The following is a 65,635-nucleotide window of genomic DNA, read 5'->3' on the forward strand; positions in this document are numbered from 1 at the left end:
TAGCAGGAAACTGGGAAGGGCCACAAGGGAACTATCTGGGTTGACGGGAATGTTCTAGATCTTAATAGTGATGTGGGTAACATAGGTGAGTGCATTTGTCAATACTCCTTGAACTAAAACAGTTAAGATCTGTGTATTGGGTTGGCCAAGAAGTTTGTTCGTCCTTTTCCGTACCATCTTATGGAAAACCCAAACAAACTTTTTGGTCATCCCAAAATTTTGCTGTATGTAAATTACATCTCAATAAAAATGCGAGGCAAAGAAATCACTACTTTCCAATTTCGATAAGGCAGAGTAAAGACCTTTTTGTACCCCTCTTCTCTCAAAAACAACTCACAGCTAGGAAAACAGCAAACAGCAAAATAAACTGAGGCTCAGTGAAACTAGGTAGCATCTGTAACCCACAATAATACACAGAGAGCAGAGGGGGGAATGACAAGTGATTTAGCGAGAGGATAGAAGCCAGATCTGAGCCCTGAGGGGTAGGGGTGAAGAGCAGGATGTTAGTTGATTGACAAGGGTCAAGTTCAGTGGCCTGCAGAAATCCAGAAAGGCTCTGGTGCTAGAGGAATCAGGAGGGGTGTGTGGAATGGGGACGCTGGAGCAGGACTGTTTGAGAGACTGGTGAGAAGTGTTTGCTACAGCCTCCCCACTACTTCCCTAGGACACTATCGCTATGAACCCACAAACTCCTCCTTTTACTTTTCTGCAATCCTGAATCCTTCTCAAGGTTTAGGGTCTGGGAAATCCAAAGCCAGGAAGATCAACGGTCTATTTCTATTTTCTTGCTCTGTACAACACTCCTCTGACAAAAGAAGGTACAAAGTAGCTTATTTGCTTGAAGAGAGGAAGCGAGAGAGGAAATTTTTATTTTTTTGTTTTTTGATAGGTAAGAAGTGGATTTATTTAGAGAGAAACACACTCCACAGAGTATGGGCCATCTCAGAAGGTGACAAAGGCCTTGGGAGAAACACGCTCCTCAAACAGAATGTGGGCCATCTCAGAAGGTGACAAAGGCCGAAAGAGGAAATTTTAGGTAGGGGAAGAAAACCCCAGATTAATATGGCCAAGTATCCTTTAGCTACTTATACATGCACTTGCACTCTCTGTTTTCGAGTACTATAACTTATATTGTATTTCCTCTATAAGAGAATCTGTGAGGTAGTGAAGACACTAGTATTCCCCATCTAACTGATAAGGGAAACTGAGGCACAGAAGAATTACATGAGCCGTCCAAGGTCACATGACCTGTTACTGTCTACTCAGAACAACGGCCCTGGTCCCTTGGCTCCAAAATGGTTATTCTCTCACTATTCAATGATGACTGTGTGCTACCCTTCAAAAATACAGGCAAACAGGCAAAAGAAGAGAATATACTGTGATTCCCTTTATGTACAATTCTAGAAAATATAAACTAATCCATAGAGCCAGAGAGCAGCTCCGTGGTTACCTGGGGAATGAGAGGGCAGCACAAAGTGAGAAGCAGAGATTCCAAGGAGATGAGAGAGACTTTGGGGGGCAATGGATGTGCTCACTGTTTGACTGTGATGATTGCACTGGGTTTACATATGTCAAAACATCAGATTTTACTAAATATGTACACTTTATTGTATGTTGATTACTCCTTAATAGAGCTGTTTACAAAAATATGGGCAGAAATGAATCAGTTGCTGGGAGGCCCTGCAATTACCGTTTCTACTTTTCAAACCTCTATAAAACATCCACAAATATGCTAGACATACGGAATAATATACATCCTGACTTCATGGGGATAATGCTTAAAAGAAGAGGACTTCCAAAAAAGGAGTCCAGCGAATAAAGATTTACTGAGTATCTGTTATGAACTGCGTGTTCAAGTCTCCCCCAAACTGATATGTTGAAACTTTAACCCCCAATGGGACAGTATTAGGAGGTGGGACCGTTGGGAGGTGATTAGGTAAAGATGAGGCCATGAGGGTGAAGTCCCCATGATGGGATTAGTTTCCTTAATCCCATTAAGGGATTAAGAGGGAAAGAGACTAGAGATGGCTGCTCTCTGGGCCATGTGGGGACTTAGTGAGAAGGCAGCTGTCTACTGGGTCTGCCGGTGCCTTAAACTTGGACTTCCCAGCCTCCAGAGCTGTGAGAAATACACATCTGTTGTTTAAGTCACCTAGTGTATGATATCTTTGTTATAGCAGCCCAAACTGACTAAGACAATATCTAACATGTGATCTGTAAAAATTTTCACTAAACCCTATGTGTTGGCTATTACCATCATATCCATCTTACTGGTAAAAGTTCTCAACGCAGCAACAGTTGGGGTTTGGGGGAGTCAATAACTAACACCCCCTTTTCCCACTCGCTTCCTGAGTTCTGAAGCCTTTGTCTGACTCAGGAGTCAGACACACAATGACGAAAATATCAACTTCATTACAGATAAAAGTTGGTTTGGAAGGCTTGCCTGAGAAGTGCTGCTAAATGGTTCTGCTAATAGGTTCTTCTGACCTGACCCGAACTCTCAAATTTCAGGCTTTCCCTCAGGCCCCACTCAACTTAGCAAAGAGTAGGGATTTCAGGCTTCCTGGGGACAGGCCACTTCAGAAGCTGCTGCTTCCATGGGTAGGACTGAATCAGGTTGGGAAGAGAGGCCACAAGTATAACTTTGAGGGAGTCCCTTAACATGAAAACACAAGGAATCAGAAATAAGTATTCCCCCCAACAGTCAGGTGGAATTCAGACACAGGTCCACATGCCAAAGCGTTTACTACATCAGTGGGCTTCATTCTAAGAGTTGTGTGCAGAAATCACTTCTGTGCACTGAGTCCTGTGTTAAAAGGACTAACGGAACTTCGATTTAAAGAAACCCAGGGGTAAACTTTTCATTAATTGGATAACTTTCTATATTCTTTCACTCACTTAAATACTTTCTGTGCACTTAGTCTGTAGGCCTTTGAGCCCATGACTAGGCAGGCTAAGCTAAATGTCATGGTCCCTGTCCTCAGGGAGCTCAAAGATTGACCAGCCATTCCTAAGTTATAGCTCCTGCCTCAATTTTCCTTTTCAGTATATCTTCCATTGATTGATTTTGCACCTCCTGTTAAAAACAAATAGGATTTCTACTTGGGGCTCCTATAGATGTACTCCATACCCTTCCCCATCTCTTGCCTTTACTTATGTTATTCCTTTGGCCTGGAATCCAATTCAATTAAGCATAAAAATTGAGCATCTGCTCTTTTAGGACTGTGGGAGCTGGAGCTACAAAGAGGAACACTATCTGGCTACTGGACATTGTAAAGCTTGGCCTTTAAATGTCTAAATCCTATCCACCCTTTAAGGTCCACTTCTTCTGTGAAGCCTTCCCAGGTTTCCCAACGAGCCGCGCTCTCTGATCTTTGCCTCCTTGGAAGTTTTTAAATTGTAACTTTGAATAGGGCGTCTACCTGCCGATTGGTCACCCTTCAGCCACACTTACCTAGGGGAACACAATGGAAACACCCCATAACTGCATGATCATCTCCATAGCAGAGTCCCCGAAAAGCTGGTATTTCATTCTCTTGTCCCCAAATGTTGCTGCCTAGCATACAATGGGCAGGAAAGGACATAGTCAGTGATGGCAAAGGCTACTACTGGTTGGCCTACCCCTGCATCTAGCGTGACCCACCTTTGCTTTGTGGCTACTGCCCCTCCTTCTTCACCGGGCTGTTGCCACGGCTGTCGGGTGTCCCTGCCTTCCCCTCACATCCTCCCACTGAAGCCTCTGCACTTCAAGTTTGAATAAACTCAGCCGCAGATGCCCTCACCTTCCTCCAGAGCCCAGGACTTCAGCCTTTTCTGTCCATCCTGAAGTCCAAGTCCTTCCCAGGAAGCCAGAGCTGCTCTGTCTTGGGCCCAGAGCCAGATTACATCTCAATGCAACCCTAGGGACTCCTTTGGGTTTTTCCAAGTTTAGACTCACCCAGTGTCTCACCAGACCGGGGAATATGATCAGATCTTCCTTTTTTTCCTGCTGTGTATACAGGAGCGAGGAAGACGGGAGGGCCACCTCTATTACAAAAGAAATTTTGGTTGGCGACATAAATTCAACTCAAACCAGCATGAATAAAAGGGGGACTTGGCCAGAGTATGGGGCATCCCATGGAATCTAGACAGGGATGCAGCCCAACTGGCATCAGAAACAGTGAGCAGAGCTGTAGGGAGCCCGGAAGCCCTGTTTCTCCTCCCCTCTGTTTCTCTCTGTGCACCTGCCGCATCCTTTTCTCTTCTTGCAGACTGTTTTCCTCTGTTTCCCAGTTCACATGGCAAAAAATGGCTGGTAGCTCCCATGTTTACGTATCAGTCCTAACACCAAGACATGGAGAGGAGCCCATTCTGTCTCTCAGTCTCAGGTCAGAAAACTCCCAGACTGACTGGCCCAAATTGATTTGGATGTGCTCCCCTGGGCCAAGGAGGCAAGCTCGCTTTATCAGAACACAGCTTCTGCTGCAACTGTGTGGAAGCAGGAGGGGAAAGGGAAATTTTTAGAGAAGGGGGTACTGGGGTCACAATCCAGAAGGTGTCCCCCAGACCCTCTCATGGAGCACGTACTGACAGGTTCTCCTTCTAGGAAACTAGTCCCCTCCAATTCTGCATCCAGCCACCTGGACACTGGTGCTGGTAATGTGCTTATTTATGGGTGCATCTTCTGGCCCACTCCCTACCCCCTCCTTAAGCTCCTGGAGGGCAGGGACAGGCTTAGTGGCAGCCCCCCCGCCCCACTGCCTATCCAGTGCCTGCACTTGGCAGATGTCCCTAGTGGTTGCTGAGAGAATATAATACTTACACGTACCAAGAATTGCTCTGAGCCCTGTACACATTAACTTATTTAATCCTTGAAATAACCCTACGAGGTAGGAACATTTGAGGAGACCGAGGGGGTAAGTTGCCTGTCCAAAATGACAGAGTCGGTGGCTGAGTCAGGATTCAAACTCAGTTAGAGTGACGCTCAGGTTCGGGATCCTAACCAGCAGATCCTACCAACCTCTTCATGAGTGTTTGGTGAGTTTCTGCTTTGCTTTTCAGGTTACTCAAGTGAGCCACATCTGAATACACACACTGGCAGCAGTGACCCCGGCTAAGGGGGGCAGGGGGGTAGAAGTCAGGAATTTCTTGACCCTCCCTTCTTAGGTAGAATTGGCTACTCTCTTTTATGCCCATGTCTTACCTGTACACACGAAGCACCTGTAACTCTTTCCTGTACTGATCTATTTATGTGTCTGTTTCACATATATGACCAGTGGGGCACATTTTTAATATTCACTTAACATACTTTTATTTTAAATAAAAATATTGCTGGGAAATGAGTTGTAAGTTATAGATGTAGAAAAAACACAATAGGGAATTCCCTGGCGGTCCAGGGGTTAGGACTCCGTGCTCTCACTGTCAAGGGCCTGGGTTCAATCCCTGGTCAGGGAACTATAGGATCCCACAAGCCATGTGACATGGCCAAAAATAAATAAATAAATGAATAAATAAATACACAAATAAATAAGTAAATAGGCAAACATCATTATAAAAAGAAAAAACACAATAAAAACTGTCTCTTATTCCCCTCCCCTCTGCCCCAGCCCCCTTTCCACAGAGAAAACCACTGTCAATGCAGCGTTAAGTTCTTTATCTGGTGATTTCCTGTATACTTCTAGCTCACGGCACTCCCTCTTGATTCATCAATTTTAGACGTCAGTTCTAGACTTCTCATTACGGTAGTGAGGATTCTAAACTCATGTACTTTCCCCTCTTGTCTTCTTCTAGGTCTCCCCAGTTTCTGGTTAACAATGCTTTTGTTATCATGATTGTATAGATATTGTTTACTGTTAAGACAATTAATATATTTTAATTACATATCCATTACTGCACAGTTCTTCCCCCGGGGATTAATAATTGCCTCAATTTTCATCTGTTTAGTGTTCTATCAACACCTGGTTGCATCTTCCCACGTGCTCCCACAGCTGTAAAACACTGCCCAATGACACCTCCACATTGTCCAGTCTGTCAGACAATCCCCACACCCCACTTCACCACCCTAACTGTCTCTCCTGGAGTCCTCTGACCCCCTTATTAGGGATCGGTTGCTGCCTCAGTCTGCCGTTTAGATGTTGTGGCCCTTTCCTTTGCTGACTTCCTGGGAATTCCTTTCACCTCTCTCGTCTCCTAATTCCCGTCTCCCAGCCCATCCTCTCTCTTCTTATTTTCTTATTTTTGTTTCAACAGATCACACTTTCCGGTAGTAGCTTTCGAAGAAAGGGTGCATGGGAGATAATTTTTGGAAACATTTTTTACTAAAAATCTCATCTCTGCTCACCTTTGATTTGAGTGGTACAGAATTCCAGGTTGAAAATTGTTTCCACTTAGAACTTTGGAGGCAGTACTCTTGTTTTCTGCTTTCAATGTTGCCGTTAAGAAGGATTATTTTGATTCCTGTGTATCATTTGTGGTCTCCTTCACCCTGGTTTCTCAACTTATAGGATCTTTTCTGTTTGTTTCAGTGTTCTGAATTTACAATGATGTGGGGCTTTTTCCATTCATGTGAGCACTCAGTAGGCCTTGACAATTTGGAGAAGACTCATGCTTCACTTTGGGGATGGTTTGCTTATGTTATTTCTTTGATGATTTCTTCCCCATTGTTTTCTCTGTTTTTTTTTCTGGCACTCCTATTAGTTAGAAATGACACTCCTTGGCTTTATCCCCTAATGGTCTTATTCACTTCTTTTTATTGTCCTTTGCTTTATCTTTTTTTCTACTTTCTGGGAGATTTCCTCAACATTGCCTTTGGACACTTCTGTTGGTTGTTTTTGTTTGTTTGTTTTGCTATTGTAGTTTTGATTGCCAAGAGCTTGTGTTTTTTTCTCTGATTAGTCCTCAGAAAGCAAAATTCTGTTCTTATTTCCTGATGCAATATTTTCTCCTACTTGTCTGAGGATATTAATGATGAGTTTTGTTTTGTTTACTTTTCCTTCCATTCCCTGCATTGTTTCTGTTTCTCCCAGGATCCATGTTCTTATTTGTTTTAGTCTCTCTCTTTCATGTTTGAGACTTTGCTCTAAGGTCTGGTGATCCTTTGTTTTTCCCTCACATTTACGAGTGAAGCACTAAGAATGTGACTAAAAGCTCTGTGTGCGTAAGTGGGGCTTTTTCTGTGGGAAACCCCAAATGTCAGCATCTGTAAGTCTCCTCTCTGGAGCAGTTTGACCTCTCCATTGGAAAGTGATTCCCCTGGGGCCGGGCCAGGAAGGAATAAACAGCTGCTGGGTCATCAAAGCAGAGGAGGTCTGGGACCTGTTCTCCAGGGGTGTCCCCAGGGAGGCAGCAAGACCCTAAGAGTCATGGCTGGGAGGGCAAGGGGTCTATAGACAATACTTCCAAAGGTTGCTGTTCAGCAAGAGAAGTTATGAAGCAGCAGCTGCTGCTGGACCTGGCTGTGGATGGGGATTGTGGCTGTCTGAGCAAAAACCTGAGCGGACAGAGGACCAAGGACAAAAGAGGGCCACTCACTCCCACTACCTGATGCCCCAGTGTTGTATGAAGGCTTATCCCCCTGGTAACATTTCATGGAGAGGTACCTCAGTAGGTCTGATTCCTTGTTTTGTTTTTGCTTCTCTAGCAGTTTGCAGAACAGGTGCTTAAATTGAGAAATTAGGTTAACCTATAGGAAATAAAGAAAATAGTAAAAAAGAAAGAAAGAAAAAGAAAATAGGTTGAGGACTGGAATTCACAGCCGGTATGTGTACATTTGCAGATAAATCAACACCAAGTGTACCACATAGTGATGACATAAAATAAATTCCTAGACCCCAAATGCAGGAGTTCTGGATAGGCTTCTGTTGGCTCCCTGGCATCCCTCAGCCTCTCATTGTAAGTCTAACCTGAATCCATCATTGGAGGAAGCTAAAGAATGATTGTACCCTGTACCATCCCATTCATATATTATCAGGGAATCACCAACCCTCCAATGGGAAAGTCAGATCAATGCAGCTGAAACTGCTGACATATTTGGAGAGAATTTCAGTCCTTTAGCTTAGGAATCACACATGTGTGTGCACACATGTACACATGCATACACATATGGACTGGGTTCCTAACTCAAGGGATCAGGGGAGAGATGAGGGAACCATGGGGCTCATTTCCAGTCCAATTCCTGCCCAGAACTCTCCAGACAGAGCCTCAGCGCCTCTGGAGATGTAATCGCAGTCCCAAACAGGTGTCAGGTGCAGCTGGGGGCCAGCCCGACTTCTTAGAGTCTGACAGTTCCAGAAAGACAGGGTGGAGAAGAGAGACGGTGACAGGGCATGGAGGCACATAAGAGGGCGGTGGTGGGGCCTGGACTGGTGAGAAACAACCCTCCCTCCCTCCCCTCCCCCACTTCCCTGAGAGCCCCAGGGCTGAGGCAACGTGTCACCATATTTTTAGTTATTCTGCTAAGTTGTGTCTCGGGGAAATGAAAGACAAAGCTCCAGAGGTTTGCGTGTTTGATTCACTCCTAACACGCCGCTGTCTACTGCCAGGGGAAGCACTGCTGTGCAGATTTCTAGCAGCAGACTGAGACTGAGTCTTCAACTTTACAGCTGTTTTGCCTGTCTTATTGTTGGGCCTTGCGGAAGAGTGTCGATGATGCAATGCCAGCCCTCCTTGCTAGGGATGACTCAGCACTTTGGGAAAATAGAAACCCAGGGGAGAGCACTTCGCTAAGAGTGGCAGCAACCTGTTCATCATACCCAGAGGTGAGATGCTGCTCTCTTAGATGTATGCAGTTGCATTCAAATAATACTTTGTGCTCATCTCAAAGGGCCTTAACCAGAGAGCTTCATTAAAATCTCATGAGAGCCTCATGAAATATACAAAAACTCCGTGCTCTGTATTTCAAAGAGAGAAACTGAGTCCTGAATGGCCAGCTGGGTGGCCCATGAGTAACCAGTAACAAAAAGAGCAAGAAATTCATTTCATTCTCATTGCCTCTCTCTTTCTCTCTCCAGATTAATTTAACCAAATTACCCATTTTAAAAGTACTGATTTATTACTACACCTCTAAGTATATACATGCAATCTGATGAATAAAAACCAAGAAGAAAAAATCCAGTTCACAATACGAATGTCTTCGGGGATGATCCTTCTTATTAAAAAGCATTTTTTTTTCACTTTATAAGATGATTTCCCTTGGGAGTCCATTCATGGTGAGCTTCGCTGGTACACTTATTTCTTTATTTTTATTATTAATATTTTTTAACATCTTTATTGGACTATAATTGCCTTACAATGTTGTGTCAGTTTCTGCTGTATAACAAAGTGAATCAGCTATACATACACATATATCCCCATATCCCCTTCCTCTTGCGTCTCCCTCCCACCCTTGATATCCCACGCCTCTGGGTGGTCACAAAGCTCCAAGCTGATCTCCCTGGGCTATATGGCTGCTTCCCACTAGCTATTTTACATTTGGTAGTGTATCTATGTCCATGCCACTCTCTCACTTGGTGCCAGCTTACCATTCCCCCTCCCCGTGTCCTCGAGTCCATTCTATACGTCTGCGTCTTTATTCCTGTCCTGCCCCTAGGATCTTCAGAACTTTTTTTTTAGGTTCCATATATATGTGTTAGCATACAGTATTTGTTTTTCTCTTTCTGAATTACTTCACTCTGTAGGACAGACTCTAGGTCCATCCACCTCACTACAAATAACTCAATTTCGTTTCTTTTTATGGCTGAGTAATATTCCATTGTATATATGTGCCACATCTTCTTTATCCGTTCATCTGTCGATGGACACTTAGGTTGCTTCCATGTTCTGGCTATTGTAAATAGAGCTGCAATGAACACTGTGGTACATGATTCTTTTTGAATTACGGTTTTCTCAGGGTATATGCCCAGTAGTGGGATTGCTGGATCATATGGTAGTTCTATTTTTAGTTCTTAAGGAACCTCCATACTATTCTCCATAGTGGCTGTACCAATTTCCATTCCCACCAACAGTGCAAGAGGGTTCCCTTTTCTCCACACCCTCTCCAGCATTTATTGTTTGTAGACTTTTTGATGATGGCCATTCTGACTGGTGTGAAGTGATACCTCATTGTAATTTTTTTTTTTTTTTTTTGTGGTACACGGACCTCTCACTGCTGTGGCCTCTCCCGTTGTGGAGCACAGGCTCTGGATGCGCAGGCCCAGCGGCCATGGCTCACGGGCCCAGCCACTCTGCAGCACATGGGATCCTCCCGGACCGGGGCACGAACCCGTGTCCCCTGCATCGGCAGGCGGACTCTCAACCACTGCACCACCAGGGAAGTCCCCTCATTGTAGTTTTGATTTGCATTTCTCTAATGATTGGTGTTGTTGAGCATCCCCTCATATGTTTGTTGCCAATCTGTACATATTCTTTGGAGAAATGTCTATTTAGGTCTTCTGCCCATTTTTGGATTGGGTTGTTTGTTTTTTTGTTATTAAGCTGCATGAGCTGCCTATAAATTTTGGAGATCAATCCTTTGTCAGTTGCTTCATTTGCAAATATTTTCTCCCATTCTGAGGGTTGTCTTTTGGTCTTGTTTATGGTTTCCTTTGCTGTACAAAAGCTTTTAAGTTTCACTAGGTCCCATTTGTTTATTTTTATTTCCATTTTTGTAGGAGGTGGGTCAAAAAGGATCTTGCTGTGATTTATGTCATAGAATGTTCTGCCTATATTTTTCTCTAAGAGTTTCATAGTGTCTGGCCTTACATTTAGGTCTTTAATCCATTTTGAGTTTATTTTTGTGTATGGTGTTAGGGAATGTTCTAATTTCATTCTTTTACATGTAGCTGTCCAGTTTTCCCAGCACCACTTATTGAAGAGGCTGTCTTTTCTCCATTGTATATTCTTGCCTCCTTTATCAAAGATAAGGTGACCATATGTGCATGGGTTTACCTCTGGGCTTTCTATCCTGTTCCATTGATCTATATTTCTGTTTTTGTTCCAGTACCATATTGTCTTGATTACAGTAGCTTTGTAGTATAGTCTGAAGTCAGGGAGCCTGATTCCTCCAACTCTGTTTTTCTTTTTTAAGATTGCTTTGGCTCTTTGGGGTCTTTTGTGTTTCCATACAAATTGTGAAATTTTTTGTTCTAGTTCTGTGAAAAATTCCAGTGGTAATTTGATAGGGATTGCATTGAATCTGTAGATTGTTTTGGGTAGTATAGTCATTTTCACAATGTTGATTCTTCCAATCCAAGAACATGGTATTTCTCTCCATCTGTTTGTATCACCTTTAATTTTTTGTCAGTGTCTTATTGTTTTCTGCATGTGGGTCTTTTGTCTCCTTAAGTACGTTTGTTCCTCGGTATTTTATTCTTTTTATTGCAGTGGTAAATGGGAGTGTTTCTTTAATATCTTTTTCAGATTTTTCATCATTAGTGTATAGGAATGCAAGAGATTTCTGTGCATTAATTTTGTATCCTGATACTTTACCAGATTCATTGATTAACTCTAGTAGTTTTCTGGTAGCAAATTTAGGATTCTCTATGTATAGTATCATGTCATCTGCAAGCAGTGACAGTTTTACTTCTTCTTTTCCAATTTGGATTCCTTTTATTTCTTTTTCTCTGATTGCTGTGGCTAAAACTTCCAAAACTGTGTTGAATAATAGTAGTGAGAGTGGATATCCTTGTCTTGTTCCTGATCTGAGTGGAACTGGTTGCAGTTTTTCACCATTGAGAATGATGTTGGCTGTGGGTTTGTCATATATGGCCTTTATTATGTTGAGGAAAGTTCCGTGTATGGCTGCTTTCTGGAGAGCTTTTATCATAAATAGGTGTTGAATTTTGTCAAAAGCTTTTTCTGCATCTATTGAGATTATCATATGGTTTTTCTCCTTCAATTTTTTAATATTGTGTATCACATTGATTTGCGTATATTGAAGAATCCTTGCATTCCTGGGATAAACCCCACTTAATCATGGTGGATGATCCTTTTAATGTGCTGTTGGATTCTGTTTGCTAGTATTTTCTTGAGGATTTTTGCACCTATGTTCATCAGTGATATTGGCCTGTAGATCTCTTCTTTTGTGATATCTTTGTCTGGTTTTGATATCAGGGTGATGGTGGCCTCATAGAATGAGTTCAGGAGTGTTCTTCCCTCTGCTATATTTTGGAAGAGTTTGAGAAGGATAGGTGTTAGCTCTTCTCTAAATGTTTGATAGAATTTGCCTGTGAAGCCATCTGGTCCTGGTCGTTTGTTTGAAGATTTTTAATCACAGTTTCAACTTCAGTGCTTGTGATTGGTCTGTTTATATTTTCTATTTCTTCCTGGTTCAGTCTTGGAAGTTTGTGCTTTTCTAACAACTTGTCCCATTTCTTCCAGGTTGTCCATTTTATTGGCATATAGTTTGTAGTAATATAGCTTGTAGTAATCTCTCATGATCCTTTGTATTTCTGCAGTGTCAGTTGTTACTTTGCCTTTTTCATTTCTAATTCTGTTGATTTGAGTCTTCTCCCTTTTTTTTTCTTGATGAGTCTGGCTAATGGTTTATCAATTTTGTTTATTTTCTCAAAGAACCAGCTTTTAGTTTTATTGATCTTTGTTATTGTTTCCTTCATTTCTTTTTCATTTATTTCTGATCTGATTTTTATGATTTCTTTCTTTCTACTAACTTTGGGATTTTTTTGTTCTTCTTTCTCTAATTGCTTCAGATGTAAGGTTAGGTTATTTGAGATTTTTCTTTTTTCTTGAAGTAGGCTTGTATTGCTATAAACTTTCCTCTTAGAACTGCTTTTTCTGCATCCCTTAGGTTTTGGGTCATAGTGTTTTCATTGTCATTTGTTTCTAGGTAATTTTTATTTCCCCTTTGATTTCTTCAGTGATCTCTTGGTTATTTAGTAGTGTACCATTTAACCTCCATGTGTTTGTATCTTTTACAGTTTTTTTCCTGTAATTGATATCTAGTCTCATAACGTTGTGATTGGAAAAGATACTTGATACGATTCCAAATTTCTTAAATTTACCAAGGCTTGATTTGTGACCCAAGATATGATCTATCCTGGAGAATGTTCCATGAGCACTTGAGAAGAAAGTGTATTCTGTTATTTTTGGATGGAATGTCCTATAAATATCAATTAAGCCCATCTTGTTTAATGTGTCATTTAAAGCTTGTGTTTCCTTATTTATTTTCATTTTGGACGATCTGTCCATTGGTGAAAGTGGGGTGTTAAAGTCCCCTATGGTTATTGTGTTACTGTCGATTTCTCCTTTTATGGCTGTTAGCATTCGCCTTATGTATTGAGGTGCTCCTATGTTGGGTGCATAAATATTTACAATTGTTATATCTTCTTCTTGGATTGATCCCTTGATCATTATGTAGTGTCCCTGTTTGTCTTTTGTAATAGCCTTTATTTTAAAGTCTATTTTTTCTGATATGTGTATTGCTACTCCAGGTTTCTTTTGATTTCCATTTGCATGGAATATCTTTTTCCATCCCCTCACTTTCTGTCTGTATGTGTCTCTAGGTCTGAAGTGGGTCTCTTGTAGACTGCATATATATGGGTCTCGTTTTTATATCCATTCATCCAATCTGTGTCTTTTGCTTGGAGCATTTAATCCATTTACATTTAAGGTCATTATCAATATGTTTGTTCCTATTACCATTTTCTTAATTGTTTTGGGTTTGTTATTGTAGGTCTTTTCCTTGTCTTGTGTTTCCTGCCTAGAGAAGTTCCTTTAGCATTTGTTGTAAAGCTGGTTTGGTGGTGCTGAATTCTCTTAGCTTTTGCTTGTTGTAAAGCTTTTAATTCCTCCATCGAATCTGAATGAGATCCTTGCTGGGTAGAGTAATCTTGGTTGTAGATTTTTCTCTTTCAAGACTTTAAATATGTCCTGCCACTCCCTTCTGGCTTGCAGAGTTTCTGCTGAAAGATCAGCTGTTAACCTTACGGGGATTCCCTTATATGTTATTTGTTGCTTTTCCCTTGCTGCTTTCAATATTTTTCTTTGTATTTAATTTTGATAGTTCGATTAATATGTGTCTTGGCATATTTCTCCTTGGATTTATCATGTATGGGACTCTCTATGCTTCCTGGACTTGATTGACTATTTCCTTTCCCATTTTAGGGAAGTTTTCAACTACAATCTCTTCAAATATTTTCTCAGTCCCTTTCTTTTTCTCTTCTTCTTCTGGGACCCCTATAGTTTGAATGTTGGTGTGTTTAATGTTGTCCCAGAGGTCTCTGAGACTGTCCTCAATTCTTTTCATTCTCTTTTCTTTATTTTGCTCTGTGGTAGTTATTTCCACTACTGTATCTTCCAGGTCACTTATCCATTCTTTTGCCTCAGTTATTCTGCTATTGATTCCTTCTAGAGAATTTTTAATTTCATTTATTTTGTTGTTCATCATTGTTTGTTTGCTCTTTAGTTCTTCTAGGTCCTTGTGAAACATTTCTTGTGAAACCTATTTTCTCCATTCTATTTCCAAAATTTTGGATCATCTTTACTATCATTACTCTGAATTCTTTTTCAGGTAGACTGCCTATTTCCTCTTCATTTGTTTGGTCTGGTGGATTTTTACTTTGCTCCTTCATCTGCTGCGTATTTCTCTGTCTTCTCATTTTGCTAAACTTACTGTGTTTGGGGTCTCCTTTTCTCATGCTACATGTTCGTAGTTCCCATTGTTTTTGGTGTCTGCCCCCAGTGGGTAAGGTTAGTTCAGTAGGTTGTGTAGGCTTCCTGGTGGAGGGGACTGGTGCCTGTGCTCTGGTGGATGCGGCTGGATCTTGCCTTTCTGGTGGGCAGGACCATGTCCAGTGGTCTGTTTTGGGGTGTCTGTGAACTTATTATGATTTTAGGCAGCCTGTCTGCTAATGGATGGGGTTGTGTTCCTGTCTTGCTAGTTGTTTGGCATGGGGTGTCCAGCACTGGAGCTTGCTGGTCATTGAGTGGAGCTGGGTCTTAGCGTTGAGACGGAGATCTCTGGGAGAGCTCTCACTGACTGATATCAGGACATTGGACCAAGAGAGACCTCCTGGGGCCAGGAGGTCCTTCTTGGTCCAATGTCCTGAACTCGGCTCTCCCACCTCAGAGGCTCAGGCCTGACACCAGGCTGGAGCACCAAGACCCTGTCAGCCACATGGCTCCTAGTGTTGGAGGGTGTACTGCAGAGGCAGCGGGTGGCTTTGGCTCACTGCGCGTATGAGGACCCCGGCAGCAGAAGTTCTGGGAAGTACTCCCCTGGTATATTTAAATGTTGGCTCATAGATCTTTGCTTGCCAAGAAAAGTGTGAAGGCAGGGGGCAATGAAACTTTAAGCTGAAATACCCAGTTGTCAGTGCGTGCTGAAGAGCAGTTGGAAATTAACAATGATTTCTGAAATGATGGTGTAAGCCAGTGAGTATATAGAATCAATTCACAAAAACGCAACTCACATGCAGCTTTGGGGTCATATGTGTCTTATGAAAGTAAGCCCTGCCCATAGCAGTGTAAACCCAGAGGTATAGAACCCCAGAGAAGATTTATGGAGGCCTGGTGGGCTAAGGCTCAGTGGGATGGGGAGGTCTGCCTTGACAAAGAAGAAACCATAGATCCCTGCCAAATGGCCTCACAGAGCTTGGCTACGTGGGAGGCTGGGACAGCTGCAGTCCTGGGGTATCAAGAAGAGACATAGGTGGTTAGCAGGTAAAGAGCTGGAGAGCCTCGGTCCTAAATCCAGTTGAAGTTTACTGTCCCCTCCCTCCATGGATCATGGCTGAGATTCAGCAGCAGGGATCTCTTTTGTGCCAAAATTTCAACCCCCCTGGGAGACAGTGTGTGTTCCTGTTTGCATAACGGGTCTGTGTTCAAATCTGCGCTCAGCCATGTTCCAGACAAGATTCCTAATCTCTCTAAGCCTTAGATTCTGCATCCAAAAATGGAGAGAGTGAGTAGCTACCTTACAAAGAGGTAGTAAGCCTGAGAGATGATGTCTGTAAAGGATTTGCATATAATAGGTGATCCAAATTAGTAGCTATTATTTCTATTGGAAGAGAGGCTGAAATCCCATCAAGGGGAAAGAGAAAGGCTGCCATCAGCCAAAGTGTGTTTGGAGGGGGGCGGACTTCCATAAAGAGTGGATGGAGAGTCAGCCCTAAGCTCCGGTCTGCATACTCAGCAGCAATAGGACCGGTGCCAGAAGCTGCCTGTATCTGCCCAGCACAGCTTGGAAATTTGCATCAGAAGCAGCAGGGTGCCAGTTAGGTACCCTCATCTGGGACTCTTGAGTCAGGAGCTGGTGATGCAAAGAAATGGAGTGGGGGAGACTCCACTTTGAGGTTAGTGGTGGCCGTGGCCTCTGTTTTCCACGGGCAGCGGAGCCAGCGGGGGGGTTCTGGGGAGTTCCAGCGCTGGCTGTGGAGCAGGCTGAGACATCTAGCCTTCAGCCGTGGCCCCTTGCTGGTGCTCATCAGAGTGGTTCTGTGGAGGGATTTTTGGCCACCGAGCCTCCCTTTGTTCTTGTCTGTGTTCGGAGACTCCCCGAACATTCTGTAGGCTACCCCAAACTCCCTTCAATAATTTTTTTCTCTTTAAGTCAGAGACAGTCCATTTCTATCCTTAGCAACAAAAACTTGACCAGGACATGTTTCCGACCACCTTACTTAAAGTAGGTCCCCCTTTGCTCTCTGTTTCCTTTGTTGCTTTCGTCACTGTTCATCATTATTTTACCAATTTGATGCTTGTTCCTTATTTCTCTTCCCCTTCCGGATGGAAGCTGCCTGAGGGCTTCGTCTGCCGTCCTCTGGGGTCCGTCCACAGCCAGGCTCCTGGAAGCTGCTTGACATAGCATCCTGGCTATGCCCACAGACGCCGGGGCCAGCCTGCCTGGGTCTGAACCGTGGCACTGCCACTGTGAGATTTCAGACCTCCATGTGTCTTGGCTTCCCTAACAGTAAAGCAGGGATAATAACAGTTCCTGTGTACAGTTGTTGTGAGGATTAAATGAGGGCACATATGAGAAGAGTGCCCGGCACACAGTGTTCATGGATGAACTTAGGAGAAATCCAGATAAGAAGGCAGCTGCTTTTCAGGATTTCATGATCTTAGTCCCATTGCTCTAACCTTCACTCTCAGTGGAGAACCCCTTTCCTAGGGTTAGGCTGAGTTTATCAGATTGAAACTTGGGGTCCAGAACCAAGGGCCCAGTCTTCGACGTGCTCTCATCTTTTGAATATTTCATGCTGCCCCTGTTTTGTTACCTAAGCATCCCAAACCTGGGTGCTCAGAGCCTGGGAAGCCAAGCTTCTCTGAACCACTGAGTCATGGCCCGCCGTCTCCTTCCTCAGAGGCCTCTCACTGTCTTTCCCCAGCCTGCTGGGGCTAGTGGGACAGCCACTGCTTCTAGGAAGAGCTGCTCCTTCTGGGATCCCCAGGCCTTGGATGATACGGGAACATCAGGGCAGAGCCTTTCACCCAGACAGGCTGTGGCAGGGCAGCCAACTAAAACATCACATTCCTGGATGACTGCTTTTCTCCAGAACCAGTGCGTTACTTTTTTTTTTTTTTTTTTCAGTGTGTTACTTTTTCCATGGTCTTGGCTCTTCCGGCGCAGAGGGCTGGATGCCACGTGAGCCATCCATTTCTCCGTGTCTGCTGCCAAAGTCCACCGATGGTGCAACCGAGCCTGGGGCTACGAGCCCAGATGTTTGCTGCTCTATTTTAAGATTCCTAGTTCTGTCTGTTTCCCAGAAGTTGTCAATTGGTCAGAGGAAAGGGAAAGCGGGGGTGGGAGAAGATGAGGCCCAAGCCACAGTGGCTCATTCCTTCCAGTTGGGTGGAAATTCCCATCCTTCAATGAAGCGAAGCACCGCCCTCCAGCCCCAGACAGAGTGACTCAGAATTCTTCACTGGTCCTGGCCACGACGAAAAAGTCTTGTTCATTTTAATAATAGAAATGAGGAGAGTACCGCATTATTTGTGTACATCTTAGACTTCTCAGAGCACAGTCACACACTTTCCCAAACAGAGGCACAGAGAGGTTGGTCATTGCCCACGGTCACACAGCTGGTTAGTCACGGAACTGGTCACAGAGGCTGGATCTCCTGAGTTTTAAACTGTTTTCTGCCATTCAATAAACAGCCATTTATTATCTTTCCCCATGCCAAGGCGCCTTCCCGGGCTTGTCAGCGTCCATGTGACGGAGAACGTAGCCTGGGGGCTGGTCTATGGTAATTCCCAAGACTTCCTGTTCCCATGGCTTATTGCTTCTCAACCTCACAGGAGAGAACATTCATTCATGCAAATGAACAGTTATTGTGTGCCTGCTGTGTGCAACTACCGTGCTTTTGCAGGTTCACAATTTGCAGAAGAGAAAGTTGCTAAATGCAAAATTACAATAAAATGTAGTAAAGTGCTGTGTTGTTGGCAAACACAGAATGTTTAGGGAACACAATGAAAGAGGTAATTCACTTTGTTGGGGGGAATTCCCTGGCACCCCAGTGGCTAGGGCTCCACGCTTTCACTGCTGAGGGCGAGGGTTTAATCCCTGTTCAGGGAACTAAGATCCCAGAAGCCGCGCAGCCAGTAAACAAAAAAAGAAACAAACACTTTGTTGGGGGCAATGAGGACAAATCACAGATGAGGTGGTTTTTCCCCCTAAATTAAACAAATTTTTTATTGAAGTATAGTTGATTTACAATGTTGTGTTAGTTTCAGGTGTACAGCAAAGTGATTCAGTTATATATACATAAAGAATATATATACATTGTTTTTCAGATTTTTTACCATGATAGGTTATTACAAGATATTGACTATAGTTGCCTGTGCTATACAGTAGGCCCTTGTCTCCCAACTTTTAATTGTGAAAAGTGTCAAGCATATAGAAGAGCTGAAAGATGATTATAACCACCACCTAGGTTCAACCATTGCTATCATTTGCCATATTATCTTTCTCTCTCTTGATATATAGACAGGTGGATATAGATACCTAGATACGCAGATATATACACACTTATGTAGGCATATAGCTGAATCATCTCGAAGTCAGTGAGGGATGTCATGACACTCGCTCCTAAACATCTCAGCATGCGTCTTTGAAGAATAAGGACATTTGGAGAGGTGCATTTTGAGTTGGGTCTTGTCAGATGAATAGGAGTTTATCAGACAAAAGGGGAAGGTCATTTCAAGTAATGGCAATGACAACGTACGTGAAAGCAAGTGAACGGTGTGGAGCGTTTGGGGGAAAGGTTATGGAGCGTGACCAGAGCTGAAGGGGTTGGGGGGCAGGTAGAAGAGGAGTCTGCAGCAACGGGTTGGCACCAGACTGTGGAGGAACGGGAATGGCCTGCTGAGGGTTTCAGTGTGGCCCTGGGGGAGGTGGGAGATACTGGAGGCTTGAAGAGGGTAAGGACACGCTCCAACTTTTCTTTATCTGGCACCACAGTGGGTAGGATGTGAGAAGATGGCTTAGGATGCAAGAAGGTGGACAGTGGTTGTGAGGATGGAGAAGGGAGAGTCCAGAGATTGGATGAGAGTAGACAGGACTTAGAGGCTGATTGGAAACAGGAGGGATGAAAGTGAGGGATCATCGATGGTGAGTGAGATACCTCTCAAGAGCAACTGAATGGATGCTCTACTGCCATTCATCAAGGCCATTCATCGAGTCACATGATGGTATGTACACCATATTGAATGAGTTTTGGACAAGTTAAGTATGAAGACACCTAATAAGCAGGTGGAAATATGGATCTTGAACGCTAGAAGGGGTCAGAGAGATGGGTTTGGGAAGGCAGCAGTGTATAGAGAGTGGTTGAAGCAAATACAGCTTACTCTGCTAGAGGCTGAAGTACCAGGAGAGAGGCTGGCCAGGGCACAACCTTGGACGGCACCTATATGGAAGGACAGATAGAAGACAAGAGGTGGTGGAGGTGGGAGACCAGCTAGAGGGAGGCCCGCCCACCCGCCAGGTTCCCAGTGAGCATTAAATGAGCTCATATGAGTGAGATTCCAAACTCCAGGCTAGGACTGGGTAGGTGTTGGATAAGTGAAAATACCATTCTTTTTTTTTTTTTTTTAATGGACCATTTTTAAAGTCTTTATTGAATTTGTTACAATATTGCTTCTGTTTTATGTTTTGGTTTTTTGGCTGCAAGGCATGTGGGATCTTAGCTCTCCCACCAGGGATTGAACCCGCACCCCCTGCATTGGAAGGCAAAGTCTTGACCACTGGACGGCCAGGGAAGTCCCGAAAGTACCGTTCTTAGAGTGGATGGATGTTCTAGGTGATGAGCGCGGCTCCAGGGTCAGAAGCTGCCGGGACTGGAGGGCTGGCTCCTCCTGAGCTGAGCCTTGGAAGCTGAAAGCCCGGTTCCTGTTCCCAAGAAAGGAAGCCCAGACTGAATTAAAAGAGAAGGAAGGTAAACCTCCATCTCTCGAATCCTCTTAGAGCTGCGGATGTGAGTGTTTGGAACCCAGGGCAGGAAAGAGCTTTCTGCAACTCTGGAGGGGGCGAGGAGGGGGCTGTCTACACAGTCAGTGGCTCACTGCGTGGGTGCTGGCGTCAGACGACCCGGTATCAAACCAGGGCTCTGGCCTCTTGTCCCTTCTTCAATTAGCCTCTCTATGCCTTGGTTTCCCCATCTGTAAAACCACAATAGTAGGCATACCTTCCGCAGAGGTTAGTGTGAGGATGAGATGAGATGAGAAGAACCATAAATTTGGAGCACAGAGAATGCTCGCTTCACGTAGCAATTGTCCTCCCCGTTGCTGCCGCCCGGGGGTTCGGGAAGCCTGGGGATTTGGATCCAACAGGTTCTCCTGTAGCCCACACCGGAGCGGCACAGCCACGTGGAGAGGGAGTGGCTCGCCGGGGCTCAGCCACACAGCCCAGCGCGTGTCTCCCCTGCGCAGATGTCCGGGGCCCATTAGGCAGAGCTCATTTCTTTCTCGGCCAAACATCACGCAGCCTCCCGCTGCGCTCTTCCCCCTGTCCACCTGGGCCTGTTTCTAGGACATCTGCTATGTCAGGAGCTGATGGCCGGGGAGCTTGTGAAAGGATCACCTGTTCCCATGGCTCCCCCCCGCCCCCTTCCCTCCCACCCCACCTCTGCCGGCCCCAGCCTCCCGTGGCTCAGACAGCTGGCCACGTTCCTCCCTTCGCTCGGGGAGCTGCGGGCACAGTGTAAGGAGGCATGTTTCCTCCCAACTTGTTACGGAGGGACAGCTAGCGTTGATGCTTTGTCAAGCCTCCTGCTTTCCTACAAGATTGCTTTTCCTCTGTGCCCCTCCTTCAACCCTCCCCACCGGCCCCTATTCTCTCCCTATTGAAATGGGGGTTCATGCACTGTGACTCAAAAGAGGGCAGGTCCCAAACTCCCAGGAGATGGCAAACCACTCCTGTAGCTCCGGCCTGACATCTCTGCACGTGTGTGAGACATTCACATGCCGGGGCTTGCTGTGTGAGCAGTCCTCGTGTGTCATCTGTGGCCTGTGTAAGCACCTACATATCCCTATCTAGGGCAGCGTGGAGAAATGGCCTGAAGTAGCAGCCAGGGGCCAGGGGGAATGCTGCTCAGAGGCAAGAGGACGGGGCAATGAGCAGCCCTGCGTCCGGATCTGCTGGACAGAACTGGGTTTCAATCCTGGCACCTCTGTTCACTGGGTGGGTCACTGTGGGTAGATTACTTACCCACGCTGTTGGTTTCTCCATCTGGAAGGCACTGAGCTCAGTGTTGGGTCATGGGGGCCCTGCAAATGGCATGTCCCTTCCTCCAAGACAAGGTCTAGAGCAGGGCCAGGTGTTAGCCAGCTGCAAGCAGCTGAAATCTGTTCTTACTACCAAACACAGCATCTCCCTAGCACCTGCCTCTCTGAATACCTAGGAGAGAGGGAAAGGTGGCGAGGTGTGCCAGGAGCTCTCCTCACTGAAGACCTTCAGAGAGACGGGACGAAGTGGCACAGCTCCGTGTGTGTTTGGTGCCCTGTTTCCACCTCGAGCTGGGCTCTGGAAGGACGGATGCGTGTCAGACTTTCCCTGGCTTTGTGCCGGTTTGCCTGCATTGGGGGACTCCACCAGCCCCAGTGGGGGCCATGTGAGGGAAGTGCATGATAATAGATTTCATTGCATAAGGCAGACTGTCTGCGACCCAATTCCAGAAAGTCATCAGCTTGGAGTTCAGCCAGGAGTGTCTGCGATCCCGAGGAGCCTGGAGAGGCCGAGCTGACGATGGCTCTCCAACGACATCCACCATGTCCAGCGGGACGCGCTCCTTCCTTCCTCAGCCAATATCTCATGACTATCTATACTATGCCCGACACTGAGCTGGGTACAGATTCCAGGTTCCAGGCCACCCTGAGGCCATTTCAGACCCGCCCAGGTGAGCACCTACATCTCAAAGGCAGCTTTCCAGCCGAGGAGAGCACACCAAGTGTCTCTAGGACCAGGGATGGACTGGTGTGCTGAGCTCCCCTAAGAAATGAAGGGGGGTGGGCTGGGACTTAAACTGCTGTTTGCAGAGGTTTCCATCTCTGAGGGTCTTTCAGTCCCCCGTCCGCCACCCCCCTCCCCCCCATGTGGTTTGAGAGTAAAACAATGTTTCAGGTAGGCCATTTGCTTCCCAGAGAGCAGGGGGCCTTCTCCTCGCCCAGAGCATCGCCTATCAGTGTTGGTGGCTGCCCCGGCCGGTGAATACGGTAGAGGGAGTGAGTCGGTCAGAAGCCCCCTCTCCTTCCCAACCAGGGGGTGGCATCTGTTAGATTCCCCCGGTGCTTGTTTCCTGCCTGGAGTGAGACACAAGCCGGCAGGCGATACCTGCCTCACGTCCCAAGTCTGGAATCCCAAAGTCTTCACTCCTCAGTCCAGGAAAGAACAGGGAATTGGACATGTAAATTTCACCTTGCAGTCATTTGCAAATCCCAGGCCTCACTTTTTTGCCCCCTCTAATCTGTCATTTTACGTGGCTTCTCAGGGCCTTGGAAGATTATGAAATGAGAACAATCCAGATTTTTATAAACTTTGTTTCCAAGACTCAGTGAGCAGAAGTGAGATGCTCTCAGAAAAATGACATTCGTGACAAAAGTGAAAAAGGAGATGGGGAGGGAGGGTGAAAAAGAGGAAGACAGAAACCCAGGGCGCTTAGGTAACCCTCCTCTTTTGGAATTGGCAGTATTAGGGTGGGGGCGGCCTCATTTATTGCCACTGATTTCGTTGATACTCTAGGGAATGAATCAATATGCGAGCACACGCATGTGAAAGCTGAGGCAGCGCGCTGCAGGGGGACCCCGGACACCGGGAGGATTCAGGATTCAAGGCAGGCAGACAGTCTGGTTGGGCTGTGGGGTAAAGCAGACCATCACAGCCAGACAGGCGAGCCCACCTGCATGGGGGAGACCACAAAACACCAAGCACGGGGCCTGTGAAGGGCCACGGCCCGCATGCAGCAGAGAAAGCATTAACCCCAGAGGCTCCATCTACCAGAAGAGGATGAAGAGGAACAAAGGTTTCCAGGGCCCACACATCCCAAAGGCTTTGGGAACTGGAGCTCTGCCTCCCTTGAAAGCTGCCCCTGGGCTCTTTCCAAGGTGGGAGCCAGGATCCTCTATGAGCAAAGAGGGCTTGGGAAGCACAGCTGGGAAAGGAGGCGTGGCAAAGCAGCTGAATTGAGTTTTCCTGAAAAGATAATAAAAGCCCAGATGTTAACCAAGGGATTTTAGCAGAGGAAGGAGCTCTCGGCAGCCACGTGTGGGAATTGCATACACAAGAGGCAGAAGAAGCAGACAGGTACAGAGCCAGTGATGACACACAGCTGAAGGCAAAGACAGAAAGTGGGAAACGTGAATGGCTGCAGAGGGATGGGGTGAGCAAAGAAGAGGGGTAGGGGTCGGGGTCGGGGGGATACAGGAAAGAAAACTACAGAAAACAGAGGATGAGGTGTAACGTCCTTCCCAAGCTTATGCTTCGTTCTTCTCATAGTGAGCCAACTCTGAGTTCTAGAAAACACCATACAGCAGACTGGCATGGTGTCATGGTGTATGTTAGCAACACAGGCTCTGGAATTGGACTGAGATCAAAACCCAGCTTGACCACTCACTAGCTGTGTGATCACAGGCAAGTTACTTAACCAGCCTCTGACAGAGTTCACTCAAATGTAAAATGAGGACAAGATAGAACCTGGCTTATGGGGTAATTGTGAGAACTGAAAGATAATTCAGGGGAAACGCACACAGAACAGAGCCTGGCACAGGCTAGAGTTCATAGCTATTAAGATTTGTGTTGAAACAGAAGCCAGCCTGCCAGCCAACATTTATAGAATACACACCAAACTGGGCACGGTGCTAGGGGCTGAAGATAAAAAGAGGACCAAGGTTTTGGCTTCCCTGGTGGCGCAGTGGTTGAGAGTCCGCCTGCCAATGCAGGGGACAGGGATTCATGTCTCGGTCCGGGAGGATCTCACATGCCGCGGAGCGGCTGGGCCCGTGAGCCATGTCCGCTGAGCCTGCGCATCCGGAGCCTGTGCTCCGCAGCGGGAGAGGCCACAACAGTGAGAGGCCCACGTACCGCAAAAAAAAAAAAAAAAAAAAAAGAGGACCAAGGCAATGGTTCCCTGCCCTGCAGGAGCTCACAGAGCAAACAGATTGGGAATCAATTCTGAGTTCAGGGTAACATAGGCAGGAACAAGTTCCAGGGATGAGAGAGCACTTGCGCCAGGCCTCAAAAATATGTAGAAAACAAACTCAGGATTCAATGTGAGTCCTATGGTTCTAGGACTCAGACTAGTGGCTGCCTCTGATGGGGGTGGTGGGGGAGGCTGGCTGGAAGGAGCATGAAGTTTTCTAGGGTGACAGAAGTATTCCGTAGCTTGATTGGCTCTTGATTAAAATGCCACCCAGCAAGCTGGCACGGTGTATGCCATGGTTACATGGATGTCTACATTTGTCAAAACTCATCGAGCTGTATACTTAAGATCTGTGCATTCATTATATGCAAACTATATCTCAATATATATAAATTAGTTTATTGAAAATATCTTTTAAAATGAGTAGAACAGGGATTGGAGGGTCCTTCAGGCCTAGAGAACCTCATGCTCAGGGCTTGTTGGTGCAGGCAGCATGGTGCCTGGGGTAACCTGCAGCTGCTGAGGCTGGCTGGGTGTTAGGGTGTGAGGTGAAGGATGCGAGATCAGTTGATTAGAGCCTTAGGCGCCATGTAGAGACATGATCCTACTAGCTATAGGTGCTGCTGAAGAGTTTCAGCCTCTCCCAAGTGGCTGGGACTGCCCTCCTTGCAGGCTAGGGGTCCATTGGTCCAGTTGGGTAGAGAGAAGCAGGCCTCCCATCCCCTCAAAACTCTGCTCAGAGGGAAGGAGGGGAGGGAAGAGGGGAAATCAGAGCTGAGTAGTACAGCCATCAAAGTGAGCTACACCCAATGCCCTAAAGGATGATCAGGGGAAAGCAGTCGTTTCTTGCACCCAGGCTGAACTCTGTCAACTTCCCCTGCCCAGGAAGGGAGAAGACCCACAGTTCTTGTCATGATGCAGCAGGAAACTGACCCCCAGAGACTGTCTATTTCACGGCTGCTGGAGGCGATCTCTCCCTTCTCATGCAGACGTCTTAGGATATGTGCTGCCCCTGCTGTTTTTGTGCTTCTAAACCTAAAAGTGGCATCCAAGTGTGCACACTGGCAGCTTAAGCTCCTCTGCCTGTATGTAAGGAATTCCTAAATCTTTGTGCATCTTTGCTGTACCCCCAAACTACAACAGGCATTTCCTAGTTGTTTGTCCCACTGAGGCATGCTTCCTCCCACATGCCCTGCATATTCTGACCTTCCATGGTGCTCAAACCTCTCTCACTCCTGTTTTTTTTTTAAAACACTGCCAACGCTCTCTGATTTCTCCCTTTCCTGGACACTTGTTGCAACACCAGGCAATCATTTCCTATCACCTCTCCCTCTCCCCTCTGGTAGTTCTGTTGCCTCAGTTGGAAGGAAATATAAGGCCATTACAGTCAGAGAAGAGCCTTAAAAGCTGTTGTTTCCCCATCAACTTGGGAACATAGTACATTCTTTTTTTTTTTTAATTCTCTTTTTTGGGGTCATGTTTCTTTTATATATTTATGTTTGCGTTGCTGCACGTGGGCTTTCTCTAGTTGCGACGAGAGGGGGGCTACTCTTGGTTGTGGTGCGCGGGCTTCTTAGTGCGGTAGTTTCTCTTGTTGCGGAGCATGGGCTCTAGGCGTGCAGGCTTCAGTAGTTGTGGCACGCGGGCTTCAGTAGTTGTGGCCCGCGGGCTCCAGAGCGCAGGCTCAGTAGCTGTGGCGTATGGGCTTACTTGCTCCGTGGCATATGGGATCTTCCCGGACCAGAGATCGAACCTGTGTCCCCTGCATTGGCAGGTGGATTCTTAACCACTGCACCACCAGGGAAGCCTCATAGTAAATTCTTAATAAATATTTATTAGTAGATTGATGACTGACTTTGGAAGGTCCAGACCGCTGTGGGGATCGTCTGTGCCAAAGTCGAGTAAGTATTTTCATTTCCTCTAACTGTTTTCAGCAGACAAAGGTCCTGTCTAGACCTCAGTCTCTGTGGAAAGAGTGGTCCTGGGGGGTCAGAGAGGCTGAAGGAGATGGTAGGCAATGCGGCTGGGATATTGTGGGATGTTGAATCCTGACCCCAGATGACCCAGGCTGCAGAGCTGTGTCCCCATACTCTCCACTAAAGAGAGCACAGCTGCACTGGGAGCGCTGGGCAAAAATGAGGTCAGGTTCTGTCAAAGCCAGTACGATTCACAGGCGAGCTCAGCTTGCTGGATTGACAGCAACTGTTGAGTCATTACTGCAATTGTAGACATGAACCGCTTTACCTGCTGGGAAGAGAATTTAGGATAAACCGTGAACTTCAAAAAGTTTCTGCCTGGAAACTGAAGAGGTAACCATGGCAACCGGGAGGCAGGCTGAACTTGGAGAGGGCTCTTCGTCTTGAGCAGGGAGCTTTGTGCTCTTGGCTTTGCCCATCTGTGCACCATGCATCAATTCCTTTGTCTCTTTCGCTTTCTTTGTCGAATGAAAAAGTACTAGCTCGGGAATCTGGAGATTCGGCCCAGGGTTCAGCTGTTTTCAGCTCCATTGCCTTTAACTAAGGGCCTTTAGCACTGCCGTTTTGTTGTCTGCAGAATGGAAATTTAAAAGCTCCTCTGGCCTATTCACAGGGAATGCAGAAAGGACAGGAAGGTTTGAGGAGGTTTTCTGCCTAATCACTATTATTGTTGTCATGTGGCCACGTCCAGTCTGATTCCAACGTGGTACGACTGAGGGTAAGACCGGGGGTTCGATCCGTCCATAAACTTGCTTTTATTGCTTGGAGAAAAGCTGTCTCAGACACCACCCACGTCCCCATTCGGCAGCTGCATAATAAAAGCATATGCACTGGGGCAGAAGCAGCAGCAGGTGACAAAACAGCCCTCATCCCAGCTGACGAACTCCTCCAGCAGAAGGGCCTGCTAATGCTGCCAGGTGGGCTGCGTCATCGTGTGGACCAAGGGCTGTCCGGAGAAGCAAACGTTCAAAAAGGCATCCTTCCGTTGCCCCCCTCCCAACTCTTGCCCATCGCCCTGCCCCACACCAATCCAGCCCTGGACTTGTGAGAAAAGTAGAACAAGAGCCCAGGTGGGCCAGACGGGGTGCAGGTGGGAAGCGGCATCTAAGATGGTGCTACCAATGCATGAGCTGCTGCCTCGCCTGTCCCTGTGTTCCACTAACCACCGGGAGGCTGGGGAGGGTTCAGCTCTGGCTTCAGAGCGCATTAGGTTTTGACTAACTGGATCATCTTCCGCAGGCCCTGGCTTAACAAGGGAATCTGCTCTGACAAAAGACCCCCCATATTGTTCTGATTGGGGCCTCTTTTCCTATAGCGGTGCCTCAGCGGCTCTCTCACAGGCCTTCCTCCCCTCTTCCCCTCTGTGGTTTTCCCCTTTCCTTCCCTGACCAGCTTTTCTGGGACTTCTCACTGGCTCTGTCAGGTGGAACCTCTTCACCTCTGGTTTCCGACCCTTACTTCCAGGCGCCGCTGAGGAATAGCAACTCTTAAACGCCCCTCATGAAATAAACACCTAAACTCCGAGAGTCACAAAAAAAACTTGCTACTTTTCCTTGTTGTCTAGCAACCCCTGTAACCCTACTAAGTAAACCTGAGAGCCGAGGTTGACTGAGCGCTGACTACGAGCTGAGCTCTGTCCCAAGCACCTTCCAGGTGTGGCTACAGGTGCTGTGGTGTGTCTCTCAGATCTGCGTTTGGGACCAGGCCCTTATTCCCCAGGGTGCTGGCTGCTGTAGGCTCACAGCCGTCTCTCCCTTAACAGAGGGAATTGCCTCGTTTAAAATTAGGCCGTCCAATGAACTGTTGATGTGGGATACAAAGGCCCGGCCCCTTGCTTCACTGCGGGTCTGCTCAGAAGAGTCATCCCACTCCAGAGCACCCCCTGGGACCAGCTTCCGGCATTCGTTTCCTCCCTCTGCCCAAGCCTGCTTCCCTCACACCCTCTTAGTTCCCAGAACTCTCCCCAGCAAGTCTCTGCCTCCGAGCAACTAAGTTTCCCGTCTCCTGGGGAATTCAAACTAAGAATTACATTTCTTTAGTCCTCACAACAACTTTATGAAATAAGCGCATCATGTTTTCCGTTTTAGAGACAAGGAAATAGAGGCATGGAAAGGTTGAGAAACTTGCCTAAAGTCTCCCATCAGTAAATGGTGGAGCCCAGATTTGAAACTGAGAAATCTATCCCTAGATGGTACACTCTTAACTTCAAGTGCAGCCTCTTAACAGCAATCCCAAAGGGAAGTGAGGGGCAATGGGGAGGCTGTGATGCCTTTATGGGAAAGTGAGGAGAGAGGCAGAGCATTTATTACCTTTATCTCAGAGATGAGGACGCCGAACCAGCTAGCAACTGCTTAAAGGCAGGGTCATTCACTAGTTCCGGAGGTGGTGGGATTCTAATCTGCGGAGGGGCAGTGAAAAAGCATGGTAAATTCATATTTGACTTCTGGCAAAACACTTAACTGTGTGACTTAGAGCAAGTTATTTAACCCGAGTCTTAGTAAAAAAGTACACAGTAGGGCTTCCCTGGTGGCGCAGTGGTTGAGAGTCTGCCTTCCGATGCAGGGGACACGGGTTCGTGCCCCGGTCCGGGAAGATCCCACATGCTGCGGAGCGGCTGAGCCCGTGAGCCATGGCTGCTGAGCCTGCGCGTCCGGAGCCTGTGCTCCGCAACGGGAGAGGCCACAACAGTGAGAGGCCCGCGTACTGCAAAAAAAAAAAAAAAAGTACATAGTAGATGCTCAATAAAGCCAGCCACCACCCCCAACCCTTGTCTGCTATTTCTAACTCTGATCTTGGGCAAGTCTCTCTAACGTTCTGACTCAGTTTCTTCATCTATAAAATGGAGGTGATGATGACAAAGGGCTTACTTAGTTGACCCGTGGCCATTTGGGTAGGAGCACAGTAAATGGAAGTTATCAGTATAACCATGATGCTCTCTTGCCTGGCTTGCTTCCTGTGCTCCGGTCCTGCAGGACCCAACAGACTCAGGCTCAGGCTGTGCTCGACACCGTGCGTGCCTCCCCGAGGAGGCACCTCAACACCAATCCTCCTGGCACCGCTGAGTTGGTTTCCTGCTTTTACTAGCGGCAGAAGGTGGTTTTTTTTTTTTCCCCCTACTAAACTGGGTGTGCGCTTCTCTTCTCCGTGTGAGTTCTCTGCCGCTTCTCCCTCCCCACGCTGGTGTCCGCCAAGAGGAGGGGATTAGCCCCGTGAGCACCCCCGCGGTGTGAAGGTTGCACGAGGGTAGCGGCGCATCCCGGGCAGCGAGCCCCACCCCGTCGAGCTGCAGGCCCCTCCTACGCCTTCGCCCGCGCTCAGTACCGCTCTCCAATTGGTCGGCGGCGCGCACCCCGCCCCGCCCCCTCCAAGGCAATAAAAGCCGCTGGCTCGGCGCAAGCAGCTGAATAAACCCAATCTGCGCAGAGAGGCGCTGCCCGCTGCTGCTCTGCCTCCTTGCGCCCTGCGTTGCCCGCTGGAGCCCGTCACCATCCTCCACACGACGTGCTGCCCTGCACCCGCAGCCATGTGCCGGACCCTGGCCGCCTTCCCCACCAACTGCCTGGAGAGGTAAGAGCAGCTTGTCCAGCTGCCTGGAGGAAGAAGAACAAGTCCCACCAACCTTAGGGAGTGCAGTGGCGGCAGGCTTGCAGACCTGGGTGGGCTGGAGAATGGGACGCAAGTGACGAGAGGCGGAGGTCAACTTGGTTCCACGTTCTCAGATGCCTCTTTAGAGTCTTAGAGAAGGATGGGCGACGAGAACGGAGAAGGCAAAGCAAAGGGAAGCAGAGGGACCACTGCTTACTGCCATTCCCCACCCTCTGACAAGTGGCGCTTCTGCTCAGGTGACCCAGCTTCAGGAAAACCACGGTGGCATCACCAGGCAGAACCGAGTCTTCCCCGGTTTCTTAAGCACTTGGTTTTCATTCTAAGTCATAGGTCTAGGGGCCCTCTGGCCCTGGAAAGGCAGGCAGGTGTTTTTCAGCAGCTGCCCCTGTGAGGGATGTGCCCGCTTCCCAGGGAGCTACTCACCCACTCCAATCCTTGCTGGAGCTGGGAAGGAAAAAGTAAAGAGGAAGGCAGAAATCAGCTTCCACACAGCTCCAGAGATACTTGTGACAAGTCTAAGAGACTGCTGAACTGCCTTCTGCTAATCAACAGGCACAGAGATGGATCAGTGGGACTTAAGTGGGCAAAAGCCCACGTGTGCTGTACTGTAGACCCAGAAAGTATAAGACCTACCGAGGCACAGCCTAAATACTGCTTTCATTGTTTCTGGGTTCATGATACCGCTGAGAGAGGCAACGTTTAGGCCCTGGGAACAGTTAACGGGTTCCCAGGAGCCCCAAGGCTGGAATTTGGGTGACACTAACCTGAGCTCTTCTGGGACCTCGTAAATCTCTCTGCCCTGGCTGAGCGAGTGGAGAATCCTCACAAGCTCGTGCTTTGTCTTCCAGAGCCAAAGAGTTCAAGACACGGCTGGGGGTCTTTCTTCACAAGTCAGAACTGGGCTCCGGTACTGGGAGTGTTGGCAAGTTCGAGTGGGACAGTAAACACAGCAAAGAGGGGTAAGTCCTGCTGAAAGCCTAGGGCCCCTGGAGGGAGGGAGCCAGATTCAGGAAAGGAGTCCTGAGAAGGAAAATTCCGGGAGAAATTAGGACATGCCAGCGTGGATGTTGGTGACCTTTTCCTAGAGATTGTAATGGAGCTGGTCATAGCCGGTCTGCTATGGATGCCTGGCTCATGGGTGACTGCGTGGATGGCTCCAGGCTTCTAATGCCACCAACAAATGAAGATACCCAGGGCCTGAATGTCTAGTTACCAGACTCTCGCACCTGGAGATGTCATTGCACATGCAACCAGGGCAAGGGCAGGGTCCAAGGCCACTGGAGGGTTTTAAATTAGTGACTACTTCCACTGACATGCACTTTACCTGGAAGCCCTTTTATACTGACCATCAACTGTGCCAGGTGCTGCGTTAGGCTCTGGGGTTATGGGTAGACATAATCTCTATTCATAAGATCCTTATTTCCTTAAGAAAGTATACAAAACAAGCTCTGAGAGTCAGGGGGATAGAAAGAATTTTGGACAGTGAAGAAGACAGTCTTAGATACTTAATGAGGGCCAGAAGTTCCCTGCTTTGGTTTCTGGTTACTGAGCTGTCCTCTAGAAAACACAACTATTTCCCTGAACCCCAACTAAGAGTTTGAGGCATCAGCTCCAATAATTATCCAATTATACAATTGTGTGAATTATACAACTTCCATCAGCGTTCTGGCTAGGATTTGTGCTGTGCAGTAGTTTGTTGATTTTTTTTTTTTTAAATTAAAATCCTGCCTTTTTTTTTTTTAGCAGAAACTTCTCAGAAGACGTGTTGGGGTGGAGAGAGTCATTTGACTTGCTGCTGAGCAGTAAAAGTGAGTGGGGCCCTGTTGTGTCTGTCTGTGGATGGCACATGTGTGCCCATGTGCCGTGGAGGCAGCCTGAGGATGCTAAAAGTGTGGGCAAAATAGTAGTAGTAGTAATAATAATAATGATCCCCTAGTGTGCCAGCCTCTATTCAGAATACAAAGGCAGGTCCTTGTTGGAGAAAATTACATCCTAAAAATAGACCATTAACTACAATTGCTGTCTTTTCTTCTTCTATTCCCGGCTGGCTGTCCCCGCTGTCTGACCTGTCTCTTTCTCTCTCCCTGCAACCCCAGATGGAGTGGCCGCCTTCCACGCCTTCCTGAAGACAGAGTTCAGCGAGGAGAACCTGGAGTTCTGGCTGGCCTGTGAGGAGTTCAGGAAGCTCCGGTCAGCTACCAAGCTGGCCTCCCGGGCTCACAGGATCTTTGAGGAATTCATCTGCAGTGAAGCCCCCAAAGAGGTCAGAGCCGTGACATATGCCAGGGATCCTGCAGACCCTGCCTGCTCCTTCCCCACTGAGAATCGGGGATGGTGGGGGGCCAGCAAGGAAAGGGCCGAGTTTAGAAATACAGTGGCCTCATTTGTCACAGGAGGCTGGAGACTATAAAGCCAGGCTCCGGGCCACCCCTGCCTCCTTTTACCCTCATACTCACCAGTGGGACCGGAGGGGTTGGCAGGGGTTTTTTGGCTTCTGTCCATATGCACTTCTGTAAACGAAGTCCTTTTTAGAGCTCAAAACACTTACACAACTGGGGAGACAGGTCATCATAGGATAACCTGGCTCAGTCCCCTTGTTGACCTGCCTCAGGTCTGTGGTCTGTGGACCTTTTAACCTTCCCCCAGGCCTCCACTGTGTTTGATAGAGAATATGGCGCCACCTTGTGGAGAGAGAGTAGTAATGCCTTGCTTTTGTATCTGTACAATATATTTTCTGAGCACTTTTATTTATTCCATAAAGATTTGTTGAGCATCAGTTACATGCAAGGCAGTATTATAGACATTGAGGATATGGAAGTGAACAAAAAGTCTCTACCCCAGTGGGAGAAGGTGACAATAACCAATTAAGTAAATATTGTCAGGGAATGATCTCTGCTCTGATAAAAACAAAGCAGGATATGGAAGGGAATACCAGAGTACGGGGTGGGAGGATGTGAGGTCTTTCCGATTTATAAAGGGAAGTGAGGGGTGGGCTGTTTGATAAGGTGACATGCAAACAGAGACCTGAAAAGGAGGAAGGAACATTCTAACACAGGAAACGGAAAGTGCAAAGACCAGAGAGTGCCTGTTGTGACCACAGACCAGCAAGTGGGCCCATGTGGAATGGAGCATGAGGGAGAGAGAGTGGGAGATGATGTCACACAGGTGGCAGATGGCCAGGTGCCGGCCCAGGTGGCCGTGTGGGCTCATTGCACACTTGGGTTTTTCCTCTGAGTGACGGGAGACAACAGAGCTGCTAGCAAACTGACTTGGGTTTTAAAAGGCTCGCTCTGCTGGGTGGAGAATAGAGCCCAGGGTTAAGGGGAGAAGAGAGAGACACCAGGTAGCAGGCGCTGGCACTAGTCTAGGACAGAGGTGATGGTGACTTGAACCCGGGTTGTTACAGTGGAATGGGTGAAAAGAGGTTGAATTTGTACCCATTCTCAACATATCCTGGGTCGTTCTGAGAGACTGGAGGACAGACACTGGATCAAAGGTGGGGACAGGCCCAGAGTTGAAAAGCCCGTTGATGGTCAACTCTGGAGACCCCCGGTTCCGTGTTCGGAATCCAGTGCGCCTTCACTGCCCCACGTGCCAGTCCTCCCGTGCCTGCTGGCCTCCTGCCTCTGCCACCCCGTGCCCTGACGCCCACGCACTCACGTGCTTGCCCTCCATCCCACAGGTGAACATAGACCACGAGACCAGGGAGCTGACCAGGACGAACCTGCAGACGCCCACGGCCATGTGCTTCGACGTGGCTCAGGGGAAGACGCGCACCCTGATGGAGAAGGACTCGTACCCGCGCTTCCTGAAGTCCCCAGCTTATCGGGACCTAGCTGCCGAAGCCGCGGCCGCCTCCGCCTCTGCCTCCCCATCCGAGCCCTCGCATACCTGAGCCTCCAGGCTGGGAGGGGGCCGGCCAGGCAGAGAGGTTGGGTCGCCCGTAGCCGAGGCGCCGCCGCCGTGTGGGGGGGCGGGTTCTGCAAAGCCAGAGAGGACAGCGAAGGGAAACGCCCACCCGGTGACACCCTCTCCTCTAGACCCTGCGGGACTGAATTCCGTGCGTGAGAGGGTTCCCCCACTTCTAGGACCTGCGCCCAAGGGCTGAAGAGGAGGGTTGTGTGTGGCTCTCTGGGGGAAAAGAAGGATGGTGCAAGAGTCAGCATCGGCTCTGGCCCTTCTCAGCGGGGCAAGGGATATTCCAGGGTGCTTTGGGAAACTTGTGGATAAAAGGAAACTTGAAAATGAGTGAGGAAAAGACAAGCAGGTTAGCCGTTCTGCCTGTCCGTCGGTGGACACATCCTGGTTTCCTGGTTCCCAGACTGTCCTGGGCACACAGGGAACCGTGGATGTGGAGCCTTCCCATCCCGTCCTCTTCACCTGCCTCTGGGCTGCCCGGCGGCTTCCTTAGCTTGCATTTCTCAACACTCCTGTGTCCAGCCTGGCAGTCTTGTCAAGGCCAGAGAACCAATGTGATGCTTGCCCCAGATGAGATTTTTACCTCAAACACTGGCCTTCAAGCCCCTTTCCAGATCAATAGAGAGCCCTGAAAAGAGGCCATCTTGCTTATGTGAAATGAACCTTGGTGCTCCTGGTGGCCTCTTGCGGGTGCCCCGACCCTGTGTGTGTATCAGGGTCCACCTGTGAGCAGGGCCCGCTGAGGACCTCTTGCTGGGATGTGCCCTGTCTTAGCTCCGTGCTGCTGTTGAATGTGGGGCCCATCAGGAGAAGGGCATGGGGCCTCTTGGTGAGCGGCTAGTCCAGCTCTTTTGCCGGGCAGGGTGGAAGGAGGGAGAAAAGGATCCTGAGAAACAAATCTCTTGGCAGTTCCAGAGAATCCTCTTTAAATCAAGCTCATCTTTTATTTTTGTGGGTATGAGAACAGCGAAAAAGAGATTCCCCAGGATGGAAGGGGAGCCTCGTGTTTCTTTCCTGTGGATGTGAGGTAACGCTCACTGGGGTGTTGGGAGAAATGAGGCAGGGACCTCAATGAACTTGGATGGACCGTAGAAGCTGGGAGTGAGGCTGGGAAGAGCAGGACTGGGGGCAATCAGAACCCGCTGGTCACCTCATGGCATCACTGAGCACATGTTCCGTGGTGGGACTTCTGCCTGGGCCCAGGCTGGGGAGGTGAATTAACCGGGCAGCTCCCCTGTGCCCCAGGAAAATCCACACTGTTCTCTCTGCGCTATGAGCTCCTCCAGGAGACAATTATTTAAGTCTAACATATTGTTGGTTTTGTGACAGTGGTCATGGCACATTATTTTCACTGCTGTTGTCGTGTTGTTGTATTGTTATTTACTGTCATTTGAGTTTGCCTCTACTGGAGAATCTCAACAGGAGCTGGCGGCCTGACTGTCTCCCTCTCCACTGGACTCTACCTCTTGAACATGCTGGGAACCTCTTAGCGCCTGTCAGGAACTCCTCCCTGTTTAAATATTTATTTATTGTTGACAGCTGGAACTGGTTTTCTGATGTGAATGATGTACTCGATCCCCATTTTCCTGCTTCAGCATGTTATTTTATTGTGAAATAAAATAAAACCCAAGTATGAGATCCTGTCTCCAAGGGCTGTGTGGTCAGGGGAAGAGGGAAAGGGAAGTACGGGCGGGAGTCTTGTGGGAGAGCTGGCGTCCGGAGATGCCATAGGATGCATGGGGAGCTTTCGAGGTACGGGCAGAGGTGACTGTTCAAACGGTGGCCACCAGAATGGGTAACTTCATTCAGCTGGTGACAGCCCAACTTGTGTCAAGCCATTGTGTCGTGTTGATTGGACCTGGCTCAGCTGTCATTTCAGAGCCCATCTCCTCTCTCCACCCGGCCCAGCACAAGCCATTCCCAGTTCTTCTTCGAACAGAGCAAGGGGTGGTTGCCCCGGCCAAGTAGCCACACATTATCAGTTGCGGGGGGACTTTTGTGCCATTTTTACCTTTGCCCATTTTCAATTTGCATTAGTATCCTTTTAAGATGTCATATAAATTCAGGGAGTTAGTATTCCTTATAATTTCATAGACGTCTCTGAGATGAGCTTTGGGAAGCCACTTGGTACATGGGACTGTTCCATTCCCGGGGCAGAGGGAATGAGAGGTTAGCGCTGGGCTGGAAAGAACTTTGGGGTAGGCTTGCGAGGATCCAATCTGCTCTCCCTCTGCCGATCACCTACTCGTTCTCCCTAAATTCGTCTCTATGTTGAATTATCTGTTTATATAAAGATAACTGAGTATAGTGACCAGACTTCAGGTACATCGAGTAGAAAACCCCATGGAATCACATTCGAAGCCCAGATCTAAGAGGCGATTCTATGCGTGATGCCAGGAGGGATTCTGAGGTTAAGGGCCTGGAAAGGAAGATGGGAACACACACCGTGGCAGGCCCTGATCTCATTGAGTCCTTACCACAGCTCTGTGAGGTAGGTATAATAACCCTACAATACAGATGAGGAAACTGAAGCTCCTGGGGCCATGGGGGTGGGTGGGTGAGAGGGGAACATGCCCAGGGCAGCTGGCTCGAGAGAGTGGCAGAGATGAGATTGGAACCCAGTGACACCGTGTCGGGGGGGCGGGGGGTGAGTCCAGTCTGTGAGGGATGGTCGAGGGATACGATGGATGAGGGAAGAAGAAAGATGGTACCCAGAGAGGTGGGGAGGTAGGAACCTTGTCCTCTTCTCATTACTTTCCTTCCATCTTTTTGCCTTTTTTACATGCATTTATTGCATCTAGTGCATTCTATGTGCCTGGCAGAAGACCAAACTAGTAGCCGTACCATCAGCTGCAGGTAGCCTCACTTTATGGTGGGTGGGGATTCTGGGTAACTTTAGACAAGGGCACAAATGTGTATTTTCTGAAGCAGTATGGGTGCCCGTAGGAAAACGTGGGTGTAATCGGCTAGTAATGGAGAAATGAATGGGGGTGACGGACATCCAGTGACTGGGGTGGGTGCTGGCAGGCTCCCCAATCCAGCAAGACCATCCTCAAGGCTTGTTCCCCTCTCCTAGCCCTTCTTCTCACATACCGGGTGGTCTTGGAGCCCATGGCGTGGCCTGAAGGTGGTAGATACTCATTAGAGATAAAGAAGAACGACTCTTGGCTGACCTATACGTCTCCCAGGTGTCAGGCTCAAACCAACACAGGACCTCTACTGTATTGGTTCTCAGAGTGTTTAAGGGATTTCCTGAAAATCACTCAGCCGGCAAGAGGTCTCCAACACCTTCAAACTCACTGGCTCTGGTCCTCCCCCAGCGCACTTCAGGCTTTGGCTTAGCAGGCAAAGCACTTCCTGCTTCCAGGCAAAGCACTTCCTGCTTCCAGGCAAAGCGGCCTGCTTATGCCTTTCCGGCCTCTGCTCCCAATCGCTCACCTGCCCCTTGAAAACAAACCTTTCACGGTTCCCAGATTCACCCTACTGTTCAAGCCTCCTTGCTTTTGCCTCCTGGACCACCTCCCTGCTGTGTCCCCTACTCCCGTCACTCCTTCATCAGCCTGGGGACGCATCTTTCAAAAGCCGGCTCAAGGGTCTTTCTGCGGCGCCTTCCCTGAGCCTTTGGGTCTGACCCCTGAGGCCTGTGCTTCATGTGCCCCCACTGCTGCTAACCCTCATCGGAGCACTTACATCCCTCCTTTCTGTCTCCCTTTACCAGACGGCAAACTCCTGGGGTTTAGGCATGTCCCCCTCTCCAATTTTCTACACCCAGGGCCTAGCATATACATGTTTAGCAGACGGCTCTTACGTTAATGATTAATTTTAAATCCAGCAGGAGAAACGTTTAGATGACCATTTCCAACTTCCTACCAGACTCCTCTCCCTGGACGTCCCACAGGCTCATTGTATGTAGCACATTCAAAACCAAGGTCATCATCATCCCCCTCAGATATCCACAGCCTTCTGGTCCTGTAACCCTGATAAGGAGAGACGCTGCTTCTCCTCCCGGCTCACCGAGACGTCTTTATAGTTTTTTTTTTTTTAATAAATTTATTTATTTATTTATATTTTTGGCTGTGTTGGGTCTTTGTTGCTGGACATGGGCTTTCTCTAGCTGCAGCGAGCGGGGCCTACTCTTCATTACGGTGCGTGGGCTTCTCATTGCGGTGGCTTCTCTTGTTGTGGAGCACGGGCTCTAGGCACGTGGGCTTCAGTAGTTGTGGCACGTGGGCTTCAGTAGTTGTGGCTCACGGGCTTAGTTGCTCCATGGCATGTGGGATCTTCCCGGACAAGGGCTCAAATCTGTGTCCCCTGCATTGGTAGGTGGATCCTTAACCACCGCGCCACCAGGGAAACCCTCACTGAGATTTCTTAGAGGAACCTTTCATCCTCTTCAACTTAGGCTATAAAAACGACTTCCCACCTGGTGCCCCTCCCCAGTGCTCTCCCCCTCCAGTTCATTTTCCATGCCGTGTCAGTCTTTATCCATAAAGCACGGATCTGAGCACGCCATGGCTGCATTTAAGCCCTTCAGTGGCTCCCCTTTGAGTATGAGAGAAAGTCCAGCTCTTACAATGACATACGAGGTTCGTGCTGACCTGACCCAAGTCCCTCTCCTGACTTCGTCCCTGCCTAGATGGCCCTTACACACATGCTGTTCTCTCTGCTTGTAATGCCCTCTTTGTCTTTCTTTTAATTAGGGGTTGGGGGCTGAGGAGGAGAATGCCCTCCTCAAAAGGCCTCCTGAAAATCTAGCAAAAACATCACCTCCTCAAGTGAAGCCTTCCTTCCCAGACATCCACTGCCCAGAGTTCATCTCTGCCACTTCCATGATTCTAGGACACCCTGTCCTAACCTTGATCGCCTCATGTGTGACATGGCACTGTCACTTGCCTCTTCACAGCTCTTTTTCTTTCACTAAACCACTCTCTTCAAGATGGGGAGCCACATTATTTGATAAGATGGGGCAGAACAGACCACGGCTGAGTGATACACAGCCCAGCTCGTGGGGTTGGAATGTTGGGGCTGGAACTGGCCCCTTCGCTGTATGACCTTGGGAAGCTACTAAGCCTCTCCAAGGCTTACTTCGCTCATCTGTAAACGAGTGCAGTAAGAGTGCACCCCTCAGAGGGAACACGGAATGAAAGAAAAGTGGCACAGTGCTGATATCCCACGAGTATTAACTATGATTGTTATCTGATTCCAGGTACTCAGCACAGTACCTTGTACACAGTCAATAACTATTTATTGACTTTTTGAAAAGAATGGAAGAGTCACAATTCAAAGCCAGGATTCCAAGTCTACTTTCCCAAGTATAGTACAGCTGTTTCCATACTGTATTTTATCTGATATGAAGAGCATTCCAGAATTCCAGATGAGGAAATCAAGGACTGAGCCATTAAATCCAGACAGTACTCACTCAACCCAGGCTCGTGTATTTCCTCATCAGTGCTGTTGCTTCCGTGTTGGCTGTGGAGGGCTCTGGCCTATCCCTCACCCTCTGCTGCCTCCCTGTGGCCATGTCAGGTCAGGCTATACAAACTTTTCCCTTGGAACTGCTTAACTTTGCTTGGAGTTGGCTCTAAGCAAAGGAGTTGGCTCCTTCCTTTGGAATTGTATCCAAGAGGTATAACTTTTAGTTTTGTTTATTAATGCAGTTTAATAAAGATGTGACATTTCAATAGAACTGAAAATTATTAGCATAATTGCTAAGGTACCTCAGGGGGTACAGGGGTTAAAATTAGATTTCTTTAGCCAACAGGGCTGAAATCACCTTTAAAAACTGAAGCTCTTGGCGTGGATGTAGAGAGAAGGGAGAACTTGTGCACAGTTCGTGGGATTGTAAGTTGGTGCAGCCAGGATGCAAAACAGTATGGAGCTTCCTCAAAAAATTAAAAATAGAACTGCCACTTGATCCAGCAATTCTACTTCTTTTTTTTTATGGTAGCTATATGAGATAACGGATGTTAACTAAACCTATTGTGGTAATCATTTCAGAGTGTATGTGAATCAAGCCATCATACTATATAACTTAAACTTCTAGAGTGATGTATGTCAATTATTTCTCAATAAACCTAGAGGGAATTCCCTGGCGGTCCAGCGGTTAAGATTCCGAGCTCCCAATGCCAGGGACCCAGGTTCGATCCCCGGTCAGGGAACTAGATCTCGCGTGCTGCAACTAAAGGAGCCCACATAGGACAACAAAGATCCTGCATGCCGCAACTAAGACCTGGCACAGCCAAATAAATAAATAAATATTTAAAAAAAACAGTACCTACCTCATAAAGATTAGATTATACGATTTTATATATATATATATATATATATATATATATAAAGGGCTCAGAACAGTTCCTAGAGCATACTAAAGAGCTACATAAATGCTTGCTACCATCACCATTCTTCTTCTTCTTATCATTATTATTAGTTCAGGTAGCAAAAGCGGCATGTGCAGAGACATGGTGGTGGGAAGCAGTGTGATGTGATGGGGAACTGGATGGTAGTAGTGGTGATGCCCATGAGGAATCAGGACAGTCAGGGACCATATCAGGACCTGAAATCATGTTACATATTGCATTTCTCCATTATTTATGATCTATTTCTGCCTACTAAGATGCAAGCTCCAGGAAGACCCCCACGAGGCACTTGTGTGATAAATCACTGTATCCCAAGCATTTAGAATAGTCACTGGCAACACTGTCAGTGCTCAATAAATATTAATTGAGCGAATGATGGGTTAAGCATTTTGAACTTTGTCCTGCACACTATGGCGAGTCAGTGAAGCAGGTAATACTAGATTAGAGGCTGAGAAGCAAGTCATCAGTTTCTTCCAGTAAGCGATAGGAAGGGCTGAGGTAGTCATCCCCTTGCAGATGAAAGTAGGAGACTTGGGATTGGAATGAGAATGGGGAGTGGCATTCAGGGGCTGGTACCATTCATGGGGATGGAGAAAAAGGAAAGGAGCAGGTTTAGGGAGAGATGAGAATCTCTGTTTGGGACATGTTCTAGATTTGTGGGTCTGAAGTTCAGCAGAGAGGCTGGGGCTAGAGAGAGAGGCTTGGGAGTCACCGGGGTGTAAGGGGCAACAGAGGTCGAGAGTCTGGATGGCGTGCCGCTGGTGACCAACATGTCACCACACCTTGCTCGCTGTTCATGACCCTCTAGGAAGTTTGTCTCCCGGCAAGACTGGATGTTCTTTGAGTACAGGAATACTTCCCATGGTAGCCTTCAGTATACAGCGTGCATCTCCATGCTAGGAAAATGGTCAGGAGCAGAACTTCTAGAGCAGAAAGGAATCTTAAAAACCATATTAACATGAGAGAATGAGGCCCAACGTTGTTCAACCACTTGCCTGTGGTCACTCAGCAAAACAGCCACAGCTCTGGCTGCAGGACCAGGTCTTAAGACTGCCAGCCTTGTGCCCTTTCCAGGAGGCCACATCGCCTCAGGGTGGTGAGTTGACAGCACCCAGGTGAGCGAAGGAGCTTGGGCTTTGGGCTGATCTAGCTTCCTGGAGCCTCCGTTTCATCATCATCAGGATTGTTAGGGGTCGATTGGGTCCGAGTCTCTTGTGATGCAATGAACAGAGTGCCAGGCACCCTGTCGGTGCCCAATACATGTTTATTTACCATTCATTTCCCTCAAGAAGATAGGGGGTTTGGAACCACGTGGTCAGGTTGGCGCTGTGACCTGAAAGGCTGAAGGCTGAGCAGCACGATCTTGGACATCAAATCAGCCCTCAGCAATCAGTTAAGAGCCACCAAATAAATCCATGTATATGTATAACTGAATCCCTTTGCTGTACACCTGAAATTAACATATTGTTAATCCACTATACTCCAATAGAAAATAAAAGGTTAGAAAACAAAAGAGCCACTGCTTTCCTCTAGGAGGTTTAAAGGTGCTACTAGCTCAGGCCACCTCTGCTGAGTGTAGGCGTGGTCAGTGTCCCCTCCCTCCTCCTTTCACTCTCCTTTCTAGGCTCCGCCCCGCTGGCTCGCTTCTCGACGCTCCAGCCCCAGAAAGAACTGTTTCCTTGCTGGCTACAGTGTTTGAGGGTTAGATGCTGCCAGAGAAATAACCAAGGAAGAGGCGTCTGTGTTTAGAAGGTAAGGTGGGCAGAAGGAGGAGAGCTGGGAAAGCTTGAGAAGTTGTTTTCTTTGAAGGATTCCTTGGGCTTTGGGGACTGGAGATGACAGTGGGTGTAGAACTGGAGGAGAGGAGAGAGCTCACAGAGCCAGCTGGTCAGCCCCAGGGGGCCCTTTGGGCCTGAGCCCACCTGAGATTCCCAGGGTTCTGTCACAATCCACACATTATTTATGCAAGTCATCTCAGTTTATCAGGCACATCTTGTCATGTGGAGAAAATGAAACTGAAAGCAGGACTCTTCCCTTGCAGTGTTTTTGATGGGTTATTTTCATTTTCTACTCTGATATTTCACTTGGGGGTTCTTTTATTATTATTATTATCGTCATTTTTATTTGCATTTCCTCAAAAGGAGTCCAAGATGTGGTATTCTTAAACGATTGTATTACACTGGAGTTAGCAGTTGGAGGTGGGCTGGAATAAATAAAAGACCGGAGGAGGAAAGAAGTTCGAAGAAACCCTGAGTCTTCCAGGTTTCTTCGAGATTCTTTCCTTCTCTGGTCCTTTATTCCGGCCCACCTCACACTCACTGTCACCGGAAGTGTTTACACAAACATTGGGTCCAGAGAGTTCATTACCGGGTGATTGTGCTTCCGCTGCACATTTGATTAGACCTCTGAGGTAAGGGCTTTGACACTGTCGGAGGGGGTGAGATTGCTGAAAAATGGTTGCTCTGTGAATTTTGCAGCAGATGTAGTTATGTAAATATTCAGGTAACAGTTTGCTGCCATCTGCTGTTTGAATTGGGTCTAAATTGCTCAGAGCTGATCAAGGGCAGTTGGATTAAACTGACACCCCAGGTTCCCTATTTGTGTAGTGTGTATATGCACATGGGTGGGGAGACTGGGATTTGTTAACTTTTGTTTTCATAAACAGACGTAATTAGCTCTACCATTTATTGAAGGCTTAATATTTTCCCCTCTCTCTACTTCAATGCACTTTATACGGGGGACTGTATTTATTGTTGCCCCCATTTGAGGGAACAGAAAATTGAGACTTAATAATCTAAGGTTACACAATTAGGAAGTAAGAGTCTAGAATTACACGACCAGGGGCTCAAACTTCGATCTTGCTGAGTTGGGAGTCCGAGTTCTTAACCACACTCTACACTAGTTTGAATAGGACTGCACACATGCAAAGAACCAGGAATGTGCTGAGCGTGTTCAACCAGAAACACAAACTGATGAAAAACACGTATTTTCTTATTAAATGAGGGTTCTGGTTTTTTTAAAAGGCCATCTATTCCTAGTAAGAATATGTTTATATGGCATTGGGAAAAAATGTATTAATATAGGTTGAGAATCCTAAAAACAATCATAGCCTTTGACTCGGCATTCAGTTCTTTGAAATCTATCATAAGAAATCTATTATAAGATCTATCATAAGAAAACAAGCTGAAGTAAGCTAAATTTGCTCCAACATTATTTCGAATTGTGAAAAAAATAATCATTTTGAAACTCTGTTTTAAAAGTTATTTTAAAAATTTGCTCCATAGTAGAGAACTGAAAAACCTCTCTGATGGCATATTGCATAGCCGTCAAAATGTTTTAAAACACTTGTAGGGCTTCCCTGGTGGCGCAGCGGTTGAGCGTCCGCCTGCCGATACAGGGGACACGGGTTCGTGCCCCGGTCCGGGAAGATCCCACATGCCGCGGAGCGGCTGGGCCCATGAGACATGGCCGCTGAGCCTGCGCGTCCGGAGCCTGTGCTCCGCAACGGGAGAGGTCACAACAGTGAGAGACCCGCGTACCGCGAAAAAAACCAAAAAAAATCCCACTTGTAATAACATAGGACATTATTTATAATAACGCATTAAATGAAAGGAGGCAGGATACAAAGTTACTTACAGAGCATGAGCCCAACTATTTTTTTTAAAATCTATAGAAATATACTAAAATATTAACAATACCTGTTCCTGGGCAATGGGAGAATAAAGTAATAATTTTCTTGTTTAAAATTTATATATATTTATAATATTCTATAATAAAAATTTCTATAATAGATGTATTTTGAAAAAGTTGCTAGTAAAATTAATTTCTCAAATTCAAATGTTTTCGTTTTTTTATAAATTTATTTATTTTTGGCTGCATTGGGTCTTCGTTGCTGCGTTCAGGCTTTCTCTAGTTGCTGCGAGCGGGGACTACTCTTCGTTGCGGTGCACAGGCTCCTCATTGCGGTGGCTTCTCTTGTTGTGGAGCATGGGCTCTAGGCGCGTGGGCTTCAGTAGTTGTGGCTCACGAGCTTAGTTGCTCCACGGCATGTGGTATCTTCCCGGACCAGGGCTCGAACCCGTGTCCCCTGCATTGGCAGGCAGATTCTTAACCACTGCTCCACCAGGGAAGTCTAAATGTTTTCTCACTATTATAAAATTATGAAGTTCCTCTCTCATCTCCAGGTGGAAAGTTGGAAGACTTCAAGAGTATTGTCCTTCCTGATACTGGTGGTCTGTAGCCATATAATTCTGATTTACCCTGACAGGATTTTCTAAGAGTTCCACGTCTCTTTGATCAAATCCCAAGGAGAGAAGTTTTTCATTTTCTTGAAAAAAAGGCAAAAAACCAGTGGTATTTACCATCATGGAGACCAAGAGCCCTAACAAGCCTCAGGAAAGACCCACACCCTCTACTAATGGGAGGGTTTCAGGGGAAGACAATCATTTGTTGATTAAAGCTACTAAAGAAGATGACATTGAGCTGGTCCAGAAATTGCTAAAAAAAGGGGCTGATGTCAATTTCCAGGATGAAGAATGGGGCTGGTCACCTTTGCATAATGCAGTACAGAGTGGCAACGAGGACATTGTGGATCTTCTGCTTAACTATGGTGCTGAGCCCTGTCTGCGGAAGAGGAATGGGGCCACTCCCTTCATCGTTGCTGGCATCACTGGAAATGTGAAGGTGCTCAAACTTTTACTTCCGAAAGTAGCAGATGTCAACGAGTGCGATGTTCATGGCTTCACAGCTTTCATGGAAGCCTCTGCGTATGGTAGAGTCGAAGCCTTAAGGTTCCTGTATAACAATGGAGCCAAGGTGAATTTGCATCGAAAGACAAAGCAGGATCAAGAGAAGATTAGGAAAGGAGGGGCCACTGCTCTCATGGATGCTGCTGAAGAAGGGCATGTAGATGTCGTGAGGATCCTCCTTCACGAGATGGGGGCAGATGTCAATGCCCGAGACAATATGGGCAGAAATGCTTTGACCTATGCTCTTCTGCACTCTGACAATGAGAAGGTGAAGGCCATTACTCGCCTTCTGCTGGACTGTAAGGTTGATGTCAGTGTGAGGGGGGAAGGAAAGAAGACGCCCCTGATCCTGGCAGTGGAAAAGAAGAACCTGGGTTTGGTACGGATGCTTCTGGAACAAAAACACATAGAGATCAATGACACAGACAATGAGGGCAAAACAGCACTGCATCTTGCTGTTGAACTCAAGCTGAAGGAAATCGCCCAGTTGCTGTGCCACAAAGGAGCCAGAACAGATTGTGGAGACCTTCTTGCCATAGCAAGGCGCAATTATGACCATGACCTTGCAAAGTTTCTTCGCCAGCATGGAGCCGTAGAAGATTTTCACGCTCCTGCTCAAGACTGGAAGCCGCAGAGCTCACGTTGGGGGGAAGCCCTGAAACATCTCCACGGGATATACCGCCCTATGATTGGCAAACTTAAGATCTTTATTGATGAAGAATATAAAATTGCTGACACTTCTGAAGGGGGCATCTACCTGGGGTTCTATGAAGACCAAGAGGTAGCTGTGAAGCTATTCTATGAAGGCAGCACACATGGACAAAATGAAGTCTCCTCGTTGCAGAGCAACCGAATCAACAGTAATGTGGTGACATTCTATGGCAGTGAGAACTACAAGGGCTCTCTGTATGTGTGCCTCGCCCTGTGTGAACACACACTGGAGGAGCACTTGGCCAACCACAGAGGGGAGGCTGTGCGAAATAAGGAAGATGAGTTTGCTCGAAATGTCCTCTCATCTCTATTTAAGGCTGTTAAGGAACTACACCTGTCTGGATACACTCACCAGGATCTGCAGCCACAAAACATGTTAATAGGTAAGTCCCCAGTGTTCTCTTAGAAACGTAGGGCCTTTTGTCACGAGGGGAAAGGATTTTCATGGCAGAACAGGGAAGAACTAGAGTCAGCGTGGATTGTTCAGTTTGAGGATTAATGTAACAAATCGATGGTGACAGTGCAACCTCTCCTGCTACCAGGTATAACCCGTATTCCACGTGGAGGTCGAGGATGCCAATGGAATAGCAGGCTAACCTTATATTGCCCTTGGCAAATACAGATTTGTAGGTCTTGGATGGAGCCAGCTCTAAGAAGTTTGAATTCTTAGAGTAGTCTGCAAGTCAGGGAACCTAGAAAGTGTGTTCCTTCAGAGAAGGTGGCAGTTACAGTGAAACTTAATGGCAAAGCTGAGGTTAAAATTGGGATCCAGGTTAAGATGTGACACGGTGAAACATACTGCAAGCAGACCGAACAAGTCAGTGTCCACTGCTGCAAACCAAAACCAAAATAAACTAAAGCAACATTCAAGGATACAAGCAGAGCTGAGGGCTTTGCTGGTGGCGCAGTGGTTAAGAATCCGCCTGCCAATGCAGGGGACCTGGGTTCGAGCCCTGGTCCGGGAAGATCCCACATGCCGCAGAACAACTAATCCTGTGCGCCACAGCTACTGAGCCTGCGGGCCACAACTACTGAGCCCGTGAGCCACAACTACGCACCTAGAGCCCATGCTCCACAACAAGAGAAGCCACCACAATGAGAAGCCTGCACACTGCAATGAAGAGTAGCCCCTGCTCGCCGCAACTAGAGAAAACCTGCACAGCAACGAAGACCCAACACAGCCAAACAAACAAACAAAAAAACGAAGCAGAGTAGGGAACAAACGTATGGACCCCAAGGGGGGGAAAGTGGGGGGGCAGCAAGATGCATTGGGAGACTGGGATTGACATATATACATTAATATGTATAAAATAGATAACTAATAAGAACCTGCTGTATGAAAAATAAATAAATAAAATAAAATTCAAAACTTCCCCCCCCCAAAAAAAAAGCCAAGCAGAGCTGAGTGTAAAGTCCCAGGGGGCAAGGTGGGACAGTAAAAAGAGCCTTGGCTTCAGCCATATTTAAGGAGCCTTGCAGCCTTGTCCCACCACTTTGTAGCTTTGTAACCTCAAGCAAGTCGCTTAATTCTGTGAGCATTGGTTTCCTCACTTGAGACTGATAATACCTCCCTCATAAGGTTGTTATGAGGTCTAAATGCAGTATGTCAAATGGACATGTCATCTGTACATTGCAAGTGCCCAACAAAGGCCAGGTGCTTGTCTAGAGGGCTAAGCAGAAGCAGACACCTAACCTACAGACATGCACTGACATTTAAGCTTGGTGTAAGGGACCAGGGCAAAAAGAAGATGTGGGTACTGAGAGTCAGAGAACGGTACTTAAGGTCCTGGAAGAGAGAAATAGGTAGACGTAAGATCTGGTTTTAGTGTGAGGACAGGTGTTTGTGGCACTCCTTCCTGGTTTTAAGCAACTTCGCTGGGGAGACTGACAAGGGCCAGAAATATGTGCAACTCTACCCAGTAAGGAAGTCTTTGAGGCTCAGCCAAAGGTGAGGTCCTTCCCAAGTTTACCTGCTGATCTTGATGCAAAAGGATCACACATCACGTTCTAAAGAAAAATAAGTTGTGACTACCTATTCTTTGAAATTTCTAGCACCACTTCTTCCATTCTTAAGCTTGAACAGTAAAGAACTGATTATATTTCTGCCTCAAGGTGGCGAACCTAGCACATACTGCAGACTCTTCCCTGTATTAAATCCCTCCAATGATGGGAAAAGATTTTTAAATGAATTCATAACTGAGATCAACATTAAAAAAAGAATTCCTAGAGGACAAAATCCTTGAAGAATCATGGAGAGACTAAACATAGATAGGATGGGATTGAAGAATAACACAGGAGTCCAGGACAAATGCAGGAAGCCACAGATAAACATTACTTATGAACGTAGGAACAGTGTAGAAAAGTGCCACTCCAAAGTGATGGAAGCCAGAAGCAGGAGAGGACCAAGGACCAGCTAGCAGGCAGATTGCTGCGACAGTCGACACTAGGAAGATCAAACCCTGGGCTTCCCCTCTTCCCCAGGGACCAAGCATCTATGACAGACCTTTCTTCTACAGACAGGGGGACTGCTTGAGACACTGGGTCATTGGTGATATCAAGAGAAACAAAGAGCAGTTAAACATGCAAGATTTCTGCCAAAGCAGCTACTAAGTGGCATGTCCTGCTTACCCCCGAGCTTCACTGAATAAAATGCAAAGCAGAAGCTCTGACGACTGCTTCCATCCCTCCACTCTGTTGGGTGGCATTAACAGAAACAACTCACAGGACATCAGGGAGTCTTGACCGCAAAGTAAGGCTTACAGTCGAAAATCACTTAGGATATGCAAGAGGTGCCAATACCATGAAAGAGAGGCATGAAACAGAAGAATTTACACCCAAAGAAACATAGCTCACCAAATGTGTACGTTTCCATGGCTGTTAAAAGAAATTGTCACAAATCTGGTGGCTTAAAACAACAGGAATTTAATCTCCCACAGTTCTGGAGGCCAGAAGTATGAAACCAGTTCCACTGGCACCAAATCAGGTGCCAGCAGGGCCAAATTCCCTCTCTACACTGTAGTGCAGAAACTGGGCATAAGCATTAAAACTTTTTATAGCACTTTAACAATGTCTGTTGAAACTGAAAATAAAAAATTGGGGCGTGTAAAAAACAACTCAAATGTTAGAAGAGAGGTGAGGTATTCCATTAGGTACTTTCAAATGTCAGTAGCAGAAAACTCGACTCCAAGTGGCTTAAATAAGGGAAGGGAATTTATCACTTCAAATAATTAAGAGTGGTCTGTGGTTTCTGATCTGCACCCCATCTGCCCCTTCACCCTCATCACAAGCAACTTTCTGACTCTGTCCCTCCTCCCCAAGTGCACACTTGGGCCTTCCTTCTGCCAGAGTGGACTTCTCCACGCATTCCTAGCTGGAATCCTCTCTTCCCTCTGTTCCCCATTCCACTCACCTACCCAAATTCTACTTTCTGATCTTTTCTGTCTAGGCGTCTCTTGCATTTTTTTTTTTTTGGCCGCACCATGCGGCATGTGGGATCTTATTTCCTCAACTAGATTGATCCCATGCCCCCTGCAGTGGAAGTTTGGAGTCCTAACCACTGAACCAGCAGGGGATTCCCTAGGTGTCTCTTCCTTAAAGAAAACTTCTCCACCCTCCCCGCACCCCCACCCCAGCCATGTAGCTCTTCTCGTGATCCACTTTTAGGGCATCCTGCACTTTTGGCTAGCATTTTCAAAATTGCAATTCATTTAATGTTTATCCTCCTTTAGTATCGGTCCCCTTGCCCAGAGACTCTAAACTCTGTAGGGCCAGGACTGTGTTCTCCTTCCTCACCATCATTTTTTTCCCCTCACTAAACACTTGTTGAATGATTTAGTGGGTTCCTTTTTGTTAGACTCTGAGTTTCCTCACAACTGTGATGTCTAAGTTCATAATGAAAGGAGTTTGAGAAGCACACAGTTGTACTGGCCATCATCCTGTGTGGGGTTACCCAGCCTTCCTCTCAGACTCCTTGAAGCCACCTCTTCGAGGACAAATTACTGACTCACCCACCTTTCATTTTGTTCCTGACCTCTCTCATCCATGCATCCCTCTTTCTGAGGACTTAGTGGCTTCCTTTAAGGGAGGAAGATTCTGAAGGGGGCGAGGAGGCAGTGACTCATTACCAGCACGTGGTTTATTCGTGGTAACAGATTACAACGTCTTAGTGGGCAGTGACCAGTGGGCTTGACTTGGTGGAATGCTATGCTTAAGGTGGTCTTGGATTCGGAGCCTTGTTGTTTAGTTGTTCTTTGGCTATAGGATGTAACCTTAACTCCTGCCAGCAGCTTCTTTACAGATCTGTGCTCTTTGACCCCAGGAGTTGCATGACTGGGGAGCTGGTTATACTTATCCTCATGCTTCCCCACCCCTTGGCTTGGAACAAATAAAATGTAAGTCCTGCTCTTGGCACATACCTGAGAGATCAAACGACACAGTGCACGTGACAGTGTTTTGAGAAGCAAACAGCAAAGCAGATATGAGCTTATCATTGTCTTCCTCAGAGATGATAGGTTGTACATTGTGTTACAGACTTATTTAAATTAATTACGGCATGTGGAGAATGAGGATTTTCAATGCATCTCTACAAATCATCCCTTAGATTACAAGAATGGCGCTTACCTGGCAGATTTCGATAAAAGCATCAAGTGGACCGGAGATCCACAGGAAATCAAGAGAGATCTAAAGGTAATTTCTACAAACAATTTACTTTTCCATCTTTCTGCTTCCTGCTTTGTTCATTACTTTACTCCCTGTGGCCAGTTAGAGGATGTTCTTATTTCAACCAGAAGGAAAGACATTTCACGGCATTTCCCTGGTACTCACTGCCTTCACTCCCTTGCAGACAGCCAAGTGGGTGTGGGGTTGACCATCGCCGTGGCCCCTTTCTCTATCTCTTTAGATCTCTCTCTGACCCCACAGGCTGAATAGTAAATACACTGAACACGCCACAGTTCTTCCAGAATTACCGCCAGGAGATTTTCTCCAAAATAATTCCACAATTCCTGTAGGAGGTATTTTCTGCCTAAAGACAAAGTAAATGAGATTTCTTTTCCCACTCTATTCAAACACGTGTGCCAAACTCCTAGGAGGGCCAGCGACTAAGGCCCTCTCAAGCACAGCGGAGGGATGGGATCGATCCGCACCTCAAAAGAGACTAAACTTGGCCCCAAAGATTGAGATCCTGAAAGAACTGTTTCTCCAGAGAGGAGACAGAACAGAGACGTAGCCTCTGCAGACCACGGCTCCCAGATAGATTCTGACCTTGTCAGCGCAGCTCTCGCCTGGAGTTTTCCAGGGCGCTGAACTTCCAACCCAATAGACGAGAACTCTCCATCCATGCCTGGCCTTTCTGGTTCAGCGGCTCCAGATTTTAGCTCCTTCACTGACTGGTGTCCTTCCCAGTGCAGTTTCTATGCTGGCCTCCTTCCTGGTCCTTCCTCCCTTGCTGTGCCCTGACTCCTGGGGCCTTCCCTCTATTCTGCGGGACCTGGTCTGGCTCCTTTATCTGTGGCCTGACATAGGCCCGACCCAAAGTCCCAGTTCCCACCTAGACTCTGAGCATCCCCCTTGTTTAAAACCTTCTCCCTTTCCCCTGTTTATCTAAATTCTATCCGTACTTGGAGGCCTAGCTCAAATTCCTCTTCCTCTAAGCAGTCTGCCCTGACAACCCTGGCCTGGGATTATCTTTTGTTCCTTATAAACCTAAACCTATAAACTATACTACCTTGAAGGGGTAGTATCCTAGACTATACTACCTTGAAGAGTTCTCTGTGCACAAGCCCATGCCTTCTCTCCCTGACCAGGCTGTGGAATCCCCTCGAGATTCTACGCGTTTTCCATTTGCTCATAGCCTGTGCCACACCCTCCAAAGTTCCCCAAATAGAGTGAAAATTCATAAGCGCTTTTGGCTTGATTTATGGCTTTTGTGTAGGCCCTGGGACTGCTGGTCCTGTACGTGGTAAACCAGGGAGACATTTCTTTTGAGAGGCTGAAGGATCTAAGACATGGAGAGTTGATTCAACTTTCTCCAGATGAGGAAACTCGGGACCTCATTCGTCACCTGTTCTCCCCTGGGGACAATGTGAAGGACCATCTGAGTGGCCTGCTGGGTCATCCCTTCTTTTGGAGTTGGGCGAGGTAAGGAAAACTGAGTGTATATTACGGGCCTCCAGGACAGAGACAGTGAGTGTTAGTCAGGGCTCTTTATATATGTACAAAATAAGGAAATGCCTCATGCAATATTGGGGCTGAGAAGTTCCACTATTTGCCATCTTCAAGCTGGTGACCCAGGAAAGCCAATGGTGTAATTTAATCTGAATCCAAAGGTCTGGGAACCAGGGGAGCTGAAGATGGAGATTCCAGTAAGGGTCTGAAAGCCTGAGAACTGGGACAGCTGAGGGCAAGAGAAGAGCCATGTCCCAGCTGAAGCAACCAGGCAGAGAGGGGCGAATTTCCCCTTTCGTTCTAGGCAGGCCCTGCATAGATTTGATGATGCCCACTCACATTGGGGAGGGCCATCTGCTTTACTGAGTCCACTGGTTCAAATGCTAATCTCCTCGGAAACATCCTCACAGACACACCCAGAATAATATTTAACCTGGGCCCTGTGTGGTCAGTGACATTAACACATAAAATTAACCATCATGGTGAGGTGGGCAGGAGTCAGGCTGGGAGTCAGCAGACCCAGGCTTTTCTCTCAGCTTGGCATTTCCTGGCTGGGTGTCATTGGAGCAGTGACTGAACTTCTCTGGATCTGGTTTTCTCCATTGAAGAATAGAAAAAGGATGAGGGAAAACAGAGAGAGAGAGAGCTCTCCCCTTATGCAGATTTTAGAGACATGCTTTTACTACTCCTATCAAAAGCCAAAATCTAATAGTTCTGTAAAGATTAGATGGAATTAGGATGGAACAACCGTGATGATTCTGTCGTTCTCAGCCGCTACAGGACCCTTAGGGATGTGGGAAATGAATCTGACATCAAAATGAGAAATGCTAAGGGCAAGATCCTCCAGCTTCTGCAACCTGGAACATCTGAACTTTCCACAAGTTTTGCCCAGTGGACAACTAAGGTGCGAACAACTCCTATGGTCTGGGAGTTATTCCAGGAATAAGAATCTGTGTCATGTGTTATGTTGGTTTTCCTAACTGTTTTATACTACGGGCCTGGCCCAACCAAGTGGTGAGAAAGGGGATTTTCCTCTCCCTCCTCCCATCCCAGGTCCCCTCTGCCCTTTTGAGTCTCTGCTCCAGGCCAGGCCCTCCTGAGAGACTCATCCAGGCTCCTCTTCAGGATGGCCTTGTCACAGCCCAAGAGCCTTTTTCTTTTCTGTGACTCTTTCTCTCAAGCCTTGTTTTCTGAGCGAGGTCTGACTAATAATTCTATTTCCACTGTGACAAGAGCAGCTGATGAAATAGAGTTTAGCCCAAAGGAGGGACTCCCCCATGGGGCATTTCCATCCAGGGAGACTGGCTCCCTCTGCTGTCAGTGAACAGCCCTGCCTGAACATCCATGTACATAGACACACCTATTTTCTGTATGAGAGAACAGAAAATGAAAAAAAAAAAAAAAAGAAAAGAAAAAAACATGATCTTTCAAATTCCTCCTCTTCCAGAGAAGGTCCACTCAATATAGTGGAACATAAAAATTAATCACCATTTCAGTCTAGTCAGTACTACCAGAACTTTCGTTATTATTAATGAGCAGACATCTATCAAGTACCAGTATGTGTTAGGCCCATGCAAGGTCAGAGATATACAAAACAGAGTACAGCATCCATGTGGGGCGGAGAGACCCACAGAATGATGGCTGTGGGATACATGCTGGGTACCCCAGAGACATGGGCAAAGCATTATGGGAAAATCTATAACTCTCAAGTCTTTGAGTGAGACCAGCAGCTTCTGTTATCTTAAGAGCTGAAGAGTTCTTTCAAACCTCTTCATTTCTGCGTCTCATTTTTCTTTCCTTCCCTTGCTTGCCTCTAGACCACATATCACACTCATAATTGCTGGCTTAACGTCTCTCTTTCTTGCTACACAGTAAGTTCCACGAGGGCAGAGACCATCCGCTGTCTTGTCTGTCATTGTATTCTTGGCATGGAGTAGGTGTGCCATGGCTCTTTGCTAAATGAATGTCTATAAAAGTTCAGCTAAAAATTAAACTTGTAGAAACAAAGACATTTGAAACCAGAGCAGATGATAGTAATAGCTAACGATCAGGTAGTGCTAACTACATGGCAGCTGTAGTTCTCAGGACTTTCCATGAGTAACCACAGTTAATCTTTACAACAGCCTCTGAGGCAATTAGCTCCATCTTGCAGGTGGGTAAACTGAGGCACAGACAAGTGATTTGTTTCAAAGGCACAGAATCAGTAAAGGGTGCAGCAGGATTTGAAGCTGGGCACTCTGGCTTAAAGGCCATGTGCTAACCTGTAGCTGATAGAGATTGTCATTTGCTTTTTCTTTTTAATGTCTGAGACAGAGAAACAGTACTACAGGCAATAGAAAGGAGAAATCCAACCTCAAGACTGAAGTGCTAGTAAAAGTGGTTACAAAAGTAGAAATAAGAGAAGTATAGAGCACAAAGCACAGAAGAAGCAGGTGATGAAAGCTATCGTTTCCCTTCTTTTCTCACTCTCCACTCAGTGTTAAATGGAGCATTATTTTCAGACCATATAGGAAAGTCATTCTCTTGAAGGTTAATTATCTGGCCTTTACTTTCTGTTTGAAAGCAGAAGCAAGGTTTGAGAAAATGCAGTGGTGTTGGGTAAATTGTCAATCAAAGCCCAAAGGTCCAGAGGCACAAGAAGGAAGGACAGAATTGAAATGAAGGGGAAAGTACAAATAAGGTGCTAAATATCACTAGAGAGAGAAAGCTTATGGAGGTAATGGAGCGTTATCAGTCATCAGATGTGATGATACAGGTGGGTTCTAAGGTGCAAAAATGTAATTTTAAAAAGTGTGTCCAGGGGCTTCCCTGGTGGCGCAGTGGTTGAGAGTCCGCCTGCTGATGCAGGGGACGCGGGTTCGTGCCCTGGTCTGGGAAGATCCCACATGCCGTGGAACGGCTGGGCCCGTGAGCCACGGCCGCTGAGCCTGCGCGTCTGGAGCCTGTGCTCCGCAACGGGAGAGGCCACAACAGTGAGAGGCCCGTGTACCACAAAAAAAAATAAATAATTAAAAAAAAAAAAGTGTTTCCAGAGAACAAGATACAACAACGAGGAACCTGGGAGACAAGGGGGTTGGAGAAAATGGGGCTGAACCCAAAGACGCAAGACTCTATCATCCAGAGAAAGGAGCCTCAGTTCTATTTATAAACATGAAAAATTATGGTAGAACTACTTTTTTATCCTCAGATAATTTACATAAGATTTTATTCTGATTGTACTACAAATGACAAAAGGATACCCAATCTACTGTAATAGAAGGTACAGAATTGAAAAGCGAATAGGAAAATAGAGATACAGAAAAAAAGATAATACAAATGAGACCAAATATTAAATGTGCCAATTCCCCTAGAGAAACATTTAAAACTGATTAAAAATAAAAATATAAAAACGTATTTAATCAACAAGGTCCTACTGCATAACACAGGGAACTATATTCAATACCCTCTAATAAACCATAATGGAAAAGAATGTGAAAAAGAATATGTATATATATGTATAACTGAATCACTTTGCTGTACCAGAAATTACAACATTGTAAATCAACTATATTTCAATAAAAAAATGGGAAATAAAAAAAAAAAGGCCACGCGCTAAAGCGGCTCACTGCACAATGTTATGATGCCATCAAGTCCACCAAATCATTTAATTGCCAAGGAAGTTGAGGCTCAGAGGTGGAACCCCAAATACTCAGGGCTGGAAAGCCAGAGGTTGGCAGAGCTGGAAAGAGAATTCTGTTCTTTTGTCTCCCAGTTCATTGGTTCTTTCCCTTAAATTTCATTGACATATGTTGAATTTTGATTGACTTCAAGTCTTATCTTTTCATTTTCAGCTTTGTTGTCCTGTTGATTTTGGTGACTTGCCCATTTTCCTGGGCGTGCAACCAGTTTTCCAGTGTGGACTCCACCTTCTTCACATGGCTGCCTCTTCTCACAGACATACATGTTCAGCATTTCTCACATGTGCTCCACACATAGTACCCCCAGGCAGGCTTCTAGTCACCAGTTACTCTTCCTAAGGGACCCTCTGGCTTCATGGTTGTTGCATCTTATTCTCTTACTCCAGACTCTTTCTACCTATCAGAGCCATCTACAAGAGGAAGGCATTATTATTATTATTATTATTATTTTATTTTTTTGCGGTACGCGGGCCTCTCACTGTTGTGGCCTCTCCCATTGCGGAGCACAGGCTCCGGATGCGCAGGCTCAGTGGCCATGGCTCACGGGTCCAGCCGCTCCGCGGCATGTGGGATCCTCCCAGACCGGGGCACAAACCCGTGTCCCCTGCACCGGCAGGCGGACTCTCAACCACTGCGCCACCAGGGAAGCCCAGGAAGGCATTATTAATATGACAGCAGCTGCCCTGGGACACCTAGGGACAAGGAGAAACATGTAACCTTTGGAAACATAATTACAAACAAAACAAAACAAAGAACAACCACACTCACTATGGCAATGGCTGCAACGCCTGGTTTCAGTCAGGACAACCCTCTTGAAGGAGGAGATGTAATCAAGTATGAAATTGGAAGGGTGGCCACAAGGACAGTGCTACTGTAGAGTATAGTGAGCAAATTTCCTCGTATAGTAGCCAACGATTTCCTAAACCATGTTTTAATGTAGTTAATTTCTATGAAAACAATTCTCTTGGAAAATAGATACACGAATTTAAAGTTATTTATAATTCCACATCCAAACACAACTACAGTTAGCGTTGTGGTGTACGGTGCTTACGTCCATTCTTTTCTTTGTATTAATTTGCTTTATCAATTAGTGGAAATTTTGACATATATTCAGATTTGTACTCTGCCTTTTTGTACTAACATTCAGGATTTATTTTGTGTTGCCACCACATTCTTGTGTAATGTTTTTTTAGATTGACAAATTTGTGATGGAAAAAATGAATGAGTTTTATAAAAAAGGCAACGTTTATCAGGACACCGTGGGTGACCTGCTGAAGTTCATCCGGAATTTGGGAGAGCACATCAATGAAAAAAAGAATCGAGAGTAAGTCATGTATGAGAAGTCATGTTTGAGATGAGAATAATTGAAAAATTCCAGTTCTAAATTTATATCTGCTAATTTGATAGAAAGAAGAATATTTATTTTGATGAAAGTCATTCCTCCTTCTGTGTGGAAAAGGGCCATCACAAGGGTCTTACAGTCAACAGTGGACATGCCCTGCAGGTTCTCCTCTTCCTTTTCATTTTTTGCTGAGCCCCCTTTAACAGTAGGCTAGCGATTCTTGTGTGAAGAAACACAGGGGACTGCGTGGCTGGGTAAAGCGAATGTAGCATTGGAAGAGTAGCCCCGTGTTAATCCAATTAGCTTTCGCTGCCAAAATTCTTAGCTGTAAACTCACAAAAAGCTTGCAGTTTTGAGGGCTTTTTTGGATTTCAGCATTGTAGATAAGGGATTGTGGGATAGTATTATGTTCATTTTATGGATAATAAAACTGAGGTTCATAAAACTTAAGTTGCCAAAGTTTAGTCCATTAGTTGAAGAGTCAGGAGATGAATCTTGCTCTGTCAGATTCCAAAGTCCTCATTTATTCTGCTATAGAAACCAGGGGAGCAAAAAAGGTTTCCAGGGCCATATGCTATAAAGGGGGGATGCAGAGTTTGGGGCAAGCATATCAAAATATTTATGTTTCATTTCAGGATGAAGTCAAAAATTGGAGAACCTTCCCAGTATTTTCAGGAGAAATTTCCCGATCTGGTCATGTATGTCTATAGGAAACTACAGAACACAGAATACACAAAGCATTTTCCAAAAACTCACAGCTAAATAAGCCTAGGTGTGATGGAGGTGGTGGTGGTGAGCAGGCTGGCCAGCCCTAGTGCCTTTTGAATTCAGGGAAGTATTTTTTTGCTGTGTAATCCTGGGCGAGTCCCAACTCTCTGGGCCTCTTGACATTTTTTTTTTTTTTGGCCGCACCACGTGGCATGTGGGATCTTAGTTCCCCCACCAGGGACTGAAGCCATGCCCCCTGTAGCGGAAGCACGGAGTCCTAACCACTGGACCACCAGGGAATTCCCTGAGCCTTTTGACTAACCTGGTTGCTTGTGAGCAATGAATTGGATAGCTGATGTGTCAGTTCCTGGTGCCGTGCTCAGCATTCTCCACGTTTATAACAAAAAAAAGCATATGCTCAAACTACTCTAGTCCTTTTTAAGGGTAAAGCTTAGTGGCAGGAGCTGGGAGAGCATCCTGCTAAGATTCCTCTTGTCAACTGCACCAAAGGAGTGAGTTCCTAAACCTCTAATGTTTTATGTTTTACATCAATTATCTCATGTAATTCTCCCAACAACCTTGCAAGATAAGATTACTATCCCCTTTTAGGAACTGAAGAGCCTGAGAGACTCAGGGAAATTGAACTACTTGCCCCAGATTATACAACTTGCACAGAGCGCAGTATAAATGGACGTGGTGTTATTGTTACCTCTCACTCGGCACCTTAGAACTTAATTACTAGCTCAGAGCTCTTCTACATGAGACCCAAAAGGTCAAATGGGCTCTGGGTGGCTCATTCATTCATTCAATATTTGTTGAGCACTAACTAGTATAAGTCTAAGCACCAACTGTATGAAATGCGTTCCTTCTAGAATCACCTGTGTTGGTTTTCTATTATGTCAAGGCTGTATTTCTCAACTGTAGGCAATCTTGCCCTTCAGGGGCCATTGGGCAGTTAAAATGTCTGTCAAAGCTGAGGGTGGGGGGTTGTACTGGCATCTAGTAGATAGAGGTCAAGGATGCTGCTGAACATTCTACGATATGCACAGGATAGCACCCCCGAAACACAGAATTATCCGGAAGAACAGAATTAGTGACACTGAGGTTGAGAACTTCTGCCTTAGCGGGCTGTGCTACCTTTGAACTGGCTGGGAGCCCAGGACTGTGGACTGTGTGGCTCACCTCACAGAGGACTGACTTGAGTGTGATGTCTTGCTTTTCGATCTGCAGTGAGACAGTTCCAGTGTCACCCCCTCAGGAAGTCCTCTGAATGCCCTCACTTTCCACACCCCTGTCTGAGTGTCCTCTCTGGCTTCCTAGCACCCATGGCCACCCAAGAGCATGTTTCTCTCCACCCAGAGCATGATTCTTCCCCACTGGAATGATATATATGTCATTGGCTCCTTAGGGCCCATGATAGATATATTTTTTGATGTGTATCGTACAGCCTAGCAAAATGTCTGCCACATGGTAATGACCAATAAATATGCATTAAAAATGAACGATCCCTCTTCATACATGAGTAATAATGCTAGGACATATTTTGATGGTGTTTTATAAGTTATAAATTACACCTGCATATTTTACTTCTTTTCGTTTTCAAAATAATCCTGTAAGATACGTGTTGCGATCCTCATTTTGCAGATGAGGAAACTAAGGTTAGAGACGTGTTGATTTACTCTAATGCATAGGAAGTGTCACTGTCTGAATTTGAAAAGATTTTCTGGCATGAAGTCTGATATTCTTTCCATTTATCCTCACTGTGGTGGTGAAGATGAAGCTTTGTAATGAGAGGAGCTGTGAGAAAAAACAGTGTCTTAGGTTCTTTCTGAAAAGGAGATGGTCTTGACTTCCCTGGTGGTCCCGTGGTTAAGGCTCTGCACTTCCAGCGCAGGGGGTGCGGGTTCGATCCCTGGTTGGGGACTAAGATACCATATGCCACAGGGCATGGCCAAAAATAAATAAATAAATAGAATTTAAAAAGGAGGTGGTCTAAAAAGGGTGTCACTGAATGAAATTAACAAGTACTGGAAGAAAAAAACTTAAGACTTTTCTTTAAGGTTTTAGGAGCAGCAAGGTTGCTTTAAGTTTTAAAAGTAAGATTTGTTTTTCTGATTTGTAGTGAGTACTTGGATATGACAATCAAATGCCCATTTGTAAAGCATATTCAATAAAACTTTGAATTACCTGAATGTCTGATTTTCTCTGAGTGACATTTCTACTTTAGAGAGTAGTGATATCTACAATAGAAAATGCTCAGTGATTAATTCCTGGGTAAGCTTTAAGAAAGGCATCCTGCTCTTTAAAAATGGGAAAAGGAGCCTAATTTCAGCCCTCCATTAATTCGGGAACAATACACACCTTGGGGGTCCTTGTAGAAAAGGAAAGGTCTGATCATTGTACTCTCTACTTTAATCCTCTAAGCGTTTCTGTGGACATGCTGCAAATATTTCTTATTCAGTTGCCATTATCACAAACATTTAATTGAGCTTGTAGTTCATGTTAGGTACTCTGTTAGGCAAAGTGATTCTGTGCTTGGGCTTGTCAAGCAGAAGCGCCGGTTACACAGAGACGAGGGGAGCTTGCCTGCCTAGAATGCACTGAACAAGCAACACAGGAGAGGAAAATTATGGTAAGAATAATAGTTACCACCTCTTGAGCACCTACCGCTTTCCAGAGCCTAATGCTTTCATATATGACATCCCATAACAAACATGACAATGCCATAAGATGTAATTATTTCCATTTTACAGAAGAGGCAACTAACGCTCAGAAAGGATTGCTAAGTCGCCCAAATTCGTATGGGTAGTAAGTGGAAGAGCCAGGGTGCAAACCCAGGTCTGCAAGTCTCCATCTTTCTGGAGAGCCAAAGATGGGGAGTTCAGGTAGGCTGGATGGTCTTTGTGAGAATGTGTATCGGGGCTTTCATCCATTCCTTCCTATTAAAGCCTAGGAGGTCAAGGTTACCCATGGCCTTCATAGCAACCAAATCCAATGGTCCTTCGCTGTCTTCATCAACCTCACACCACAGTTGATTCAGCTGACTACCCTTTCGCTCTTGCACCTGTCTTCTTTAGCACCTGCAGCACCACACTTATTGCTTCTCCTCCCCAGTGGTTGCTCCTCCACAGTGTCCTTTGCCAGCTGCTTCTCTGCTCAACCCCTAAACCTTGAGTGCCCCCGAGTTAATCCTCAAGCAATTCACTTTTCCTCTTTTCTCCGTGGATGAACTTTTCAAGTGCCGTGACAAGTATCGTCATAAATAGACAGATGATATCCATGTTCTGAAATTTATCCACATAATTGCCTACGAATTATCAGTCTTGTTTGCTTCTTTTTTCCCATATGCCCTACATCCAATCTATTAATAAGTCCAGTTGGTTCTCTCACCAAAATAAATTCTAAATCTGTTCACAACCTTCTGTGTCTGCTGTGCTCAAGCTACCGTCATTTCTCATTTGGACTGAAGCATGAGCCTTGAGCTTTCATCCTCATGCCCCATCTTTTCTCCACAAAGTGATCTTGAAAAAATAGTCCATGGTGAGAAACTGAAACGAGCTCTTCCCCCGGTCCCTCTTTCAGCCTTGCACATGGCCAGACCCCCACTAGCTCAGTGTGAGTGAGGAAAGATGGTGACCAGTGAGATGAGTTGGGCCCTGATTATGCGGTGCTTTTGAAGCTAGGCACCAGACCCTCTAGGGACATTCATCAAGTGACATGGGATGGACACAGAAGCATGTGTACAATCCACAGATCAAAGTTACCCTCCATCGAAGGCCCCTTGCCTTCTATGGTCCCTAGCTGACAGCAATGTTCCCAATACATATCAATGTATTGAAGGAGGGAGGTGAGTACAATGGACGATTTGTTACAACATTTTACTCAGTGGGATCTCCGGAATCTTAACGTTCCCTGGTTTCCTTTCTCCTTTGGCTAGTTGAGCTGAGAATCAAGTTGTCAAATCAACCCTAGATGGAAATCTTATTCATTCATTCTTTCAACAGATATTTATTATGTGCCTACTAAGTGCCGAGTGCCATTCTAGGTGTTTGGGATACATCCACAAACAGAACAAAAATCCCCGCCCTCAAGGAGCTTATACTCTAGCAGAGGAGAGAGACAATACACAATAAGCATAATAAATACATCCTCTAGTGAGAATGAAAGTTATAAGCATTACAGGAAAAAATGAAAAAGGAAAGGAGGATGTAGGGAGAGCTAAGACAGGGGTGGATGAGTGGGCATTGGGGCCATCAGGGTAGCCTTCAATGAGGAGGTGAGAACTGCCCAGAGACTTGAGGTGAAGGGAGGTCCATGTGAATACATGGAGGAGGAGCCTTCCATGTATTCAGCAGCGTGAACAGCCAGTGCAAAGCCTTGAACTGGGAATGTGTCCACTATGTCTGAGGAACTGCAGGGAGGTCAATCTGCCTGCAATGAAGGAGCAAGAGAGAAGCAGGAGATGAGGTCAGAAAGGCAATGGTGCCAGGTCTCTAGGACCTGGAAAGGCATTTTAGGGGCGCTGGATTTCACACTGAGATGGGAGCCATTGGTGGTGGTGGTGGGGAGGGTCAGCGAGCAGAGAAGTGACATGAACTAACGGATGTTTTAAAAAGCTCACCCTGGCTGCTGGGAGCAGAGAACAAGAGCAGCAGTGAGGAGACTGATTCAGAGATGATTTCAATAGCCAGGCGAGAAATGATGGTGGCTCAGGCCAGGTGATAACAGTGAAGGTGGTGCTACCTTTGATTCTGAACATATTGTAGGCAATGTGGCCGTCATTAACTCTCTCATGTCTGGCTGCAGTGAGACAAACAGCCCAGCCCATCAGACTCCTGCTTGTTGCTCTTGGTTCCGATTTTTCAGCCTAAGATTTCGCCGCAACACAGCCTGAGCCAACCGTACATCTAAGGCTATGAAGGCAGCCCGTACTTGTACCTTACTGTAGGACTGACAGGCACGGGATGCTGTGCAACCTAGCTGCCCAGGTTTCTCCCCACACACACCCACGGGCTTACCTCCTTCTGGGGACTGAACGAAACTGATGAACTCCTGACAGAGAATGTAATGGAAACACAAGTTGGTTTTACAGAAGAAAGGTAACCGGTATTTTTCCAACCAGGTCAATAATCCTTTGTACTTTGCAATCTAGAGTCCAAACAAACAAGGAACAGAAAAGAGAAATGCAACTGAATCGCTAAGAAATGCAGCTTAGCAAGGGCAATAAATAACCTCATGCTTGTAGTATTTGGCCCAGAGAAGAGGTGTGTTGATTAAAAATAGTATCTAAGGGAAGCGGAGACTGGGGTTGAGGTTCTCAAAGGACTGATTGGTAGGAAAGGAAAGGCTTGTTTTCTCATCAGAAAAATGTTTCTCGTTCCTGGGTGAGGTTGTTTAAGAAAAGGTCAAAGTAAAAAAAAAAATCTAAGTTTTGCTTGAGAGAAGAGAAGCAGGAGAGATTTTGGTCTGTTGTGTCAAGTCATAACTCTACTCAACTTGCTTCTTTGTAAGCACACTTACAATTTCTCACAAGCTCCCAACCCATATCACCTACACAACACAACGAAAACACACAAACACTCACACATAACATCATTTAGAATACGGGATGGATCCCTGAAGGATGTAACTACCAGAGAAAAGAAAAGAAAAGAAAATTTTAAGTCTTGGGGCTCTCCTAAGGAAACCAAATATAAGAATCAAGTGGAGTGTCTTTCTCAGCTCTCCAGATCCCAGAGAATAATAAAACCTTGTTGTGAGCATGGCTGAGTGAGCTTTCTGATGCCACATGTCACAGGTAGGGCATGAGGAAGCCGTTGGTGAGTCCAAGGTCTACAGAGTGGAAAAGGAGAACAGGAAGGGGGGAAAAGGAGAAGAGAAAGACAGTGAACAAGGACAAGGAAAAAACATATAAAGAGAAAAAAAGATTGGGAGAAAGATATGTCTCATGGTCAAGTAGTCACTAGGAACTGTCGAGTGTCATCTTGACTTGAGCTACACCTTACAATGCAAATAATTGCTATGTGGCCCATGGGCTGCACTGCCTATCTCACACCCATGGCAAGCATCACAAACCAATTCCCAGACTCTTTCTGGCTTAGGTGTGGCCTCAGAGTTCTTCTCAACACAGTCCTCCAAGTATCTCCTACCCAACGACCACAGTGGACACGAGAGGTTAATCCCTTTTGCTAACCATGGACTACAATATAGAGGAAAGAACTCACCAGCAGTTGCTTGCCCAAGTGGTAAAAATGCAAAAAGCAGAAATGTCTACCTGGCTTGATGCTGTTTGTCCTACTTACCTGCTTTATAGTTTCTTCCATAGTCACCCTCAGGAGCTCCTATCCCTCTCCCTGTCCGAATCCACACATCAAATTCAGCTGCCTCTTCCCCCATCCCAAACCATACACCATCAAGAATCATACTCACCAAGTCAAGGGGTATTTCTGGCCACAAGCTCCACTATTCAAGAGTGTAAAATGGTGTCTGACCAAAGACCTGCAAAAGAAAGCTAAGAAACAGCCAAAGGGGTCTAGAGTTTCTCTTCATGAAAATGTCACAGTCCATCTGCAGCCACAGGCGAAGAGAGGTTCCATTGCTTTCCTATATCAAGGGACATTGATTCTTAACTTCATTGCACTGAATCAACTTGCTTTGTGCAAAACAACCAAGAAAGATTAAACTGCAAGATTCATTTACCTTTTGGCTCCATCCTGCCCCGACCTGGGAGTTCTCTTGCCTGTGTGCAAAGGCCAAAGCTCATGACATTAAAAGGTATTTATTTTGTGTATTGCATTATTCATTTCTACAGGACTTAGAAAGAGCAAAGGCTTAAAGCCTTTTCATAAAGAGAAATACCTTTGGATTTGCCTAAATTCTTTAACCGGAGAAAGTAGAGAGAACAGAGGATATGAGGATTAAAGGTACAAATTACTTAGGGGGGCATTAAGAGTGTCCAAGATTGATAGAAAATTCTAGGCTACTGTCCTCTTTTGTCAAGGAGAAGGGTCTGTGACCTAGGCAGTTTTGAGCCTAATGTGAAAGGGCTTCTATGTTTACAGGTAGCTATGCTTAGCAGTCTCACTGTAGGCATCAAAATATCTCAAAGTGCCCCCAAAGTATTTGTGATAAACCAGAGGGGCTAAAGTGAACTCTCAGCACATCACGTCATTCTGACCATCTCCCCGAGACCGGCAGCCCCAAACTTTTGTCAGTCTGCGGCCCCCTCCTTCTCTTCCCTTTGTCCTTGGCTGTATCGATGGAAGGTGATGGTGTTGCCTGCACTTCACAAATATCGGTCTATGAAGGAGACTCAATCCTTAGTGACCCCTCCCTGCTCTGCACTCAGTGTTGGACAAGATACGCCCTGCCTGGCATGTGAAGTTACCTTTATGGGATGTGCGGTGGGACTGTGAGATCGTGAGATTTTGTGGGAGTAGTGCGTGGGAGCATTTTCACCATGTGACATTTGTGCCATTCAGGGCCGGAGGCTGATGTGGAAAACACGCCAGGCCTGGAGCCACAGGACCTGGTCACTCTAGGACTGCCCCAGATTTGCCAAGTGATCTTAGGCAAGTCATTTAACTTCTGAGACCCATCTGTAAGGAGGGAATGATGTTGACCTGACAGGGTGATTATGGACATTAAATGGTAGAAATTTGTAAATTGACAGCAGCACTCAACATGAAATACCACTTTCTTCCTAAATAGACCACAGCGACCTAAATGGCCAGGACATTCTCAGGATTCTACTTCCCACATTACGTTCGCCATTTCTATAACATTATTGCGGGCTGCATAATTAAGTTGACAAACTGATTAGCTAAAATGCCTTAAGGTTACTTCTGAAACCTTTCATTAAGACAGTGGCAGATGCTAGAGTATGAGTG

General features: G+C 46.4%; 2 protein-coding genes across 5 annotated transcripts; both read left to right on the plus strand.

The window, feature by feature from the left end:
- The first annotated feature begins 29,969 nt into the window (after positions 1-29,969).
- RGS16 (regulator of G protein signaling 16) lies at positions 29,970-35,668 on the plus strand. 2 transcript variants are annotated; one of them, XM_027083079.1, is made up of 5 exons: positions 29,970-30,082; positions 30,970-31,080; positions 31,865-31,929; positions 32,218-32,384; positions 33,804-35,668. In XM_027083079.1, the coding sequence occupies exons 1-5, from the start codon at positions 30,039-30,041 to the stop codon at positions 34,014-34,016; spliced, it is 600 nt and encodes a 199-aa protein (XP_026938880.1). In that variant the 5' UTR covers positions 29,970-30,038; the 3' UTR covers positions 34,017-35,668. The 2 variants fall into 2 exon arrangements, with proteins under 2 accessions (XP_026938880.1, XP_026938881.1); XM_027083080.1 differs by having other exon boundaries at positions 31,868-31,929.
- Positions 35,669-42,029: 6,361 nt separating this feature from the next.
- RNASEL (ribonuclease L) lies at positions 42,030-59,938 on the plus strand. Of its 3 annotated transcripts, XM_027083082.1 has the most exons (8): positions 42,031-42,147; positions 44,580-46,237; positions 50,455-50,540; positions 51,787-51,992; positions 52,791-52,923; positions 56,890-57,020; positions 57,104-57,200; positions 57,674-59,938. In XM_027083082.1, exons 2-8 carry the CDS (start codon positions 44,761-44,763, stop codon positions 57,746-57,748), a joined length of 2,205 nt encoding a protein of 734 aa, XP_026938883.1. In that variant the 5' UTR covers positions 42,031-42,147; positions 44,580-44,760; the 3' UTR covers positions 57,749-59,938. The 3 variants fall into 3 exon arrangements, with proteins under 3 accessions (XP_026938885.1, XP_026938883.1, XP_026938884.1); XM_027083083.1 differs by lacking the exon at positions 57,104-57,200; XM_027083084.1 differs by lacking the exons at positions 51,787-51,992; positions 52,791-52,923 and having other exon boundaries at positions 42,030-42,147.
- The last annotated feature ends 5,697 nt before the right edge of the window (positions 59,939-65,635 follow it).

This window comes from Aethalodelphis obliquidens, unplaced genomic scaffold, assembly GCF_003676395.1.
Source record: "Aethalodelphis obliquidens isolate GAN/ISIS:26980383/991018 unplaced genomic scaffold, ASM367639v1 scaffold48, whole genome shotgun sequence".
In the NCBI taxonomy this organism is placed as follows: domain Eukaryota; kingdom Metazoa; phylum Chordata; class Mammalia; order Artiodactyla; family Delphinidae; genus Aethalodelphis; species Aethalodelphis obliquidens.

Excerpts from the sequence above, each read along its gene's own strand:
- RGS16 (XM_027083079.1), top strand. The coding sequence starts at position 30,039 with ATGTGCCGGACCCTGGCCGCCTTCCCCACCAACTGCCTGGAGAG. Across the intron at positions 31,081-31,864 it reads AGTAAACACAGCAAAGAGGG|CAGAAACTTCTCAGAAGACG; the intron begins GTAAGTCCTGCT and ends TTTTTTTTTTAG. Across the intron at positions 31,930-32,217 it reads CTTGCTGCTGAGCAGTAAAA|ATGGAGTGGCCGCCTTCCAC; the intron begins GTGAGTGGGGCC and ends CTGCAACCCCAG.
- RNASEL (XM_027083082.1), top strand. The coding sequence starts at position 44,761 with ATGGAGACCAAGAGCCCTAACAAGCCTCAGGAAAGACCCACACCCTCT. Across the intron at positions 50,541-51,786 it reads AAATCAAGAGAGATCTAAAG|GCCCTGGGACTGCTGGTCCT; the intron begins GTAATTTCTACA and ends GCTTTTGTGTAG. Across the intron at positions 57,021-57,103 it reads AATGAAAAAAAGAATCGAGA|AAAGAAGAATATTTATTTTG; the intron begins GTAAGTCATGTA and ends CTAATTTGATAG.